Source organism: Onychostoma macrolepis, chromosome 04 (genome assembly GCF_012432095.1).
Source record: "Onychostoma macrolepis isolate SWU-2019 chromosome 04, ASM1243209v1, whole genome shotgun sequence".
Taxonomy (NCBI): Eukaryota; Metazoa; Chordata; class Actinopteri; order Cypriniformes; family Cyprinidae; genus Onychostoma; species Onychostoma macrolepis.
In genome coordinates this window covers 11,620,313-11,692,401 of record NC_081158.1, presented here as the reverse complement: position 1 = coordinate 11,692,401, position 72,089 = coordinate 11,620,313, and the positions used below count along the sequence as shown (strand labels likewise).

General features: G+C 36.8%; 4 protein-coding genes, 1 long non-coding RNA gene and 1 pseudogene across 8 annotated transcripts; 2 read left to right on the top strand and 4 right to left on the bottom strand.

The window, feature by feature from the left end:
• Positions 1 to 2,022: 2,022 nt before the first annotated feature.
• LOC131539412 (uridylate-specific endoribonuclease A-like) lies at positions 2,023 to 7,753 on the bottom strand. Of its 2 annotated transcripts, XM_058773996.1 has the most exons (7): positions 6,928 to 7,753; positions 3,970 to 4,120; positions 3,687 to 3,886; positions 2,911 to 3,027; positions 2,699 to 2,805; positions 2,429 to 2,571; positions 2,023 to 2,298 (listed from the first exon to the last, which is right to left on the bottom strand). In XM_058773996.1, exons 1-7 carry the CDS (start codon positions 6,977 to 6,979, stop codon positions 2,184 to 2,186), a joined length of 885 nt encoding a protein of 294 aa, XP_058629979.1. In that variant the 5' UTR covers positions 6,980 to 7,753; the 3' UTR covers positions 2,023 to 2,183. The 2 variants fall into 2 exon arrangements, with proteins under 2 accessions (XP_058629979.1, XP_058629978.1); XM_058773995.1 differs by lacking the exon at positions 6,928 to 7,753 and having other exon boundaries at positions 3,970 to 6,303.
• Positions 7,754 to 8,358: 605 nt separating this feature from the next.
• LOC131539447 (elongation factor Ts, mitochondrial-like) lies at positions 8,359 to 12,722 on the top strand (annotated as a pseudogene).
• An 828-nt stretch (positions 12,723 to 13,550) lies between these two features.
• LOC131539393 (gastrula zinc finger protein XlCGF26.1-like) lies at positions 13,551 to 17,368 on the top strand. Its single transcript, XM_058773965.1, has 3 exons — positions 13,551 to 13,635; positions 14,192 to 14,348; positions 16,014 to 17,368. Exons 2-3 carry the CDS (start codon positions 14,264 to 14,266, stop codon positions 17,150 to 17,152), a joined length of 1,224 nt encoding a protein of 407 aa, XP_058629948.1. The 5' UTR covers positions 13,551 to 13,635; positions 14,192 to 14,263; the 3' UTR covers positions 17,153 to 17,368.
• Positions 17,369 to 18,764: 1,396 nt separating this feature from the next.
• Positions 18,765 to 22,101, bottom strand: LOC131538490 (uncharacterized). Its single transcript, XM_058772363.1, has 4 exons — positions 21,202 to 22,101; positions 20,427 to 20,570; positions 20,062 to 20,305; positions 18,765 to 19,108 (listed from the first exon to the last, which is right to left on the bottom strand). The coding sequence occupies exons 1-4, from the start codon at positions 21,736 to 21,738 to the stop codon at positions 18,765 to 18,767; spliced, it is 1,269 nt and encodes a 422-aa protein (XP_058628346.1). The 5' UTR covers positions 21,739 to 22,101.
• A 7,032-nt stretch (positions 22,102 to 29,133) lies between these two features.
• Positions 29,134 to 48,981, bottom strand: LOC131539399 (gastrula zinc finger protein XlCGF8.2DB-like). 3 transcript variants are annotated; one of them, XM_058773975.1, is made up of 4 exons: positions 48,881 to 48,981; positions 40,053 to 40,144; positions 39,426 to 39,582; positions 29,134 to 33,408 (listed from the first exon to the last, which is right to left on the bottom strand). In XM_058773975.1, exons 3-4 carry the CDS (start codon positions 39,508 to 39,510, stop codon positions 32,336 to 32,338), a joined length of 1,158 nt encoding a protein of 385 aa, XP_058629958.1. In that variant the 5' UTR covers positions 39,511 to 39,582; positions 40,053 to 40,144; positions 48,881 to 48,981; the 3' UTR covers positions 29,134 to 32,335. The 3 variants fall into 3 exon arrangements, with proteins under 3 accessions (XP_058629958.1, XP_058629957.1, XP_058629959.1); XM_058773974.1 differs by lacking the exon at positions 48,881 to 48,981 and having other exon boundaries at positions 40,053 to 40,382; XM_058773976.1 differs by lacking the exon at positions 48,881 to 48,981 and having other exon boundaries at positions 39,426 to 39,560; positions 40,053 to 40,382.
• Positions 48,982 to 50,263: 1,282 nt separating this feature from the next.
• On the bottom strand, positions 50,264 to 69,594 carry LOC131539469 (uncharacterized). Its single transcript, XR_009270874.1, has 3 exons — positions 69,017 to 69,594; positions 68,852 to 68,925; positions 50,264 to 51,041 (listed from the first exon to the last, which is right to left on the bottom strand). It is a non-coding gene; the product is annotated as an uncharacterized LOC131539469 (long non-coding RNA).
• Between the last annotated feature and the right edge of the window lie 2,495 nt (positions 69,595 to 72,089).

The window sequence follows — 72,089 nt, the reverse complement described above, 5'->3', positions numbered from 1 at the left end:
TTTATACAGTCATCAGATTATATTGTGGGTACGCATATTGCAATATGGTCTCATGATCTTTTAAAATAGTTTATTTATTCTGTTATTGTCCTTAAATCCAATATCTTTTTCATACATCACCCATACAGAGAGAGAGCCTTGGAATGCAACCCGGACACGTGGTCCACAGATGGGCAAAACCCCCCGGATGATCATAAAATCTCCAAAAACATTACTTGACAGATCATTTTATCTCCTGTCACCGGATGGACTCGTACAAACACTTGTACAAACAACATATCTCATCCCCAGATGATTTCACGCATGCCTATTCCAACATCTGGATGTCATTAACAGGTCACGGAGTCAACACGACGTGGGTGGGCCGTGTGGAGGAGGGGGAAAGGTCAAAAGGTCAAAGCCATAAATATTTTTTTGTCATAAGCCACATCAGAATGACTACTCAGCATAATAGAATGATTTTTGAAGATCATGTGACACTGAAGACTGGAGTAATGGCTGCTGAAAATTCAGCTTTACCATCACAGGAAGAAATTGCATTTTAAAATCTATTAAAATAGAAAAAAGTTATTTGCTGTAATTTTGTCTTGCCAACCCCAAAGTTTTGAAAAGTAGTGTAAAGCTAGTTATATACATATTATATACGCCTAATACATACACCACATATATGCACCTAAGAGGAAAATACAACCTTCATCTGTAAGATTTTATACAACTTGTTTACATGCATGTTAACCAGTGTTGGGCACGTTACTTTAAAAAAGTAATTAGTTATAGTTACTAGTTACTTCTCACAAATAGTTACTGAGTTAGTAACTGAGTTACATCATTATAAAAGTAACTAATTACCAGGGAAAGCGTTACTTAAAAAAAAAAAATCAAATATGTCAAATAACTTGGATGCCCCCAATATTAAATGAATGAAATGGACACTAAATATAATAAATTATTATTATAAAACATTGTACACTAATCTATTTTAATATTTCTGTGGGACAATGTGAGAGACACCGATCAAATTCAATATATTATTGTAAATAGTATCAACCAATTATATATATAAAGCTTACGTTTAAATGGCACAGTTTTTTTTTTTTTTTTTTTTAAATATCTGACACTTTGCATCAGTCAGTCAAGCATTATAATCTGATATTATGATAATTTAGCATTATATGATGATATAACTTTAGTAATTATTTGTCATGTTGACTGAACTTAGGACTGGTGGTGGTGCTTAAGATATTGTTTGTCATTTAGTGTTTCGATAAAAAAAAAAACTAAAAATAATACTGATAAGATAACAAAACTACTACGAATTCTACTACTAATAACAATATAAAAAGCACTAAGGATTAATGGGCTGGTGGGTTCATGAATATTAATCATGTTGTCTGCGTTCGCTCGAATTAATTTGCTGAAATCAAAACAGGCACGATAATGGGTGAGCACCAGCCAATGAGATTGTCGCTTGCGCATTAGTTCCGCCCACTACCGGAGAAACCGGCAGTTCTTAATAGCTGAAGAATTCCAAAGGAACTCCGTTATTTTGACAGGAAAATACAACAAAGAACATGTAGCGTGTAGCGCGTCACTTCTGCATGTTATGAAAAACTATCTTGCTCTGTATTTTTCTTTGCGCGTGTGAGACAAAGCGACGGCGAGCCGTGCGCCTTCACACTAGAGTTTACGGTATGCAAATACAACACTGTGCATCCATTCAGATAAACTGAAAAATAAAATGATAATAATACTATAAATTATAGTAACGCCGCATTTTATTGTCAGTAACGGTAACGGTGTTGTAACAGGAGAAACAGTAATTCGTTTGATTACTTGTTACTGAAAAAATAACGCCGTTAGTAACGCTGTTTATTTATAACGCCGTTATTCCCATCACTGACGTTAACACATTTTTCTCTCTCTCTGTAGTCTTACTGCTACACATACAGGTGTGCAGACTAATAACAGACTAATAGATGTGTACACTTTTGACAGTTGTAGCTAATGAGAGTGTGAAAGAATATTATTATGTTTTAGTAAAAATACAGACAGGGAGAGTGTTTTTCTATTCTTGTGTTTTATTTGGTTCAACATCAACCTCGAACAACCAAGAAAAAATGAAGATTACATATGAGTTGTTTTGGTTGTGAGTCTGTTGATACTGATGTTCAGATGACAGGGAATCATGGTGAGGCAGGGTAAGCGGAGGCAATGTACTTCTTTCCATCCCCATAGCTGCTGTTTTCCCATGTATAGGTCTGAATGCCCAGAGTGTTTCCTCCCAGACTCACATAACACCTGAGAATACAGATAAACACATGAGTATATACATTTGATTTACTCATATAAACAAAATGAGATTCATTTGATGAATGGCCAGATGGAGGAATAAATATGCATAGGCAGACAACAAAAAACGACAACTTACTTCTTGCCAGGACGGGTGATGTAGCAGAGACTGTAGATAGCCAGATCAAATTCAGGACTAGAGCCAATGAAGGCAGAACCAACCTCTTTGAAATAGCCATCCCATTCAAACTGCATTCCCAATACATCAGGATATGTGGTCCACTGAGAGAGAGGAGAAACTTAGCTTTTACTATATCAACACGTGTAATACAAGTAGACATCCAGACTTTTAAAATGCATGTTGTACTAGCACTGGTTTGTTTTGATTCACATGCTCAGTAGTACTCACAGGGCCATTAAAACTATGGCTGTAGTAATTCAGGAGGCCCTCTTTCTCATTCAGATAAAACTGCAGCCAGTTGTGGAAACCAGACACCTTTCCTTTCTTAATTTCCCCTTTTGACACAATACATGTCAGCCAAAGGGAGATAATAAGCAGTTTGACAGCGAATCACACACACACACACACACACACACACACACACACACACACAGACTGACCTGCAAAGGTGTGCTCAAACCCGCTGGAGTCCAGTTTTTTGCCTTTAGATCGAGAGTAAAGACCAAACCACATCATCTTCAGATCCTGGATAAACTCGCTCTGTGATGAGTATATACCTGAAAACCAGTGGTTTAAATTCAAATATTTTGCATAATCTATTTAAATTGCATTTTAATAACTTTGTGGTGCAAATGATAGTACTCAGAAAACTCTTTTCTTCTAGTAAAGAATCTAGAATATTAGTAAAATATTAATACTGCATATACCATTCAGAAGTTTGGGATTGGTAAGATGTTTTAAAAGAAGATTGTCATGCTCACCATGGCTACATTTATTTGATCAAAAAACAGTAATATTGTGGAATATTATTACAATTCAAAAGCGCTTTCCTATTTTAATATATTTTAAAATATAATTTATTCCTGTGATGGCAAAGCTGATGTTTTAGCAGACATTACTCCAGTCTTCAATGTCACATGATCTTTCAGAAATCATTCTAATATGCTAATTAGCTCCTGTTGAAAAAAAAAACAAAAAATTGAAACAAATCTTTCAACATTATAAATGTCTTTACTGTCTCTTTTGAGCAAAGAATTGTATCCTTTCTAGATAAAACTTTTAATTTCTTTCAAAATTATACTGACCCCAAACCTTTGAATGGTAATTCTTTAAATATTATTTAATAAATACTAAAATATGTAAAATCACATTATTTTTTATTACATTGAGGTCACTAAAATTCAGAAAAAGGGTTTTGTGGTCACATATACTGTACCTTTAGAGTGGAGGAAATTGTAAAGCTCCCTGCCCACATCAGTGTTCATGGCCTCTTGGAGGAAAGTGTCCTGCTCCTGCTCTTCCTGTGAGGTCACATCCTCCGCTTCCCCTGACACCCTTCTATAGTTGTCTAATAGATTCAGCAGAGCTTGATACGTGGGCTTGGAGAGCAAAGTACTACTCACTTGCTTGAACAATCTAAGAGAGAAAGAGAGCACTGGAATTATAACATACATGTAAATACTGAATGTGGATATCTGTGTGTGCAGTCTGTGTCTTACGGGCGAGATGACTGGTCATCCTCGGAGCCGGTCTCAGATGAAGAGATCAGTGTCTGAGGATCAATGACCAGCTCTGAGGCTGTGGCTCTGTTATGGTCTAACTTGTACAGCGTCTCAGACAGAGACTTGATCTCAGCGTCAGAGACTCTGGCTGAAGGTTGGGATGGCAAAAGGATAAAGAAAGAGTTAGCGCCTGAAGTGGAAACAAAACCCTGACAAAGCCTGAGCAAATGAAAGAATAAAAGATGAGGAAAAACAGTAATTACTGCAATTATAGTTTCAAATTTCAACATTCAATTTCTAAAATTGGAAATCTGTTGTCTTAGTAGTCAAGAAAACAATGTTAATTATCAGTCAAAAGTCTTCACATGTTCAATGTTCATAACTGTAAATCTAACTAGATTAAAGTTTATTATTGTTTTGTTTTTATACGTTTGTGTGACACAATCCTGGGTGTAGTGCAGATTTGTGCTGTTGACAGCTACAACCGTAACAGCAATTACCTGAACCTGTAGTAGCATTTGTAGACTTAAAATAATGTAAAATAATAATAAAAAAGAATGTTTTAGGAAAATAAATAAATACATGACAGTTCCTTTTGTCTGAATAGTATTGTAAGTGTTTTTCATACAAATAACTAACATGAAACTGATTAATTACACAATAGGAAATGTGGTGTTTAGCATTTTGTAATGAAAGTGTGTGAAACTATAGAAGTAGGCACAGCTGAGTTTCATGCCACTTCTGGGATCCAAAATAAACAGGACTCAGGGTCAATGAGTAACTTTACACAGATAACCCCCTAATATTTAGAACTAAATCCTTCTCCTATTTTTATGCCTGTTATAAAACGCTGGTTTGCCCCACGCGACTTGACAGACCTTGAGCATTGTACTGTATTTAAGAGACAAATAAAACCTGTGTTTGTTTAGAATTACTTTGAATGATTCATTATTCGTCTGTGCCTTTAACACAAGTAGTTTAATACACAAGTATTAAACTATAATCTATATACACGAGTATTAAACTATATTCTATATACACGAGTATTAAACTATATTCTATATACACGAGTATTAAACTATATTCTATATACACAAGTATTAAACTATTCTATATACACGAGTATTAAACTATATTCTATATACACGAGTATTAAACTATATTCTATATACACGAGTATTAAACTATATTCTATATACACAAGTATTAAACTATATTCTATATACACAAGTATTAAACTATATTCTATATACACGAGTATTAAACTATATTCGTAAAACTACAAACTTCAGTCCAGCTTGACTTGACAGAACAGCAAAATTAGTTTTACAGCTTTAACGTGCAAGACCAGACCAGCTACTAAACTTTTTTTTTTTTTAAACCTATACGCTCTCAGAAAAGGTACAAAGATTTACCAGTTTGCCTTTATACTGGTACCACCCCAATGACAGCTTTGTACCTTTCTTATGAGAGTGATTTTGTTTTACAGAATCACGGATGTTGAAGCTCACCTCGACGACCACCAGGGATGTAACAATTCACTCAACTCACGATTCGATTCGAGTCAGAGTTTTTTTTTACAAAATGAGATTTAAGACAAATTATAAATTAAATGTGTCCTTTTATTATTGCTTGGACAAAATGCAGCACGTTTCTTTGTGAAATTGAAATATAACACTATAATAATATACTAACATAGCACTTGCATATTATTACTCTTTTGTTGTATGTAAATGTAAATAACAAAACTAAATTGAAATTTTAAAACAAGTTCCAAATCAAATAAATAACACAAATAAAAGAAATATCTTCATATAAACAAAATAAGGCTTTGTCTGTGCTCTTTCCATTTAAATCATTAAATGGATTTTAATCATTATCCAAACAAAGATGCTGCATACATGCAACATGAGCAGTTTTTAATCTAAATTAGATTTAGATTGTATAATTTCGAAATTTGAAGCAAAAACAGAATGGTCTGACTTCAGTTTTGTGAAACTACTGTATACATAAAAAATTTCTGCATGAAACAGAAACAGCAGACGAGCTGAATGAGACGCAGATTCAGTCTCTGCCAGCAGGTGGCGCTTTAAGCGTTTCCTTGGTTTCCGCTGTAAACAAAGCAGCGCTGCACTTTGAACTTTAATATAAAGAGGCAAGATGAAATGAAAAAATACCATCTACACTTTTCTAAAGACAGTAACTTCCCCTCAGACATACATTCATATAAACTCCTACCCCTAACTGAATCGCGATTTGTTTAGCATCTTAACCGATTTGAATCGTCACATATTTGAATCGATTTTCAACCGGCTCGCGGTTAATCGTTACATCCCTATAGAATCACGGATATAAAAGAATCACTATAAAAAGCAGTGTGGTCGTTATAAAATAATCACTATAAAAAGCAGTGTGGTCGTTAGGGATGTAACGATTAACCGGCTCGCGATTAAACGGCCACACTGCTTTTTATAGTCATCGCAGCAGTCCTCGTGCTGCTGGCATTGTGAATCGCAGTCGTTTGAAGCATCGTAGGGCTCTCCACATCTTCCTTTACAAGAAAGTGAGCTATATTTCACATGCTGACTGCTAAAGCGTCATTTTATGTGAAAGAAAAGATCTACCACCCAGAGGCATGTCAGTAACCTATTATTTGTACTAGTAGAGCGCAATAGTATGAACTCAGTAAAGAACAATTAGACGTAAGGCACCGGATTTGATTAAGGAGATTTGGGTATAAATCATTAGGAGAAAAAATGAATAAAATAGGAAAAAGTCAGGGTAAAATTCAGTATCACAATTTCACACTTACAGAAGTCCAGACAAGGAGAGAGAAGGAACACTATTTGCATTAGGATTCTAACTATGCTGTACAAGAACAAAAGGTAGCTTACATGAACATGTTCAGTTTAACTGAACGAACAGTCAGGATTGAAATTGAAGGTATTAACTTACCACTGTAGCCCTGAGAGATCAGGGTGATGGTGAGAAAGAGGATGATCTTCATTATGGACTTCAGACGATCTAGACACACACTACAGATTAAGACTCAGTTCGGTTTTTATACCATCTCAGTTCAATAAAGCTGAAGGAACTCCTCCCATGCATTCTGTTGTGATAATAACTACTAATATTTAATAACAGATCACAAGGTGACTCGGTTCAAATGTTTTGCCGTGTTGCTATGAGTAAAAAGGCAATTTTGGGAGTGGTGAAATTATTACAAAGAAGTTTGTAATCACAAAATAAAATAAATGAATGAATCTCTATTCCTCTTTTTCAGCCAGCTGGTCCAGAAATGGTAAACACCTGGTGAAAAAAAAAAAAAAATGTTGCTTTCTTTCCTTAACCTCTCCCTGTCTAGCTAGTATTTACTCTGAACAATGCCTGAAACTTTGTATTGCAAGCACTTCCTGTGTCTGTTTTGAATTGTAGAGTTGTTTTCCCCCATATTGTACAGCACTTTGAATCAATTCAAGTTGTTATTAAATGTGACCCTGGACCACAAAACCAGTCATAAGGGTCAAATTATTGACATTTATACATCATTTGAAAGCTACATACATAAGCTTTCCATTGATGTATTGATGGATAGGACAATATTTGGCCGAGATACAACTATTTGAAATCTGGAATCTGAGGGTGCAAAAAAGAAAAAGAAAAAAAGTAATCAAAATATTTAAAATCGCCTTTTAAAGTTGTCCACATGAAGATCTTAGCAATGCATATTACTAATCAGAAATGAAATTTTAATATATTTACGGTAGGAAATTTACAAAATATCTTCATGGAACATGATCTTTACTTTATATCCTAATGATTTTTGGTGTAACAGAAAAATCGATAATTTTGACCCATACAATGTATTGCTGGCTATTGCTACAAATATACCTGTGCTACTTAAGACTGGTTTTGTGCTCCACGGTCACAAATGTGGTTATAAATAAACATTGCTGTTGCTATTATTATGTATAGATTATCTCATTAGGACTGGGGCCTGTTTCATAAAACAAGTTTACCAAACAAGCCAAGCTTATTTCAGTTAGTCTGATTTATTTTGAACCAAATAAACTGACAATAAGTCAGACTAACTGAATAGAAATAAGCCTGGCTTATTTGGTAAACTTGTTTATGAAACAGGCCCCTGGTATACCCAAACAACAACAATAAAATACTATTATTATTATTATTATTTGAGCAGGTTTATGCATTTTTTATATACCATTAATACATTATTTGTATACCGTTAGCCACTGTTATTTTTATTTTCACAATGAATTAAACTGTTCCTTCTGTTCTTCAGTAAGCGGTAGTGTAAACGCCTGTGCAGTAGATGGCGCTATACGTGACTCCTGAATTCTCTTCTGTTTGACCTTTCTCTCTCTCTGTAGAAAGCGTGCTTCAATGACATTCCAGTGACTGATGTAAAGAAGCTAGTGTCAGTCCTGAGGAAGGTATAGAAATGGCTTTATATTCTTTATTTCGATCTGTCAGGACAGAAGTAGTCAAGGTGGGCTTTGTCTCATTTGTCATAATTCGCACTCTAATCTTTTAATGTTTTTGACTGGATGCTTTAGAAGTTATGATGCTCTTTGCGTGACAGTCTGCTTTGATATGAATTTTTTGGCTTGTTATTCAAATAAAGGCGTGTTTTAAATAACAGATGACAGTATTTGTTTTTCGGTTTCCATACGGCTGTGTAATGTACTGTAGCATCATTAAATCATGTGTCATATTTATATTGTGTTGTTCATAGGGATGTCTCACGCAGCACGTTCAGTCTCTTTACACCAGCTGCCCGAGTTTAGCAGCAGATAAAGCACTTCTCCTGAAATTACGTAAATCTACACCTTCATCAATTGCAATAAGGCACTGGAGAAATTCAACAATGACGTTACACAGGTGTGGGCCAGTATTTTTTGAAAGATTGCTGTAAAAAGAATGGAGGACCTTATGCAAAAGATCTTATATGGGTAGTTGACAAATAAAAATTGGACTGTGTCCTATGTATGGAATGCCAATCCTGCCATAATTTGAAATAAATATATAAATGTACAAAGAAATGTAAAAAAGCGAAAATAAATAAATATATAAATAAATGTACAAAGAAAAGTAAAAAAAAAAAAAGCAAAAATAAATAATTATTTATAATTTTATTTCATTATGTATTTTTAATTTTTTTCTACATTTATTTAATTTTTTTATTCATACATTTATTTATTTCCACATATATGTATTTATTTACGTATTTACTTCTTTATTTATTTATTTTCACATTTCTTTGTCTGTAGGGTAATGAGGAGGGCGGGTAAGTCGAGGGGTAAGCTTGAGGCCACAGTGACACCTTGTGGTGCCCAAACAAAGTACAAGAAGTGTAGCCTACATGACGCGCCTGTTGATAGTGTGGGATGAATGACTTGGATGGGCGATATGGCCAAAATCTTATATCACGGTTATTATTTCAGTTTCACGTGGGGGGTTGTTTTGGCTGGGAAGCGTGCAATCTGTGATTGCGTGCATTTGCTGAAACTCGCGAAAGCATGCCGTGCAATCACTCTCTTATGCGCGTTGTTTTTTTAGGTTTCACTCTCAACACATCCAACGCATGTTTCCAAGATTCGGAAGAGAAGAAGGTTACTGTAGAAGATTTGTTGCCTCGCGACACTTCCTGTGTGGACAGTCACCGCATCAACTGATTATAATGGGTTCTCTTGGTGTAGACACGGCTTTAGGTACTTCGTTTGGGCACCACAAGGTGTCACTGTGGCCTTAAGCTTACCCCTTGACTACTCTGGCTCGATTGCTTTTCCTGACGTAAAACATGCCCTCCTCATTACCCTACAGACAAAGAAATGTAGAAATAAAAAAATAAATACGTAAATAAATACATAAATGTGAAAATAAATAAAAGTGGAAGTAAATAAATGTATAAATAAAAAAATAAACAAATGTTGAAAAAAATGAAAAAAATACATAAATAAGGAGATAGAAGTATAATTATTTATTTTTGCTTTTTTTACTTTTCTTTTTATATTTATTTATATATTTGTTTATTTATTTTTGCTTTTTTACATTTCTTTGTACATTTCTTTCTTTCTTTATTTCTAATTATGGCAGGATTGGCGTTCCATACCTATGGTGTGACATAGCAAAAATGTAGAAAATAAAACAACGTACAAATAACATGAGAAAAATGTATCTTCATTCTTAGTTACAAATAGCATGAGAGAGGTTTATCTTCAATCTTAGAGTTTTTTTAATTTATTAATTTATTTTTTTAAACATTTTTCCATCACACCATAGGACACACTGATACGTCAACTACCCACTGCTATTTCACTACTTGAATTTTAAATCCACTGTATTTTTTTTTTTAAAAACTAAAAAGTTTCTAACAAGTTTCTATGTATTAATTACAAGTCATCTGATTAGTCAGGCACAAATAGTAAACTCACATCTTTGTCATAGTTGTTGTCGTCTTTTTTTATATATAATCATGCAATTTAGATGTGCATAAAGTAAGGGTGTGCATGTACAAACCTGTACATGGTAAGGATGAGCTAATTATGATTTGCAAAATTTGATGTTTGTAGGCAGAAATCTGGCTGCATGAACAAGCCAAAAAAGAGGGCTGATTGGTGTCCTTTTGGGTGACAATGCAGCTGTCATGGTTGAGGTATGTTGCTTTTCAGTCTTACCACACAATGTGTAATTTGGTCGCCAAAATGATGCAGTGTGATAAAATCTGTTTTTCTTTTCAGGTGAACTGTGATTTTGTGGCGAGGAATGAGAAATTTCAGCAGTTGGTGAAGGATGTTGCTTTGTATGTAATGGCTCATAACAGCAGCAAAAAACAGAATGGGTATATTAAAGGTGCATGCCCTTCACTGTCATTTTCAGAAATGTGCATTTCTTCCACCCCTTCTGTAACCTCTGACTGCTGATCTGTTCTCTGATACAGAGTGTGCTGTCTTCTGAGGACATTAGTAAGCTCCACGTTCCTGAGGGACCCTCGCTGGCAGATCAGATAGCCTTGACTATAGGTGAGATATAACATGACATATACCATGTGTGTGAGTTTGCCCTTTTACATTATATTTACTTTTGCATAACATTCTAAAACCAGGTTTTTATCTATGATTTCTTGCTACTTAAAGTGACCCAAAAAAGTATTTGGACAAATAAGCCACAATTAAAAATGCATAAATGCACACTAATGTTCAGAATTTATGGGTCAGTATTTTTTTTAAAGCAATTAATTTTCTCTTAAATGAAATTTTATTCTGTAAGGATGCACTAAATTAATCAAAAGTTACAAAAAGTTACAATTAAGGTATTTACAATATTACACACAAAATCAGTTTCAAATAAATGCTGTTTTTTTTTCTTCTGTTCATCAGATAATCCTGAAACATGTTTGAAAATATTAGGCAGCACAACTGTTTTCACCATTAATAGTGATAAGAAATGTTTCTTGAGCAGCAATTCAACATACAGTGCCCTCCAAAAGTATTGGAACAGTGAAGCAAAATTGCTCTGTTGGCTGTAGAACAAGACATTTACAAATATGATTAAAAGATGAATATGAGACAAAACTACAAAATGTCACATTTTATTATTAGCCGTTTCAACACATACATGTATTTTTCAGCACTTTTAGAGTTTCATCCCTCTGTCTGATGTGAGCATGAGTATTGGAACAGTTGCCTCACAGGTCTTTCTAAGTGATCAGCTGTGTCCTGTTGCATTAATTCTTCAGATATTAAAAGCAGGGAATGTGTCGTATCAGTTATATCCATTACTTCTGCATTCTGAATCTTGCATTCGATGATGACACACACAAACCAGGATGAAGACGAGGGAGCTGACTTTGAGAGAAAAGCAAGCAATCTGGATGCTAAAAGAAAAGAGGAAGTCAGAGCTCTAGCAAAAACAAAGGGCATGGAGAAACCAAGAGTTTGGAAACCACCAGCGACACCAGCAACCAACAACTACCTGATCAGCTGAGAAAACAACAGTAGCTGATGACAGACAAATCATAAAAGAAGAGTTTTGGAACTGTGTTTATGGACCGATGAGACAAAGATGAACCTTTATCTAAGTGATGGGAAAGCAAAAATGTGGAGGAAAAAAGGAACTGCAATGATCCCAAGCATACAGCCTCATCTGTAAAGTATGGTGGAGGTGGTGTCATGGCATGGGCATGCAAGGCTGCATCTGGAACAGGCCTCTCAACTTTACTGATGACTTAATGTATGAAGACAGTAGCAGAATGAATTTGGAAGAGTACAAAACCATCTTGCCTGCCAATATTCAAGAAAATGCCACCAGATTCATTGGGAAGTGCTTCATATTGCATCAGTACAATGAAACACCCTGCCAGTTCAGTCAAGGAGTTTATCAGGGCAAAGAAATGGAAAGTCTTAGATTGCCCAAGTCAATCTCCAGATTTAAATCCGATTGAACATGAATGTCACCAGCTGGAGAGGAGAGTAAAGGCAAAAACTCCCCAAAACAAGTAACAATTGGAATTGGCTGCATTAAAGTCTGGGAAAAGTATCTGAAAGCATGAGAGCAAGAGTCTGGTGATGTCTATGGGTCACAGACTCACTGCTGTGATTGTGCACAAGGGATCTGCAACTAAATAATAGCTTTTAATCTTTTATATCTGCCTTATGTTCAACTGTCCCAATACTTATGCTCACATCAATGAGTGGGATGAACTCTAAAAGTGCTGTTCTTTTTATTTGGTAAAACATGTATGTGTTGAAACAGCTAATAATAAAATGTGACATTCTGTAGTTTTGTCTCATATTCATCTTTTCATCATATTTGCAAATGTCTCGACTCCACAGCCAACAGAACAATTTTGTCTTCACTGTTCCAATACATTTGGAGGGCACTGTATTAGAATGATTTCTGAAGGATCATGTGACACTAAACTAGACTTGAGCAATAGCTGCTGAACATTTTGCATTGCCATCACAGAATAAATTGCATATTAAAATAAATTAAAATAGAAAACTGTAATTTTTATTTGTAATAATATTTCACAATAATACTATTTTTACTGCATTTTAAATAAATGCAGCCTAAGTGAGCGTAAGACAGTTCTTTTAAAAACATCACAACATCTTACTGATCCCAAACGTTTAAAGTCTTTATTGTAATATATACAATTACGTGATGTGATTAAATCTTCACAACATGAGTAACACAACATTGGTAAGCAATTATAACACACCCTGTCTATTGTCTATCTCCTATTAATTAAATGTAATAATAAAAATAATTGTTCTCATTAGATCTCCAGGGGCGTAGCCATCATTTCAAGTGAGGGGACAGAAATGTTTATATATATATATATATATATATATATATATATATATATATATGTATATATATAACATTTCTGTCATATATATGTAATAAGATATATTAGATATAAAATTAGATATAATTAGTATCAATAGCTTTGGACTTTTTTTTTTTTTTTTTTAGCTCTGTAGTTCAACCCTTCAATTCATCCTAGGTACTAGGAATTATATTTGTTTTCTAATGTAAAATTATATTGATTTTAGCGACAAGACTTTTATTTTGGTCTGGCGATGTGACGTCATAAGGCTGCGCGCGCTCCCGCGTCTGTGATTCAACTGAAGAAAGGTGTGTGCTTTTAATCATTTAAAGTGTTTAAATCAATAGAACTCGTTTAGAGAATCGTATATAAAACGGTTAAATTAATTTGTTAGCCAATGTAACACTTTAATGCTTTATCTAGTGACATTGCAGTCCCTATATAGTGAATCATTTTATCTTAAGCGAGTTCGGTCGCTGTCTAGTAACGTTAGTGATGAGAAACGGATCTTTTCGAAGCTCCGAATCAACTGAATCAAATGCTTCACAAAGTGAATCACCTGCTGCTCAAAACCGTGAAAATGCAACGAGAACAACAAACACTAACATGTAACTTTTACAAAACAACTGCAAATGTTTTCATGAAAGTGGAATCTATTGAATATAATCTACAAATCAGCAAATACTCAATACAAATATGAACCTTGTGTATAATTTGTGTCCTTTTATAAAGTCCATTAACTCTCACTCTGACTGACTCCCTCACCAGTGCACTGACTACTGAACTAGGGAGCTGATTGAGACACACACAGAGATTTAGTTCACGCTTATTTTTCCTTCTCTTAATTATTCTCATCTTAAACAGGAGAAAGTGTCCAAACACACAGAAAAACTCCTGCTGAAGCGACTGAGATCCACGTGACACACCGTTATAAAGATGGTGTTTATTAAAGATGAGAGTGAAGACATGAAGATTGAAGAAACATTCAGAGTCAAACATGAAGATACTGAGGAACAAACAGGTTGGTTTTCATTCTCAAAGCTGAACTCATTCATGTGATCCTTATTATAATGGCCTACAGAATTACAGATATGAAAATATTACAGAAGTAGCCAAAACAATTATTTTGTGTAACATTAAACATATCTACTTCCGAGTAGAAAAAAATGAAAACAGTATTTAAGAATAACTTGAGTTTTTATCTTAACATTTGTTGCCTGTAAATTATTTTTATTTTTTCAACTCATCCCCAAAACTGCCGTACTAACATATACATACCTGAATGTAAATAGCACTAAATGTTCATTACAGCAAGCAATAAAATCATATGTCAGAAATACCAGCCTACTTATAAAATCATTTCTCCACCTGACACAGCTCGGTCGAGTCACTGCAGGCTGTTTATCTTTGTTCTTCATTTAAAAATATTTGGTAAGTGAATACAGTCAGTGGCCAGCCGTGTTGAGGGTAATGCATTACAAGTAACATGAGTTACGTAATCTGATTACTTTTTCAAGTAAACTAGTAAAGTAACTAGTAAATTAACACATTACTTTTTAATTTACATGAAAATATCTGAGTTACTTTTTCAAATAAGTAAGGTCAGTTACTTTGTTTTCCATTTATTGACTGACAGCTCTCTTGTCCCCATGTTGAGAGAAATCAGGAGTAAGTACAGAGCACTCATTGTGTGCCCCGTGTATAGTTAGTTCTTGGCTAAATATGAACATGCATTTACTGATCTCACTTTCACAAAAACAGATTCAGTTTTCCTCCAAATAGGGCTGGGCGATATATCTATTATGAGTGCGATATTGCGTAGCTTGTAAGTGAACTATGGCTCTGTGTATTAAATGCCGCTCCATTTGAAAACAGGTGATGGAGATTTACCACTAATCAAGGAAGCGGCTTTACTGACGAGATGCGCATGCATATCGCATGAGATATATCGCCCAGCCCTACCTCCAAATGAATAAAGAACAGTGAAATGCAAAATCAGAATATGATGCAAATCTGCAATAATTAAGTGGTAAATAACTCAAATATATTTTATGTATTTAATCCCATTTTATTAACCAATGTCTTTGCTTCTGAGCTTCTATTATCAAATTCAATCATACTAATAAGCAAAAATTCCTTTAGATAAACTAACATTTGTGCTTCTTTTTTATTGCTGTGTTGAGTGTTGAACGTTCTTCTCCTGAATTCTGCTGCACAGACGTGAATTTACTTTTCCTTCAGCCTGAGGCTTATTCATTTCACTTTTTAGAGCGAAAGGGCTTTTTCATTTGCCAAAAATAAACTTTTTATATTAAAAACAAACAAGCAAGCCCAGCCCAGATTTGAAAAATAATGTAAAAGTAATATAATGCATTACGTTCCATAAATTGTGGAAACCAATGTAATGGTACATCCCTCCATCAAGATCTAGATGAGCGGAGGTCCTAAAGAATGGGGCTGCATTAGGGATAAGAATTAGGGATGCCTAAAGAAAGCAAAGGATTAACAATATCAACAAGAGGTTTTGAAATTACAGGTTACACCTCTTTCAGTAGTTTAGTAGGTATAGGATCCAGGATGCGTGTTTGGATTTGATGCTTTTCATGTCTAAATGTCTATGTTTTGATGTTTGTTGCTTCATGCCATTAAACTGGTGTTAACTTGTATTTGTCTCTTTTCACCTCAGACCTGATGGCACTGAAAGAGGAGAGTCAAGAACTGAATGAAACGGAAGAGAAAGATCAGAATGAGGAACATCATGATTTCAAAACTGAAGAAAAATCAACAAGTTGCTCACTGACTGAAAAGACTTCCTCACCAAAAAAAGCTCAAAAAACACAAAACCTTAATTCCCAAATGAGAATTCATACTGGAGAGAGACCTTACACCTGCCAACAGTGCGGAGAAATGTTCAATCAAAAAGGATGCCTTAAAGTCCACATGAAAATTCACATTGAAAAGAACCCGTTAATATGCCCTCAGTGTGGAAAATGTTTTACACTGAAAAAAACCCTTAAGGCTCACATGAGAATTCACACTGGAGAGAGACCTTACACCTGCTCTCAGTGTGGAAAGAGTTTTACACGGAAAAGTCATCTTAAAGCCCACATGAGTATTCATTCTGGAGAGAAACCTTACACCTGCAAACTGTGTGAGAAGAGTTTCACACGAAATGGAAATCTTACGTCTCACATGATAATTCACATTGAAAAGAAGTCATTAATATGCTCTCAGTGTGGAAAGTGTTTTTTACAGAAAAAAACCCTTAATGCCCACATGAGAGTTCACACTGAAGAGAAGCCTTTCACCTGCCCTCAGTGTGGAAAGAGTTTCAGGCACAAAGGAACCCTGAAGACTCATATAAGAAGTCACACCGGAGAGAATCCATTCTCATGTGATCAGTGTGGAAAGAGTTACAGATATAAAGAAAACCTTAATAATCACATGAAGACTCACTCAAGAGTGAAGAGTTTTAAATGTCATCAGTGCAAAAGGAGTTTCACAGACAGGAAACATCTTAAGAATCATGTTAAAATTCACATCGGAGAAAAGCCTTTCATGTGCCATCACTGTGGGAAGAGTTGCTCAAAAGAAAGAAGCCTCCAGGTTCACTTGAGAATTCACACTGAAGAGAAACCTTTCACCTGCGAACAGTGTGAGAAGAGTTTCAGGACTAAAGGAAACCTTCAGATTCACACGGTAGTTCACACTGGAGAGAAGCCTTACAAGTGTCTTCAGTGTGAGAAGAGTTTCACAAGTCAAAGCAACATGACACGTCATTTGAAAACTCATTCTGGGAAGAAACAGCCATTTTCCTCAGAGTGACAAGGTTTAGATAAAGGAGTCATTTCTACAGAGCCCTGGCACTGTAGTCACACCAGCCCACCCACGGACACGCTTATTCATTTGTGTACAGATGGCGAAATAATATAAGCAGTACTGTATGTAACAGATATTTAAATATTCAATGTATGTGACTGGCAAACAATGCTTACTACTGTAAAGTTGATTACAAACCCAAAGTACATTTGTGTGTCACTGTTGTTTTTCCTACCTCTACCACACTCCTCCGTCTCTGCTAGGCCTACAGCGTCCTTCCTCATAGCACTGGTCTCGGAAGACCAGGGGTCTCTGGCTGTTCACTACAAATGTCTGCAGTACTATGGCTATAGCTATAGGTTTTTGACGTGTTGGGCTATATTGCAAGTAGCAGTATGTCTGTTTACCCTAAATCCCACCTTATCTGCTGATATTTCAGTCATGCGATTCAGTAACAGGCTAGCTAACACTTGTAACCAATTATCACAAAGCAATGACATTTTAAAATATATGTGGTTTGTACACTAAGCTTACAAATGCTTAATACAATGTAGGCTACTGTCAAAAAAAAAAACACTGGAGCTAATTGGCAGAAGTAGCTGAATAGCGTGAAATTAACTTGAGCTAGCAATATTTTCTGTTTTCTTCTTACCTGGCACTACTGTCCTCCGCTGCAGCAGCCGAATTTAAACCTTTTGAAAAGAGTTCAGTAAATTTTACGCATTTGGTACCTTTTTTTTCTTTTGTTTTTTTGCTTTCTCAAAGTTGTTCTCCATCGCCTTTTTTAAGGTCCATTATCTATTTTTTTTACTGACAATTAGCTTGTGTTGCTCTCTCTCTGATGATGTGCTTGAAAGTCTTGATCAGGTCAACCCATCTCAGGACCAGGCCGGCCATTGCTGACTGGGCGAAATGCTTAACATTTATTATAATTAATATTATTATTAGGGCTGTCAAAATGAATGTGTTAATAACACGTTAACAAATTCATTTTAACGGCACTAATTTTATTAACGCAGCGTGCATTGGATGGATGGTGCATTACGGAAATGGATGGAGATGCTGACAGTGTTGCCAACTTAAAGTGCACCGTGCACTTTAGACCGCGTGCGTGGATCGGTAAAATAGGGCACCTAGTCTTCATGCTCTGTTAACTATGCTTTTCGGTAATAATAAACATACAGTATATTGCATAAAGCATCCATATTTGTCCATGCCCATGTTGATTAGAGTATTAAAAACCTGAAAAGTATCAATTTAAGGTACATTTAGAACAGATACAAATGTGCAATTTAAGTTGCGATTAATCATCAGGGTTTCTGCAGGGTTTAGTCAGTCAAATCAGCAGCTTTTTAAGACCTTTTTATGACCATTATGATTGAAATTTATGACCTACACGAATTACGAAAAATAACTTTTTTTTATTGACTTTAATTGAAGGTAACAAGTTTTATTATTTAAAGGTTCCATTTTCTTAAGGGTAACAAACTGAAGGCTCCCTTTTCTTAAGTGTCAAGAACACAGGAACAACACTTGACAATTGTAAATTGTAACATTGTAAAGTAATAATTATTTTATGGCATTACTTTCCAAAGTCAGTCAGTCAGTCAGTGTCTGTCTACATTTTTCTCAGTTCGTCCCCTTTAACGGTGATCTCCTCCTCAACCTTTTTCAGCTCAGCCAATTTTTCCTTGCTTGCCCGCCTGAGGGCGTTTGACTTTGAAAGGAGCTGGGCCATCTTTGACACCGATTTGCCCTCCGCTTCCTTTGCCAGCATGTCGGCCTCTCTGGCGAGACAGGTGGAAACCTCTTGAACAGTGGTTTTCTTTCTCTTAAGGTCGGTCAAATACTCCTCTGCCAGCTTTCTTTTCTGTGTCCGTGCTTCACTCTCCTTCCTTGCACGCTGCTGATCAAGGAAAATGCGGTACCTCGACCTGCCTGCACCCGCCGATACCAGCAGTTCTTTTGTGAGGGGGAACTTTGGTCACCCCACCGTGCAAATGTACATAATCACACACAAGTCTATGTGCAACCATTGTCTCTTCCTGCATATTGTCAGTCTCAACCTCCTTGTTCACAGAGAACCCCCTTTCAACTGAAGCTTGCCCATGAGAAAGGAGGAGCAGCTTCTGGCAAAATGCCCAAGCCACTGGATAGGCACGGCTTAACCAGCCGCACAAGAAGGTGTCCAGCTGTTTTACCATTGGCTGGAAGGAGAGAAACTCTTCATTCCTACACTCAAGAGTCAGGAGAGCCTCAAACTGTTGTAGAATGACATCCCCTAAAAAAACTAAACATGTTACAAAGGGTATATTGATCCACTTTAACCTCTATAAAGACTACAATAACATTTGGTTATGATGGTTTAAATTCAGGGTTTTCCCTAAGATTTCGGAGGGCATAGAAGCTCCACTAAACTCAGATAAATACAATTTTAAACTCATGACCAGAAAATGAGTTAATCTGCAACACCTGCATGATCGCTCATCCAGTTGTTTTGTTGATTACTGTTGTCAGGATACCTTTCCATTTGAGACTAAGCTACCATCTGATTTTTACATTTATTTTCTCAAATGTGTTACACTTATTAGGTTTATGTGCTTCCTAAAAACACTTAGGTGATGCACCTAAACTTTATATTGTAAGCACGGAAAACCCTATGTAAAATAATCCTAAATCATGAGCCACTGCACACAGAACAGGTGCAGGACCATTACAAGAGGAAATGACAAAAGCTAGAGATCCACGCTAAAAAATGCCCTGATGGGAAAAAAAGAGAAAAGGTATATAAATGGAGCAAATGTCTGCAAGATGGCAGTTATGTATAATGCTGTAAACACAGTCTAATAAACACTTAGAGTGTAATTCAGCGTGGTACTCTAACTTGCGTGGTCAAAGCCCCTTCCAGAACTTACTCCTACCAGCAGATACACCTCCTGCCAGCTGCTTGGCCTGTAGATAGGTCTGCACCAGACATTTAATTTGTTCCTTGCACCTGTCTGGATCTCTGAACATGTTAGAGCAGTCCAGACAGGCCATCTGCCTAACAGTGGCGTATTTAAGTGGGCTCTTCTCCTGCACTTTTCTGACTATATTAGTCAGCCCCTGCATGCAGTCCCTTCTAAACTCAAGGACCTTGAGATCTGATATTTTAGTGTCCTGAAGAGGGATGTACAATAAAAACACAAGTAAGTAGAATGTACAACACAATGATTTCATGCTTCTTGTATCCTGACCACAATTTCTAAAATTACTTCAACAACAAAATTGACCACAATACTTTCAGGGCTTTCTCTGCACCAAGGCCGATGTCAATTTTCTGTGGGAGGAGCAAGTTCTTCTTCTCACACAAGTCCAGCTTGGTGAGCTGTAGTTTTGTAATGTCCTGCAGGACTTCTCGCTTCACAAACCGCCTCAGTACACTCTGTCAGGAGAAAATTCCAGATGAAAAATGTAAGTGCCCTACATCCATATTTTTCATGCAGTAATGTCACAGTTTTAACAAGTGTAGGAGCCTATTTTTGTTCAAATAATCAATGTTATCTTATGCGGTGCATTTCAGTTTTAAATATTTTGGTTTGGATTGTTTGCATTTGTGAATTTACTTTATTCATATATGCCATTTTGATAAATATTCTGTATTTTACATTGAAAATATGTAAATTGTGAAAAATATGTATATGTCAAAATTGTGTACTGGCTTTTTAAGAATAGCGTCAGTTAAGTCTGGCAGCAGCAGAGTCACACAGTTTTTTTACCGCATCCGTGATATTTTGAGATTTAGGATTATATTTGTTTATTTTATTTTATTTGTTTGTTTAATCTCTGAGCCAGGATTAAAGCAATATATTGAATCAGAGAACGGATTACGTGGATTGCTTTATTGGTCACGGAGCGAGTAAAACAGAAACTGAAACTAAGATGCGCACTCACAACAAGGTTGAAGAATTTCATCCATTAAACACAGTGTACATAATACATCATACTCATACACATATCTAATACATCATAGTAGCTGAGGAGCCAGACAAGCACACAAGTTAATTTTAAATTACCTTCATCAACTCAGCCAAGTCTTTGGCAAGGAATGGCATCACTGGCTCATCCATCTGGTACCTCTTCAGGAAGGGCTCAAAGGTACGGGCGATGGTCAAGAAAAAATGCAACTTTGCCAAGATCAGGGGATCCTTTTGAGCGGCCTCTATTGTATCATACAAGCCTGTACCAGGGTTTGGCAGCTCCTTTCTTTTCACCGCATCCACATACAGCTGAAGTGAAGGCCAGACCTCCAGAGCTCTCTCTACCACAGGCAGGTTCTCCAACCATCGATGGCCACAGAATGATAGCGGGAACACTGATGACTTTGTGACTGTCACATAGTCTTCCCTCCTCGCTGGAACGTTGTTGAAGAGTGTGTGCATTGATCTTAACAGCTTTTCCACCTGCCACATGGAGAAACCTGCCTTGAACGCGTTGTGCAGAGTATGAAGCCCACAGCTCCCCACGGACACCAGCTGAGCACCCCCATACATTTCATTTAAGTCGGATTGGAGAAGCTCAAAGAACTTAAAATTTACATTGGGCCCATCCATTGATACGGAGACCAGCCTGCTGAGATTCAGCTGCTCCACACACTCCTTGAGGGAAAACAATAAAAAGATGAGGATAAATAAATATACCACTTAATTGATAACATACACACATGCACATACACACACACTTTTGCACTTTTCTACTTCAAGTTTAAGTAAGTATCACCATGTTTGACTAGGCCTGCATGTCTGTTTCTATCAAGTATATCCATGTAGGCTGTTTCTGAAAATACACCCATGCAGGTGATAAAACAAATTAAACGATTTAGATTACATTGGGATAGTTCTTTTTCTATTTTCTCAAAACAGTATGGCTAGAGTGGGGCAGAGTAGAGACCATTACATGATATCGCTGTTTCCCTACTCTCCAAATTGGTTTGAATGAATGGATCAAACACATGTTTTAGGCTATTCATAGTCGTAGGTTTGCAGATGAAATTATTTCAAATATTACATACAGCATTAGAAATCATATTTGTTTAAAGATTAAACTTGAATTACTTACTTTAAAGTGCTTTAGCAAATCCTGGGCTGTGGAATGGCCAATGAAGTGTGATCCCAGGTACCGGGAATGCACCTTGTCGTCATCCCAGAACCGAACGTGTATGTCCAGCTGTTTCTTCTTGCTTGTGTGATTTAAGCTTTCATCAAACATGAGAACGTAAGGCCCCGAGACCTTGGAGACGAGGTCTTTTTTAATATATTCTGCCAAGCCAAACCGGGTGATGTATGAGGTCTTATCTTTCCCGCACGTAAAGGTCTTGGCTATGTCAGAGTCTGGGAACATTGCTTGGAAAAGTTCGGCAATATCTTCGTTCCCCTTGTACGACTGATGTTTGTTCACGGTATTCAACACCCACAGGACCTCCGCTTTCAGTGTGGAGGTTGATCCGAAACCACTGTGTGTGGCATTGGATGCGAGACAAACGGAATCCCGCGCTGTACTTGGTAACGTTAGTGACGGAGCCGAACAAAACTGACTGATCGTCTGCACCTGCTGCAGACCTTTTACAGCAACTTTATGCTTTTCTGACTTTGCATGCGACTGTAAGGATTTTATGCCTAAACTAGACAGCTCCAACGCCTTCTTACACAGTGTGCAATAGGCTTGATGCCGATTGTTTGCGACGGGCTTGAGCCAACTACTAAATGCACCGTCTTCGAGCCATAGCCCGTTAAATGTACACTTTCCCATTGTAATAGACCGGGAGATTTCAGTTAAACTAAGCAGTGACTCAACGAAATACAGTAATAAGCTGAGAGATGAGCTGAGGAGACAGTACCTCTTGCGAACATAGACTGTAGGCCTAGGCTACATTAGAACATTGGCAGTGAAGCTTTGGAGTTGGGAGTTCGCGCGGGTTTCTGTGAAAGTCCTTCCGACAAGTCTGTTTGCTGCACTGCCACATGGGCCTTGTAGTTCTGGAACGCTGTGATACCCTATGTGTGATACCACCCAGATTCCTCAGACAGAACCACAACAGGTGAAACGAATGAATGCCGCCACCAGCGCATTTTCAGGGGGGAAAAAAGCAATGGTAGAACCAATGAATGAACAAGCATATCAATTTAAGACGTGGCTAAATGTAATTTATGACCTTGTATGGAAAATCCGGACGTTTTTATGACTTTTTAATGGCCTAAAATTCTTATTATTAAATTTAAGACGTTTTATGACTTTTTATGACTCCGCGGAAACCCTGAATCATGGTTAAATATTTATTTGATTGACAGCCCTAATTATTATTAATTTTATTATTATTATTATTATAACCATAGTCAAATCGTGCAAGTCATAAAAACCTGTCGTATGCACTGTTGGCCGGTAATAACAATTTATATATATACAGTGAGGAAAATAAGTATTTGAACACCCTGCTATTTTGCAAGTTCTCCCACTTAGAAATCATGGAGGGGTCTGAAATTGTCATCGTAGGTGCATGTCCACTGTGAGAGACATAATCTAAAAAAAAAAATCCAGAAATCACAATGTATGATTTTTTAACTATTTATTTGTATGATACAGCTGCAAATAAGTATTTGAACACCTGTCTATCAGCTAGAATTCTGACCCTCAAAGACCTGTTAGTCTGCCTTTAAAATGTCCACCTCCACTCCATTTATTATCCTAAATTAGATGCACCTGTTTGAGGTCGTTAGCTGCATAAAGACACCTGTCCACCCCATACAATCAGTAAGAATCCAACTACTAACATGGCCAAGACCAAAGAGCTGTCCAAAGACACTAGAGACAAAATTGTACACCTCCACAAGGCTGGAAAGGGCTACGGGGAAATTGCCAAGCAGCTTGGTGAAAAAGGTCCACTGTTGGAGCAATCATTAGAAAATGGAAGAAGCTAAACATGACTGTCAATCTCCCTCGGACTGGGGCTCCATGCAAGATCTCACCTCGTGGGGTCTCAATGATCCTAAGAAAGGTGAGAAATCAGCCCAGAACTACACGGGAGGAGCTGGTCAATGACCTGAAAAGAGCTGGGACCACCGTTTCCAAGGTTACTGTTGGTAATACACTAAGACGTCATGGTTTGAAATCATGCATGGCACGGAAGGTTCCCCTGCTTAAACCAGCACATGTCCAGGCCCGACTTCAGTTTGCCAATGACCATTTGGATGATCCAGAGGAGTCATGGGAGAAAATCATGTGGTCAGATGAGACCAAAATAGAACTTTTTGGTCATAATTCCACTAAACGTGTTTGGAGGAAGAAGAATGATGAGTACCATCCCAAGAACACCATCCCTACTGTGAAGCATGGGGTGGTAGCATCATGCTTTGGGGTGTTTTTCTGCACATGGGACAGGGCGACTGCACTGTATTAAGGAGAGGATGACCGGGGCCATGTATTGTGAGATTTTGGGAACAACCTCCTTCCCTCAGTTAGAGCATTGAAGATGGGTCGAGGCTGGGTCTTCCAACATGACAATGACCAAGCACACAGCCAGGATAACCAAGGAGTGGCTCTGTAAGAAGCATATCAAGGTTCTGGCGTGGCCTAGCCAGTCTCCAGACCTAAACCCAATAGAGAATCTTTGGAGGAGCTCAAACTCCGTGTTTCTCAGCGACAGGCCAGAAACCTGACTGATCTAGAGAAGATCTGTGTGGAGGTGGGCCAAAATCCCTCCTGCAGTGTGTGCAAACCTGGTGAAAAACTACAGGAAACGTTTGACCTCTGTAATTGCAAACAAAGGCTACTGTACCAAATATTAACATTGATTTTCTCAGGTGTTCAAATACTTATTTGCAGCTGTATCATACAAATAAATAGTTAAAAATCATACATTGTGATTTCTGGATTTTTTTTTTAGATTATGTCTCTCACAGTGGACATGCACCTACGATGACAATTTCAGACCCTCCATGATTTCTAAGAGGAGAACTTGCAAAATAGCAGGGTGTTCAAATACTTATTTTCCTCACTGTATATATATATATATATATATGTGTGTGTGTGTATATATATATGTATAAATATAAACTGCTCATGCATGCTCATTCACAATTAGCATAATCCCCGCCTATGACTACAGCTACAAAAATTTCATGTCCAGAAACGCAGTGGAATATTCTGGTCTTCTTTCTCAAGTTTGGCTCCAGTATATAGCATAAATGCAAAAAAAGACTAATAGGCCATATGGCTAACAATAAATATTCAATAACGTGTGTCCACCAAAGCATTTTTAGCCATCTGAAAAATGACAGGTGCTCTTCTGAAAATGGCCAGCTAGTGGCGCTTGAAAATGCTTTTGGTGGCACAGCGTTTTTCCCATAGATTGTAAAAAAAAAAGAAAAAAAGTTTTTTTCCAGCTGGCGATTTGGTTGCTATGATGTGGAATATCCACGGCAGTATTACTATTATCTCATTTTGAAGAATATTACTGAATATAAAAATGCAGTAACCAGTGATATTAACTTCTCTATTGTTGTTCAGTTGTTGTACAAGTAGGATGATTGGTTGGTGTAGTATTTGTCCCGCCCCTCCTCCATTGATTGGACGTCTGGGTAAAAAGTGACAGTGACAAGCGCTGCGTTCTGCCCACAGCTAAACTGGAGCTAAACAGTTCATCAACTCTCTCAGCTACAAAAAAAGAAAAAAAAACAGCAAATTAACTAAAATATTATAATGGCAGTGCATCAAAATTCAGTGTCATCAGTTTGCCAAAAAGAGCAGAATGTTTTATGCACCATTTACACCTGGTAGGGAGCAGGTGTAAATTTCTTTCGTACCAGCAAACATCTTGAAAATACGAATATTTTCATGAATCTGAAAATTTATGTCAGAACCGCTTTACGAACGATTTACACAAAAATTTGTTCTGCTTGTGTTTCATGAATGAGGCCCATTGTCTCTCAAAAGAAAGAGTCGACTCTGAATCATTGAAACAAGTCATTTTTAAAATGAATCCCAAGCCGTTTCATGTTGACGTCAAAATGAAACATTAACATATTGCCCGCCCACGTGTTGCACACGCAGACCTGGGAAAACTTGGATTTTCACGTTGTCTGAATGAAAATGCAAATTAGTTCTTTGCCACTAGGTGCCGCTTTTGGAGTGTTAAAAAGCTCACAAACACTGCTTTAAGTGAAATTGACCAATTACCGCAGATTAGTGTCACACAAAGGAGGGGTTTGGAAAAATGGACGTCCTTGTGAATTGCATGGAATCGTACGATGATTGGAACTTTTGCGGAGGGTTTATAACTGCATTGAGTGACTTGTGCTACACAGCCGTTTCCATCTAGCTTCGCATTAGCAAGTGGTGGATGACACCCCATGCCTGCGCCTTCTCTGTGAGTTGTGAGATTTGCAGTGCTTTATATTCACGTGTGATTACCTGTGTGGGTTGAAGTGAAACACGAGTGTGGGATCGAATTGCGGTAGGCATTGGTGGTTCTAGCGAACGCACTCGTCTCTCTTTGTTTACAATCCAGTTACAGAAGACGCTAAAAGCTGTGAAGTGCACATACCCTTCTCTCCGTCTGAGTCTAGTGAAGAGCCTGCTAATGCTGTGAGAGTTCAGCGAAGAGCCAGCTAAAGCTGTGAGGTATATGTACCCTTTTCTCCATCTGAGTCTAGTGAAGAGCCAGCTAAAGCTGTGAGTGGAGAGCCTGCAAAAAGGGTGAGAGTTCAGTGAAGAGCCTGCTAATGCTGTGAGAGTCCAGTGAAGAGCCTGCTAAAGCTGTGAGAGTCCAGTGAAGAGCCTGCTAAAGCTGTGAGAGTCCAGTGAAGAGCCTGCTAAAGCTGTGAGTGGAGAGCCTGCTAAAGCTGTGAGAGTCCAGTGAAGAGCCTGCTAAAGCTGTGAGTGCAGAGCCTGCTAAAGCTGTGAGTGGAGAGCCTGCTAAAGCTGTGAGTGGAGAGCCTGCTAAAGCTGTGAGTGCAGAGCCTGCTAAAGCTGTGAGAGTCCAGTGAAGAGCCTGCTAAAGCTGTGAGTGGAGAGCCTGCAAAAAGGGTGAGAGTTCAGTGAAGAGCCTGTTAAAGCTGTGAGCGTTTGGTGAAGAAGCCTGTGAAGAAGTCTGTCAAAGCTGCAATGCATATGTGCTTCTCTCTCCCTCTGGATTCCATTGAAGAGGACGTTGAAGCTACTATAGTAGTCGTTTTTAAAGAGCTGTTTTAAAGTGAATAAAGACTTTTATAATTGCCTTTGTTGTCCTGTCTGTTGTGTCCTGTGGTGCGGCTCCTCACGGTGGTGTGCAAGTCAGGGGTGACGGCCGGTCACTTAGGTGCCCACCCCGACCTGTGACATTTTTACTACGTACCCTTAATTAAGAGTCTTGAACAGTTGTTGTCCAATTCCATAATTTTGGATATGATCAGCACTACGCCACAGAGCTCGTACAAAGATGATTTTTGTATGACATTGCTGATGGGAGTCTTTTCAAATCCCACCCATTGTTTTCAGTAAAACCCTCTGCTTTGCAGTTGACGTTGTACACTGAAGAAATAGAGATATGCAATCCCCTGGGGTCACACGCTTCTGTAAATAAACTACTGATGGTTTATTATACTTGAGGAAATACAGACCCCAAGTTCAGGTCAAAGTTAGCTGCAATCAGACTCCTTGCTATAGCAAAAGCTAATGATATTGGTGTGTTACAAAGAATTAATGAAGACGTGCAGCTGCTATATAATGGTCCTATCCTGGTCCTTCAACCTATTTAGGATTACAGTTGACAGATTTTTGCCAGTTGTCTCTTACACAACCAAGAATCCCAGAAAATATTCTTTTATTTCTGGCTCTGGCTGAAGTTCCACAATGCGTATAATGATAGACATCTGTTCCTGGTGGCTAATGTCTGGTGTACAGTCAAGGATGATTGAAAAGTACTTTGCAGTGTTGATTTTTGCAACTATTTCTTTGGTCAGTTGACTACTCATGAGATTTAGTAGCTCATTTTGTATGTCTTTACCCAAGTAGTGTGTTTATGTACTTACATTTTTGATTTTAGCCAAGTGCTCCTGCATGACTGGATCAAACTTTGCCAGAAGCTCCACCTCCTCGAAAATGACCATTATCAGAAACATAAGAGTTTGTCTATGGATCCTCTAAATTCAAGATTCCTCCCAGCAAGAGACTGTATAATTGCTAACAGCCTTGTGAGAACATTTCGCCACCTTGGTCTTTCTTCCTCCAAAAGGGTCATCTGCCGCTGATCTATGATTTGACCAGTTTAATCCGCAACTCTTAATTCCCTCCACTTCTGCATGGTACTTATATGCTCAGAACTGTTCTTGTGTCTGCGCAGGATGGTGTGGATGTTCTTCCAGTCTTTTAATCCTCCTTTATTGAGCTTAATTACTTGGTTAGAGAAAAGTTTGCAGCTGTAGCAAAAGACTGCATCATTCACCTCTGAATATGACAACCAAGATCTTTTGACTCTTTCACCATTAGACATTTTGATAACACTTTATTTTAGGGTCTCTTAACTAGTTGCTTATTAGCATGCATATTACTAAAATATTAGCCATTTATTAGTAGTAATTAAGCACATATTAATGCCTTATTCTACATGACCTTATTCTACATCCCTAATCCTACCCAATACCTAAACTTAACATCTACCTTACTAACTATTAATAAGCAGCAAATTAGGAATTTATTGAGGGAAAAGACGTAGCTAATAGTGAATAAGTGTTCCCTATTCTAAAGTGTTACCGAGATTTTTCTATAAAACAAACTGTGTGAAAAGACTCGTCCATATGTGTTTTTTGGAAAAACATAACTTTCTCTGACCTTAAATGGTCCTCTTCACACTGCCTCTGTTCTGAAACTTTGTGAAACTGTATCAGGCCATAAGGCTGGATCAATAGGCTGAGCTTCAGGTGCTGTGTTTCCTATGTCATTTTTTGTTGATGTCCCAGGTGTGGCAGTATCTAGTCCAGACTCAGTGACTTCTAGTCTCTCACTACTGTTGCCTTCAACCTCATGGCTACTCTCCGGCCCTTCACTCTCTTTGCCGAATTCCTCACAAACACTCTCTGGCTCTTTGCCCTGTAGTTGGTCTTCCTCATAATCACTCCCTGGATCTTCACTTTCTTTGCCCTGTTGATTCTCTACCTCAATGTTACTCTCTTGCTTTTCTCTCTCTCTGCCCTGTTGTTCTTCTGAATCGCCACTTGTTTTTAAATATCTCATCAGTGATCCTACAGCAAGTAGTGTTTAAAACAAGTAATGTCATTAGCTAGGTGACACTAAAATAATACAATTGTGTAGCAAATTAGCTCAAAAGGGAATTGTATACAAATAATTACAGTTAATTATGATTAATTACAATTATTTATATCGGCTGACAGTAATAACTGTAGCAGAATTAAATTGCCATCAACTGATCTGGTCATCCAGCGACCATTCAGTGTAAGTTCATATCGACTCTAAGAAAGGATATTTTCGTGGCCACAGAAAATACTTTCCTAAGTATTAATGCATTAGAGCATGTAGTAAGGATCAAAAATCATAAACGGACATTAATTTGCAAGGCAGAACCAGAAACTCATGTAATTTGTGCACACAACTTTTATTAACTAAACGCTAACACGCATAACTAATCTAAACAAACAAACAAACAAACAAACATACATACACTCACGTGTATACACAAAAGGGGAGCTAAAGTGGATGAATGAAGCCATTAGAGAAAGCAAAATGCAGTTATGGAAAGAGTCAGTTAACCACCTGAGTAAAACCATCAGCGCCGTTTATAACGGGGTCTATAACTTATACTAAATCTCTGTTTAGTTTAGTTAGATGTACCATACTTGCACTTCCACGGCTGTTGGCGTGTGTCTGGAATGCAGTCTCGGATGAAAAGTCTTTATGTTTTCAAGGTTTTGGACTCGCGATCACGTTCTTCCGGGTTGAAGAGTGATGAATTCCAAAGAGGTTATTCCGGTTCTGAGGTCCGAGGAGCTTTGGTTGAATGGAAAGTCAAGGCTGCAAGGCCTGGCGCACGATTTAAGGGTCCAGAAGAGTTCTAGCTCACATCCTTCTAGGATCTAACAGAACCGCAGACTGAGATATGTTGGAGCATACCGGTATGACCCTTTGTCTGAGAGCATGGTAATTTGCAAAAGGGGTTGGATTAGAAGTTGATATACAAACTATTAAAGATTCTTAGGACATTAATATGTTGCATAGGTATCAACATGTAATATTCACTCTCAATTAGATCATCCGAAGACGAATTGATAGAGACCAGACATATTACAGTAAGAGTGATATTAACTAGTGATCTATCATAAGCATGCATAAGACAGCATATAATACACAAAAACATATACAAGAATAGTAATAATATACACAGTGACCTGAATGATATGCGTGTTCGTTCAAAGAAAGGTTTTTCTTTGAATTAATTGGAGAAGAGTCCATTTTTATGGCATAATGTCTTTCCTATAGGCAAGAGGTAGTGAGTTGCTCTGCATTTGCATTCCTTTGAGCAATAAAACTAGTGTTATCTGATGGGTTGCCATGGAACCAGGGGCCTGAAGTCCTCGACAGTCCTACTGGCACCGAGTATGTGTATTGGGTGAGGGGTCTGTGAGCATAATTTATTTGAAAACTAAAAAAAAACTATGAAAATGTAAATATGAAGTAGGCTATTAAGATAACGTAAACATCACCGAAATTTATACAGATAGTTGAGGTACTTTTTTGAAATAATAAACAATGCTCCAGCCTAGCTGCAATTATTTTTTATGAATGAACTTTTACTTTTTCTTTAGTATGTTAAAAGTCAGATCCTGCAGTATCAATGTACAGTCGATCAGCTCAGATTCAAAACGTTATACATATGCAAATTTAAAGTCTAAACGCATCATGGCGCTCGCGCTGTTTTGAACTCCGGCAGCAAATAATGATTCATCTTCAAAAGGTGCTGACGCGAATCGGTAGAATGAGGCTCCGTTAATTTTAATTATATACATTACAATCAAAATACATGACAATAGCTTACATACCTGCATCGCGAGCTGCGCTTTCTTTGCGTGCCTATTTAGCTTTTCGCTTAGAAGCCCCCGAGGGATGCACTGGTTTCAGCGCCATCAAGCAATATGCAGGAAAATTGGATTTCATTCATCACTGTACACAGTCTCTTCATGCATTCAGTGGGTGGAGACCCACATTTAAATAGCGATATTAACTGGTTCCTTTTCAGGTGAGTGACAGTTATTTTATATCCAATGGACAAAGAGCCTAGTCTTAACCTGCCTGTCTTGACTGGCGAATTAGTGAATTAGGTTACGGTTATGGAGGCCCCGCCTCCAAGCCCGAGGCCCTTGGCAAACGCCTGCTCTGCCTATAGCTAGCGCTGGCCCTGATGTCCTTCATACTTTTCTGGGCCTTCACAGTGTTAATTGTTTGGCAGTCAATGGGACAGTCACACGCCTCCCGGTCTTCATCCAAAATATCTTAAATTGTGTTCTGAAGACGAACAAAGCTTTTACGGGTTTAGAACAACATTTTTTTGGGTGGAGTAACCCTTTAAGTAATAAAGGCATTCATTTATGTTCATTTTGTGAGTCTGATAAAACTTCCCTTTGTTGGTGAAATGCGAGTTGTGTGACGTTGTTCCAGAGAGGCAAGTAAAGGGCTTGTTTTAGTTAAGTGCTATGGAGCTTCTGGTGGAAACACAGTGTGATTTTATGCTCGGTGCTATAGATTCGAGGCTATTAGCCCTGCCCGGGATGTTGAAAGCCCTGGCTTGCACTGGCCTGACCGTAGAAAAGCAGCTATTGCCAGATCTCCAGGTCTCTGTAGCTTTTGAATCATAAGCCTGTTTCTGTTATTGTTTGTTTATTATTTTGCATGTCTACACAGTTTTATGTATTTATTTGATACAGATTTCTACTTCAGTTGACATGTAAATTTGAACTAATTCATTCTTCATTTGACTAATCAATACACAGGATCTAATTTATAACTCTTACTTCTTTATTCCTCTCATAGTCACTGGACATTAATATTGAATTTAGCACTCTAAGGTGATTTAGTACCATATCAATAATCAGCGCATTATACAGTCTCTCAAACATGAAGTCTCCGGTCTGTGAAATTATTTCCACACAACATGCAAAAACAGTTCTCTCATACATGAAAACTCATGTGGTACTTAAGGGCTGTTTTAGAACTGTAACTTTTTCCACAGTGACCACATGTGAAGGGCTTCTCTCCAGTGTGAACTCTCATGTGCCTGTTAAGGCTATCTTTTCGGGTGAAACTTTTTCCACATTGTTGGCATGTGAAAGGCTTCTCTCCAGTGTGAATTCTTATGTGGTCTTTAAAGTGTTGTTTTTGACTGAAGCTCTTTCCACACTGAGGGCATGTATAGGACTTCTCTTCAAAGTGAAGTCTCATGTGGGATTTGAAGTTTTCATGTTGATCAAAACTCTTTCCACACTGCTGGCAGGTAAAATGCTTCTCTATAGTGTGAATTTTGTGTCTGTTAAAGCTTCCTTTTTGAGTGAAACTTATTCCACACTGTTGGTAGAAAATGTTCTCTCCAGTGTGAACTCTCATGTGTCTCTTAAGGCTTTCTTTTTGAGTGAAACTCTTCTCACACTGAGGACATGTGTAAGGTCTCTCTCCAGTGTGAACTCTCATGTGCTTTTTAAGGCTTTCTTTCTGAGTGAAACTCTTCTCACACTGAGGACATGTGTAAGGCCTCTCTCCAGTGTGAATTTTCATGTGGTTTTTAAGGCTTCCCTTAAGAGTGAATCTGTTTCCACACTGTTGGCAGATGAAAGGGTACTCTCCAGTGTGAACTTTCATGTGGACTTTAAGGTTTCCTTTCAAACTGAAACTCCTTCCACACTGCGGGCACAGGTAAGGCTTTTCTCCAGTGTGAACTCTCATGTGTCTTTTAAGGCTTACTTTTTTAGATAAACGCTTTCCACAATGTTGGCAGGTACGAGGCTTCTCTCCAGAGTGAACTCTCATGTGGACTTTAAGCTTTTCATGTTGGTTGAAACACATTTTACACTGTTGGCAGGTGACATTACTTGTAGTTCCTGTCTTTTTAGCCCTTTTTTGTGAGGAAGTCTTTTCAGCCTGGGAGCAACTAAATTTTTTTTCTCCTGTGATGAAATCATGATTCTTATATTGATCTTTTTCTTCCATTTCAGTCAGCACTTCACTCTCCTTTTTCAGCACCATCAGGTCTAAGGCAAAAAGAGACAAATGCAAATTAACACCAGTTTAATGGCACAAAGAAACAGACAACAAAACATTTAGACATGTGAGGCATCTAGATCCTATACCCAGGGGCATCGCACTGGAGGGAAAAAGGAGATAACGCCACACCTTGTATTTCTCACGCTGAGAAGAGACAACTTGTCCCGCTACAATTAATATACCATTAATAGATGATGGAATACTGAGGTAAGTTTTCTGCAGAGTTCATAGCTCTCTCGACTCTATAGTTATAGAGTTAAATGCCACCTACCAGCCAATCAGAAATTAGGATGTTGTTGTTTCCGTTTAAATTACGCGATTCTGCCGCAAGCGGGTTCGTTACTAAGCAACATGGATGCGCGCGCACATGGAAATTGGAAGAGAAAGATCTGATGAATGCTGTAGGTAACCCCTTCATTTATTTTTTCGATTTTAAGATTCCTGGACGAAATCATTTGCCTGTGAAAAGATAGTGAGAGCTGATGGGGAATATAGCCAAATTCACGCTAAAGTATTATTGATGCAGTCAAAAACAAACAAAAAAACTCTCCAACTGCTTTGCAACCAGAAGCTTTAACTTAGCTTTGGCTTCCTGAAAGGAAAGTACTAGAGATGTTATAACAGTTGGTGAATATGATAAAAGACAGACAAATTCATCCAAATAAAATAAATTGTTTTACATATTTAAAAAAGGATAAAAAATACAAAGAAATTTGGCCCCAAACATGCCAACTGAACAGCAGTGCTCAGTGTACATAGCCTACTGTACACACACAGTAGCATTACAGAACTTGTCCTGAACATGTATTGTCAAGCTCTGTGTGTGTGTGTGTGTGTGTGCGCGAGAAAGAGAGAGAGAACACATTTCAGCTTATGATTTTATTTGTTTCTGTTGTGTTTGTTGCACATCTTGATGACAGGGGTAGGGGGCTCCCATATAAAGCACTGAGGCTTCCCCAAATTCAAATTCAGATGCAGTGTGTTTTCCACGGTGGGTTTGAACAAAACCAAAACTAGAAACAGTTTGGCTCTGGAAGGAACACTATTATCATGACAGTGCTTTATGTGGGAGTCCTCTACCCCTGTCATCAGGCATCAAAATGTGCAATAAACATTTACAACAGAAAAAAAGAAACATAAGCTGAAATGTGTTCTCTCTCTCTCTCTCTCACACACACACACACACACACACACACACACACTAGCAAAAACTTGGGTGCTGCAAATATTTGAGTTGCTCCTCCCCTTTGACTTGCCCCTCCCCTTTGAGTGACTCCTCCCCTTTATGTGGCCCCTCCCCTAATCTCACTCCAAACTTTCGCTATAACTTGAGAGCCCTGTAAGAGTGCATAAGGCCTAGATGTTTATGGAGGACATCGATGTCCTGTCTATAACAAAGTCCTTCGAAATACATGCAGAGCCCCTTCTTTTTACCCCTGAGCGAAGATTGAAAAAGAACTTCACTCCGATTGGACTACATCAGACTTTGATGGCTGCAGCACCAATCAGCATCTTCTCAATAAATAATCCTGCTGAAGATACACCAGTCTGAAGATACACTCAGTCAGAGTATGTGTGATCGCAAATCTTGAAAGTGAAAGTAAAAAGCGAACATGCATTCAAAAGCAGTTTCAATGGCACTCAATTTATAATATAGTGTAATTACCCAATGATGTAATTCGAGAGAAAGTCTTGAAATATTTTTTTCTCCCATCTCCTATTTATTCCCTTTAGAGTTTCCATTTCCGTTCTGGTAAAGTATACAAATTCAAGGCACATCCCTAATATGTACCATATTTAATTTTTTTTCCATTGCATTGTATTGTATTGAATCACATCGTGTTGAATCAAACTGAAATTGTATCGTACTGCATCATAATAGGGGTGAATCGTATCGCATCGGTAGCTGCTTCACATGTATCCTGAATGTATTGTATTGTTGGCTCTGCCTCTGCGTATCGCATCAGCCACAGTTATGGAGATGCACATCCCTATTAGGGCTACAGGTGGAAAGACATATCTAATTATAATGTGATGAAAAGCATCTTCAGGTTCTTATCAAAGAAGGATTTGGTGCACTGGTACACTGTTCCTATCAAATAAACTACAAATAATATGTAAATATATTAGGGATGTGCATCTGCATAACTGTAAGATTCCTGAGTCAGAGCCAGAGTCCTTCACGTGGGCTGGTACCCGCCGGGTGAACCGGTAAAACTGACATAATATTTGTGTGTCGGGTCCAGTGCAGTGCGGGTCGGATGGGTGACAGGCACGGGTATTTGCTCGGGTATGCTGATAGGCAGCTGCTCTCAGACGGTCCTGTGCTTGTGTTCACACTCTGTCCGAAGACCATTTAAAGGCCATTTTCACGTGGGACGCAGCAAGCGGTGGAATCGCTGCACGGCTGCCGCTTTCTCTCGTAGTGGAAGCGTTTTGTGCAGTAGAGGCAGTGTTTGCGGCGCGGTCTCGGAGCGAACGTAGTTGTAAACAACATCACATTTGATTTTACTAAAAGCTAAATACAACATAACGGAAATAGTATATGTGTTATTTACTATTTATCATTTAATGGGAGAATGACTAGCATAGTTTTCATGTCAGACACAGTTAACTATGACATTTTGCACGTAATTGTATTTCGTACACACATGCTCTGTTTTTTTTTTTTTTCTTCTTCTTTATTTTTATCTCTGTAAAAGATTTTTGATGGATCATGCAACTCTGGGAATTCCATATTTGAAATCTTCATCATGTTTTCAACACTCTGACATGAGCTCAGTGAAATGTTCTTTTGGTTGTTAATAATCTGCCCGGTAACTGGTTAAAGCAGACTTGGCTGCTGCTTACAAAAAGATAAAATATTTTTTTTTATCTTTGGTGGCCGTGAAGAGCCATACAAGTTTTAATAAACGAGTGTCTACCTCGTGTAGGAGATTTAACGTGGGTGCGGTTCGGATTGCGGTTTTTATTTGAAACAGGTCGGATTGGGTATGGAATTAAATTAGTGCTGCTGTCGGCTTAATGAGTCGCGTGTTCTGTCAATTACTGCGGGTGCTGGTTTATCAAACAGGACCCGTGCAGTACTCATACTCAGGATCTGAAAATCATTTGCCATCATCCTATCAGTCATCTCTCTTTACTCTGTTTATGTGGCTAGTAAAATTGTATGTACTGTAATGTAACAGGTTACCGCTAGCAAGTAGCTAATCATGTCCCTTTAGTGGCTCCGTAGAACATGTTGTTCGTTTTCCGTGCCTCTCTGAATATGGATTCACTATTTGGGCACATCCCTAGTACAGATAGTTCACTTCTTATTTCTTTGGTTCGTTGTAATTACTTGGTGGAAGAAGCTCTACCTCTTCCATGTTAATCTACATTCTCGGTCTCCGTGTTGTGATACGTCATATTCACGTAGCAGTGGTGATGAGAGAATGCGTTTGAGAGGAGAAATCTACATATAAAATATTGGTCACTTTCTAAATAATGAAAGTATAACGCATCTACTAATAATTATATATAAATAAATCATTTTTTACCGATGCAAATATGTTAGAAACGATGCATCACAATACAAATGCCAACTTGTATCCAATGCACATTTTTTAAATTGATGCATTGCATCATTAAATTTATGCCGATGCACCGATGCAAATCATCAACCCTAATATATATGATAAATTAATTAAGAAAATTAATTAAGTTGTGTAATATCACATTAAAATACCCGTTTATACTTCAGATATTTAACTTAACTTCAGTGCCTTATGGTAGGGTAAGTTAAAATGCTGGCTCAGTTTAACTTTTACTTTGACAAGCCAAAAACAGTTCCACTCCTCCCTTGTGCTTCTACTTTTTACAGTCTGGCAGAAATTATGGGTGGTTCCAAAATATATGGTCACATGACAGTAAAAGTGTACAGTTTCCAAGATAGAGGGGGTGGGTCAACTTCAGGTGTGTTTGTTAAAAAAACAATGCACAACACAACAATGCTGGTTGCCTCAACAAAATCTTTGATCAAAAAACTTTGATACGTTTTTTTCTATCAAGATAATTTTCACAGATAAACACAACTTTTATGAATTTTGAAGCCTAAATGCAGTCACCAGAAGCAAAATGCTAACGGTAAGCTATAAACAAACTAAGCTTCCGAAGTTTATTCTTTATTGTTCTTTTTTTTTTTTTTTTTTTATCTTAAAATCAATTTCAGCTGTTGTGATTCATGACACCAAGATGCGGCAGACGGAGACATTGAAGAGGGACTTCAGGAGCCTGATCGAAACGGTACGCAGCACATCGCCCGCAGCGACTATCATCATGTCAGGACCACTTCCCACGTATCGACGAGGACACGAAAGCTTTAAATGAATGGTTATTGTCATGGTGTAAAGAACAGAAACTGCTTTGTTAATAATTGGAATCTTTTCTGGGAGCGTTCTAGGCTTTTCCGTGCTGATGGTCTGCACCCCAGCAGAGTCGGAGCCGAACTCCTGTCAGACAACATCTCCAGGACGCTACGCTCCATATGACTAGTAAGCCAATGACTTTTGTTCTACCCAGTTAAATAACAGAAGTACTTGCGTTGTCCAATCTATAAAGACTGTCTGTTCCCTGAATAGTGAGGACAAAATATAAATTGAATGCAAATCTGATCGTGATTAAACCAGAAGAATGCAACATGAACAAAAACTAATTTTAAAGCTTGGGCTCCTAAACATTAGGTCACTTGCACCCAAAGCAGTTATTGTAAATGAAATGATTCTAGATAATATTTTTGATGTATTCTGCTTGACTGAAACCTGGCTCAAACCAAATCATTATATTGGTCTAAATGAGTCTACTCCACCAAGCTACTGTTATAAACATGAGCCCCGTCAGACTGGTCGTGGCGGCGGTGTTGAAACAATATACCTATAGTAATATTCTCAATGTTACTCAGAAAACAGGATACAGGTTTAACTCATTCAAAATACTTCTGCTTAATGTTATACTGTCAAGATAGGGCTGCACGATATATCGCATGCGATTATTTAATTTAATATTCAATATTTAATTTCCATCACATGCGTGATTTCACAAAGAGCAGCATTTACTACAGAGCCGCTGTTGCTGACAAGCCGCGCAACCACATTGATAATGAACGAGATTTGCGCAGCTTGTCAGCGAACAGCGGCTCTGTGTAGTAAATGCTGCTCTATGTGAAATCACGCACGTGATGGAAATTACCGCTGATTACAGAACCGGCTTTACTGACGAGATGCGCATTAAATAATCGCATGCGATACATCGTGCAGCCCTACTGTCAGATACGCAAAAGAAATCTCTCCTATCTCTTGCTCTAGCTACTGTGTATAGACCGCCAGGGCCGTATACTGATTTCTTAAAACAATTAGCAGATTTCCTCTCAGACCTATTGGTTAATGTTGATAAAGCGCTAATTGTCCCAAAACCATTCAAGCTGGCAGTTATTAAACCTCTTATTAAGAAACCACAATTGTCTCTTTTTTTTTTTCCTTTTTAAAGTTATACTACTTTAATTTGTAATGATCACACTGAAGTGATTTTTACATTTGATTATTTGTTTTTCTAACTTGAATGCTTTTGTATTGATGTAAAATGAAAAAAGTGTGCACTAATGGTTTCTTTCTTGTGTTTGTTCTACTGTTGTTATTTTCTTGCATCTTAATGTTTAATAAAGATAAAATAAAAAATGGTTATTGTGATTATTAATATAGTAATTAATATTAAGGAAGTGGAGGAAACAATGCAGCATTGCTCTGCGAATTTACTTTGCAACCTTCAGAAAACTTTAACTTCATTTTTCTCAGAACTGACTTTGCTGACTTCGTTAACATTCAAACATAAGAGCACTTGGGAAAAAAGTATTGCTTCATTTAATTTTAAGCTGGAATACTTTGAAAAAAGAAAGGAGCGAAAGCTGCAGGAGGACAGATAGTGTACAAAAACAGAACAAAATAGTTCAGCTTTGAGAATGAAAACCAACCTGTTTGTTCCTCAGTATCTTCATGTTTGACTCTGAATGTTTCTTCAATCTTCATGTCTTCACTCTCCTCTTTAATAAACACCATCTTTATAATCCTGTGTCACGTGGATCTCAGTCACTTCAGCAGGAGTTTTTCTGTTTGAACACTTTATAATAACTGAACAAACAATAAAAGTAAAGTATTTACAGACAATTACCAATTAGTTTTAAAGTTAGGTATTTAATGATTAATATATTGATTTTAATAGATTACACTTAGAAACAAAAAATGTATATTGTTAATAAAAGTTTGTGTTTGTTGTTCTTGTTTTGAGCAGAAGGTGATTCAAACGATTCAAAACAGTGAATCATTTGTGAAGCAATTGATTCAATTGACTTTAGTTTTGAAAAGATCCGCTTCTCCATCACTGATTGAATCCGTGTTTATGATAATGTGATTTATTAAATATGGAGCGCATCTCTCGTGTGGATGCGCTTTATTCACAAACAACCTTCATTATTGTCAGATAAACTATTACAATGTTACATTCAACAACAATCAATTAACTTTACAAAGCCTGTAAAACTATAAAGTAGACTGACCGCGTCGCATCGATTTAAACACTTTAAATGTTTAAAACCACAAACCTTTCTTCGGCCGAAACACAGACGCAGGGACGCGGCTCTATGACGTCATGTAACCAAATCAAAATAAAAGTCCTCTTCACGCGCTGCTGTGTCTACAATCCCAGAAAGTGCATATTTACAGAAAAGAAAACACATACGAATAACAGAACACATCAGAGAATTTTATTTGTAGCGAAATACATTACATAGTGTTTAATTGTGTGCTGAAAATCACCTCCAACAAAAGTAAGCTATGTGTATTCACACACACACACACAGTGGAGATTTAAATTAGAGAACAAAACCAGATACAAACTTGATAAAAATGTTACAAATAGAAATTTTACGTTGGCTTGAAAAAGCCTAGCCAGAAAGTTTGAAGTAGTTTTAAAAGCTTTAAGTTTAAAGGCTTTCAATTTGAAATAGTTAAGTTTTATTTTTATTTTCTTAAAGTGCATATTGCAGATTAAACATTTTTCAAATGAATATAACCTTGTATGAAAACATCATATGAACCGTTATTGCAGGGTTTGAAGATGTTTCACAAGGCGTGAGGGCACAAATTTAGAAGAAAAAGTGACGCATTCTTTGACAGTATTCTCAAAAAGCGTTTTTTTTCAACATCGCGTCATATTACGTCACGAGAGGGAGTCGTGTGCGCGCGCTGCTGGTGTTCAGTGGAGCGCGCGCGAGTCAGGGTGTTTTAGGAGTTATTTTTTTCGGTTTATCATCGTCATGGTAAATTATCGTGTTTGTGGAGGTTGCACAAACCCCAGCCTGTCAGGACCTCGAGTCCACAAGGTTTCCTGACAAGAAATAGGGCGGTATCTTCAGAGCCTCTGTGTGTTTGTGCAGCTGAAGAGACTTAATGCATCTGCTTCAAACAACGCGGTGGTGTGTAATTTAGCGATCACTATATACCGGAAGATCATCATCCCGGCGATATGATGCAGTTCAGCATGGGATATCGAAGCAAGAAGCGAGTGAGACTCCGAGCTGGTGCGGTTTCTTCGGTGCACACAGCAGCTTCATCGAGTCCCAGTATAGAGAATGAGGATTACGTCACAGTCTTTTCACTCCGCGTTGCATTTCGGGAAGGCGCCGCCATATTAGCAGGATACGCTGTCCGTTCCCATGGTTACTTCTCATTCTCTATAGGGATAACTGCTTATCTTTTGTTTTGTTTTTGCTTTTAAGTTAAACAATAATTAATTCTTCATTGTATCATTTGCAGGGAAGCGAAGCTAATTTGTCGCATTGCATGATAATTAGATTTTTTTTTTCTCTTAGGTTTTGTAGAATTTCATTTACAATGTTGATCTGATTACCGTGAAAACAGTGTCACCCGCTGGACGCTCGCTGCTGCTTCAGCCGTCATATTAAATTATCCAAATAAAGTGTTTGTTCAACAAGCTGACAGAAGTCGATCCATTTCTTTGTTGGAAACTTTTTTTAAAAATGATAAAGTATAATTGTTGTCATTATAAATATTCATTTTTCCACGCCACGGAGGAGAATCAGAGATTGTGGGTCACATTCAGCGAACAGTCACAAACTCACTGTACTTTTTATATTTATTTCAGCAAATGACGAGCAAAATCAAATTCCTAGAAGCTTGTGAACAGTTTTGTAGCATTTTTAAATGCTGGTTTAATGTACTAAGACAGTGATGCTAAAATACAAGCAGGTCGAGCCAGAATATTAATAGGGGCCATAATGCTCAATTAAGCTGTAGCCCCTAAGGACGCGTATTGCAGTCACGAATCCTCAATAATGGAAGGCCAGTATCATAAATAAACATTATAATGTCCGTCCGTGTCATTCAGATCGGTATTTGCCCCATTTGTAAACTATGTATTGTTACCTGAAGCAGTAGGCTTCACGTTTTTGCGAACGAAGTCCAGCGCGGCAGATGATTCTGTAAACTTGTGTGAGACTCCATCAGGCAGCGTGATCCTCAGCACCGCAGGAAAGAGCAAGCCAAACTTGACTCCAGGACATGAATGGAGAACACGTTTAACATCTCTGAATGAGGCCAGCTTCTTAGCCACAGCCGTAGTGTAGTCAGCGAAAATGGACAGCCTCTTTCCGTTGTAAGTAAGAGGGGAGAGTTCCGCAGCCTTTTGAAGAATCTCAGAACGAACATGAAAGTAATGCACTCTAATGACAAGAGGGCGAGGAGGTTCTCCTTTTTTCGTTTTTTCGCGAAGTGTACGATGTGCCCGATCCAACAAGGGTTTATCCTGAAGCCGCAAAATCTCCTGCAAAAGTTGGGCCACATATTCAGTAGGATGCGCACCCTCACTGCCCTCGGGAAGACCCACCAGACGAAGATTATTTCTCCTGGAACGCCCCTCCAAATCCTTGCACTTGGCATCCAGATGTGTTACTCGGTCACTGAGCGACGTTATCAAATTTTCAAGTTCCATTATACGGTCACTATGATCTGACGAAGCTTGCTCCAGTTCTTTTATGGTACCGGTGTTGACTTCGACCATCTGTTGCAAAGGTTCCAACCAACCTTTAACGTCTGTTCGCACTGTAGCGATCTCCGAGCGCAAGTCAGTAGATAATGAATCAATTTTCTGACAAATCTCATTCTTGACAGAGTCCAACAATGTCTGAAGACAAGTGACATTCCGGGGTGAATTATCGGCGGGGCACACACTCACCTGGGACTCGTTAGCATCACCCGAGGGGAGCGGGGCTTTACTGCAGCCTCCTTTACCGTCGGTTTTGGACCGAGACGACATCATGTTTACAGCTTACGATAAATGCAAGAGTAGTCCCCGTATTTAGGAGGCTAGTTTTAAGTCATGGAACAACAAAAAAAAAGTGCTTGTGATGTTCAATATATGAGTAAATCTGCTACCTTCTCCGAGAGCAATCGAAAGCACGTCTTACATTCTCAACGCGCAACAGTGCCCCCCCCCCCAATTTTAATATGAATTTGTGTACACAACATTCTTAATGTTTGAACAATTACAGTAGATATTATGATTTTTTGTATTTTAAAATTGGCCCGTCAAAAATCCTTATACGTCAATGACCCATATACAGTATATATATATATATATATATATATATATATATATATATATTAATTAACAGTTGCAATGTTGTGTTTTGAGTTAGGTATTAATTATAAAATCATATTTGTTATGATTTAGTGCTGTATAAATAAAACTGAATTGAATTAACCATAAATGCAGATCTGCTTGATATATATCTAATGTAAACTTCTTAAACAAGTTTTTATACAATAAGACAATTTGTGATTGTGATTATTTTCTTATTGATTGTCACCACAATAGGGTCATTCAAAACCTTTATAAAGTCCTCCTTCCTCTGTAAACTGTCTTCTAATGTCTGACTCAACACATGCAGGTAAGGGCTGCTCAGAGCACCACAGGCCCAGCGGACAACTTGTCTGTATGCTGTCGATATTGACTGTCTTATACCAATGGCATCAAAAAGTGTTACTTACAGGTAGTTGTGACCTACTTAAATATAGTCCTGTATATTTCACACTAAATTGTGATGCAGCCTGAATCATAATCACACCATGTTCATTTGTTGGCCAGAGGAGAACCGATCCCTACACTATACTTTCTCCCAAGGTTTTTTTTTTTTTTCCTCCATGTCACCTGATGGAGTTTGGGTTCCTTGCCACTGTCGACTTTTGGTGTGCTTATTTGGGGACACATAATATTCAGCAGTATTGTTGATCTGACTCCACTGACACTATTGGATAAGGACTGATGACACCACTGTTTTCTGCACAACTGTAGATGCATTGGAATTATTTTATATTTGATTATTTTTAACACTGATCAGTCAACACTGATTTCAACTGAACAATGATACTTTTTACTGTTTAGAGCTGCTTCACAGCAGAAGTGTATTCTGTTTGCATCATTATTTCTCTTTTTATCACTGTAAAGTAATTAAAAATATATCTGACAATATTTAGTACTGGATATACACAAAAAATAGAATTAATCAGTATTTATTTTTTTCACAGCACTGTACACCAGCATTTATGTTTAGTGTGACATTAATGTGAGGAAATGGAAATTTTTTTAGTGTGTGAATGCTATTTTCAGGAAAATGCACTGGTAACAACAACAAAAAGACGACCAAAAATATAATTCAACAGAAGATGATGGCTGTGGTGAAACAAGCACTCAAATAATGGTGAGCAGTAATCTACTTTATTTATTTTATCTTTTATTAACTATTATCTTTATAGTTTATAATACATAACTGCTATTGTATTTCAGGAACTAAGACCTGTGGGAGTGCTGGAGAAATCAAGTGTATAAGTCCTCTGTCGTCTCAGCCATGGAAGAGATCGAGGAGTTAAATGAAGTCAAAGAGCTAAAAGAAGATCTACAATTCAGCATGAAAACAGAGAGAGATCTGAGGCAGTGGAAAGGTAATCTAGTTATATCAGCAATTATTCTCAATGCTAAACATCAGCTCTGAACAGTTTGCTTGAGGACTCTTTGATTCTCTCTGATTGACTGGAAGGTGTGCATTAAAACAAAGAATACATTAGATAATTATAATCAGTTCAATCACTATTCTAAAATAATGTGACTTTTACTGTAGCACACACATACAGTCAGAAAGCTAGATTTAAAGACCTGTAATCAAACAAACTAATGAAAATTAACTTGGTTTTACCCTTCCAGTCACATTGTACTCCCAAATAGTTCACCCAAAACTGACAATTCTGTCATTAATTATTCACCCTCATGTCGTTCCAAACCCCTAATACCTTTGTTCATCTTTAAAACACAAATTAAGATATTTTTGATGAAATCTGACAACTTTCTGACCAGGGACGATTCTAGGATTTTCATTTTAGGGGGGCTCAGCCCCCAATGAGGGTATAATAATAAAAAAATATTTACAAAATCATTGATTGAAAATTTGTACAAAAAAATTGTAGAACCGTTCTACATAAATTCAATTCAAACAATAAATTTTTTTTTTTTTAATTAATACAAAACACACACACACACACACACACACACAATGTTTCAATCTGTCAATCACTCTGATATGCAATTAAAATGAGTGCACTGACTGAGTGCTGTCGGTCACTGTCTTTAATCATTTCTATGCATAACTGTATGGTAGTTAATGCCACATGCACTGTAATATTATGTTCTATATTGAAAGTTAAATTTTCAAATGCAGCAAATGCTTGCCTAAAATAAAATCTATAGATATACTAAAACAGTTCAAGCATATAACAATGTGTAAAGGTTAAACCTAGATAAATGTGCGCTGCATCCAGTAGTTTGTGCGGAGAGTGGAAGCTAAAGCGCAGGACATGGAGGCACCAGCGCAATCAATTGCATTTTTTTTTTTTTTTTCAATGGAAACAGCTTAAAATAGGACGTAATTTTTGCTCATAAAGGTAAGAGTAATACATCATTCGGAACTGTGTGCACTCACAATATCAACAAAACGTCGTGCTTTTAAGAAAACGATATGCATGCTTTCTGCCGTCTCGTCTTGAACAGGAGCGCTTCATAAAAATGAACCGAAAGTCAGCGAATACATGCCTCACAGACATGATAAATATATCTATAGAAAGCTTTAAATTACTACTTAACGAAATAAATCAAATCGAAAACAAAAACTCATTCATTATAATCATAATCCGTGAAGATGCACTTCTCTCTAAAGGCACGTCTAATGAGGAGATGAATCCACACTGATGCAACACTGACACAGAAAACACTAGTTTATTAGTAAGTAATTCAAATATCTCCTTACTATTCCCCTCGGACACATTCATGGTAATTACTTTTGCTGGGGCTTTATGGCAAGCTTTATTGCGTGTATTTGAACGCAGAACAGCTGCGCTGACGGCGCGATCACTGCTGCGGGACACTAAACACCAACACGTTCTTCACAGTCGCGGCACGGTCTCGTGTTGTTTCCACCAGCGCGGCAATTTTTTTTCATCACTAATTGATAATAATAATAATTCCTTACATTTATATAGCGCTTTTCTAAGCACTTGGCTTAGACATTGATGGATGTCTAAAATATAAAAATAAGGAGAAAACTAAAACAGGCCCGAGGCCCGGCCCTCGTCTGAACTATGACGTGAAAATTGGCCCGAAGCCCGGCCCTAGGGACGTAAAAAATTCGGGGCCCATCGGGCCCGGGCTGAAATGCAGGGCTCTAATGTGTAAGCTGCGTTGCTGTCTATGTAGGGTCAGAAAGCTGTCTGTTTCTTTAAAAATATCTTTGTTTGTGTTCCAAAGAAGTGACACAAGGGTGACTAATTAATGACAGAATTTTCATTTTTGGGTTAGCTATCTCTTTAAAGGCAGCTTTAACTTAACTTTTTAAACTAGCTGTAACAGGTGTGTATTACACAATTTTAATCGACTTCAATGGAGGCAACCTGTTTCATGTCGGGTGGTTCTTTGCCTCCACCTCATGCATTAAAATCATGTAATGCACACCTAGCCATGGATTAGCCCTTATGTGTGAAGAGGGTTATAGGCTACACAAAGTATTTGTCACGAATCCGGTTTATGAACTTCTGTTCACTTACCACCAGAGGTCACCCGCTCACCACATGGACTCTTGCACTACACTAACTGTTGCACTGCACCTCGGACTACAGTTCCCATCATCCATTGCACTGATGACACACACACAGCTGATTGCACTAATCACACAGCTGATTGCCATCACACACCTTACTTAAGCCATGGACTTCCTCAGTCAGATTGCTGAGTATTGTAAGCACATGTTGGTACCCTAGCTGATAGCTACTTACTTTTGTCGTTGTCGTGCCTGTGTACCTTGGATTAACCTCTTGCTGTTTCGGACTGTGTTTGCTTCTCGTCTGGACTTTTGCTCGTGTTTAGGATTAGCTCTTTTGTCTAGCTCTCTGGATATTGTTAGCCGTCGATCGACCACGCCGTTTTTGGATTTTTCTCTTGCCTAGCCCTCATTATACCTGTTTGCCATTGTCAGTACCTCGCCTGTATTACGACCATGTCTCTGAATAAAGCTCTGCAGATGGATTTGCACGCTACCGTAACAGTATTAAATGAAGGGAGCACAATAACTGTGGAACACATACATTCTATATACTGTATTCTAATAGTATATTTGTAAATTATGTATTTTTTCAGTTGTTATTATAATTTTTTTTAATTTAAGGTTAGAATTTTGAATGAAAAACCAAAATGATAAGGAGGGCAAATAATTGTGGAGGACTCTGTACAGTATTTAAACATGATTGTGTCTATGCTTTTTTCCAAAATGCATGTTATTGTGCAAGGGGTAGTTGCATGGACTATCAGTGAAGGAACAGAAAGCTCTGAGATTTCATTATAAAGATCTTCATTTGCGTTCTGAAGATGAACAAAAGACTTGAGGGTGAGTTATTGATGACAGAATTTTCATTTTTGGGTGAACCAACCTTTTAACTTCTGTTACCTGGAGTGTTCAAAGACATTCAGTACATTTACATGGACATCAATACTCCGATTTTAATACGATTAAGACAATACTCTGATTAAGAGTCTACCATGTAAACAGAGATTTTTGATGACCTTAATCCGGCTAAAGTCATAATCGAAGTAAACACAAATCGAATTAAGACGTGTGGAGTATTCCTATTTTAGTCTCATTATTGAAGGCAGACATGTACACACCTTAATCTAACTATTACCGTCGTGTAGGACTTTTCGCCACATTTTGCGACAGGATACACACACGGCAGTGCTCAACCGTTTGACGGCAAACGAATGAGCATGCTTCAAGCAAGAAAGCACATTTTTGGTCCGAGTGGGAAACGATGACTATGCTAAGAATTCTGGAAGAAATGGATATTATGAAGTGCCTTGATGGCCGTAAGAACAGGAATGGCGAAATCTTTAAAAGAGTCGCAGAACGAATGGGGGAGGAAGGTTACAAATGTTCAGGGGTGGGACGGTTACTTTTAAAATGTATTTCGTTACAGATTACAAAATACATGCTTTAAAAAGTATTTTGTAACGTATTTCGTTAGATTACTTTGGAATACTTAAGTTAAATGACATATTAACTTTGATGAAAATGTTTTTAAATATGACACTAAAACGGCCAGTAGGTGGTGGCAAATCACTGCCTTAATGAAAGAGTCATGGAATCATTTAATTCGTTCAAAAGGCCCGATTCATTCAGGAATCAAGCAAGTGATTTTATGAATGTAATTGAATCATTCTTAGCCGATTCGTTCAAAACGCGGCTTCATTCAGGAACCAAATGTTGCTCACAGACACGCAACTATTCTGATGTGGATTTATTTTGAAGGCAGTGGTTATTTGCATTAAGTGCAAATAGCCATAAATTCTATTTACACCATGTTGGAAAAAAGTAGCATTTTCTTTGCAACAAGTGATAGTAGATGCTATTAATAATTATTGCAAACAGTGGCAGACATATGATGGGAAAAGGGAGAAGAACGGGAGTTGAATGAGTTCAAACGGATTCAAACTCAAATCTCATCACCACGTGTCTCAAATAGGCATCTTTTCTAATGATGTCAATCCCAAACAGATTTGCGCTTAGTGTAAATAGACCAGCGGTTGTATGGAACCATTTTTGTTTGCGCTATAGAGCAAATCAGACAACACTGTTCTTTTAATAAGTCACTAAATATGAACTTTTTGTTATGAATTGCATAAAATCAGCATCACATTTGCAATCACGCTAATATTCGGCTAAACGGCACTCTACTTCCTCGATTGATATTGCTTAACTATACATAAATATAGAAAAACAAGAACTCGTACAAACCTGAGACTGTGAGAACAACTTACTTTAAGATGCTTTTTCAAGGTTAGATGTTCCTTTGAAGCCGAGAGACGTTTTGTTGCAGGTAATCAAAAATTACATAGCTTACTGTGATGTTCTGTCCTTTTTCACATTTATAAGTAAAATTGTCTTTGTATTTCCATGACAATTACGCGCTAGGCTTTCTGATTTTCTCTTGCATTTTAGTGAGTCATCACTATAGTCTGCACTCTGCAGGCAGGCTGCTGTATGGACAGGCTGCACGCGAGTCTGAGTATCACCAGTTGCCTCATGGTTAAAATCATTTTACATTAATACTAAAATAAATAAATGACATTAAACATCAAAGTAAATCACTTTGGTAATCTAAAATACTTTTCGGATGCAACTGTAATCTGATTTACCACCCATTTAAAGTGTAACTATAACAAAATACAGTTACTCATATTTTGTATTTTAAATACGTAACGTTACATATATTTCATTACTCCCCAGCCCTGTGCACATACACACACTGTGCATGTAAAATTTCCTTCCTCACTAATGACACCTCACTGCTTGTGAAAGCTGAGAAAGCAATTCTTCTCAACAGAAAAATCATAATAATCTGCAGATATAGTATCTGAATTACAAAATTTTACAAAAATGCAAATACATTATTCACATTATAGATAATTGTAACTCTTTTCCTTACAAATATCATATACTTGTATTATAGCCTAGTATGCCTGCATGGCCTCATGTGATTCCATTACGGTACAATGTTGCCTTGAGGCAACATGAAGTTTTTTGTAATTTCCTAAAATGCATTTGATGATATATAATGTAAAGTTTTTGAAAATACTTCTTTACTTACTAACGAAGATGACTCAGATTTTTTGTAGGCAATTATATGGATGAAAATTGATGATAAATGCACTTTTCATTGGAGAAAACAGGGAGTCATGTGACGTGCACATGTCCTGAAATTGGAAGCAAAATGGAGCCCTGTGGGTCATGTGACAACTTGAAGCAGCAAGGGGTCGTAACAGACACCCATTTAATTGATAAATGCTATCTCAGGGTAGTGGAACTCAAACACTAATCAATAGGCGCATTCGACTTGAAGCAGTGCTGCACAGAATGATCACCGTATGACATTAAAGTACCGCAAGAGCGATAAGAAAGCAGTCGAATCGCTCTTGCGGTACTTTAATGTCATACGGTGATCATTCTGTGCAGCACTGCTTCAAGTCGAATGCGCCTATTGATTAGTGTTTGAGTTCCACTACCCTGAGATAGCATTTATCAATTAAATGGGTGTCTGTTACGACCCCTAAAGATGGTCTAGGAGGTAAAAGGAGTAACATTGAGATTGTGGAAAGTTTGTACAATGATGGATGCGGCAAGAGAAAGCAAGGACATAAACTGCCAACGAAAGTGATTTATTATACAAAAGTGAAAAGAATCCATAACTACAAAGTATATTTACAAAAGTATAAGTCATTTAAAGAGAGAACCAATATGTACAAAGTTACAATTCAGGAAAAAGAAAATGAACAACAACAAAAAAACTACACAAATCAACCCAAGAGAAAGGGGACGCTAGTGACGCCAAAAGAAACAAACAAACAAAACCAATTCTACCTTATTTAAACCTCTATCCTAACTAAAGGAATAAAAAGAAAAGAAATCTTCAGCGCCAAGCGCCATATACTTCCCTACTCTCAACTGACAAACAAAACATATAGGGGATGGCGTTCACCTCTTACCTAGGGTTTCTATACATCGAGTTACCTGAATGTTGCACAATGGAAGTCGTACGACATCTTCCCTATCCACCTTCCTCTTGAGTAAAGAGTAAACGTCACGGAGTATCAGCCCATCAAAGCTCATAGAGCAATGCCATCCGAGTTACAAAGTAACAATCAAACAAAAATGGCAAATCAAAAAGATGGTAGGGTTTAACTACTGTCAAATAAAAACAAAGGATCTTGGCATAAATCAATAATAAACAAAGCAAAATCAAAACAAGTACAATGACAGCAAAAAGTGAGCAAAAGAAATCTCCATTCACTTCTTTCAGCATCCTTATATCTGCCAGCAGGAAGTTTTCTGGCAGCTGATAGGTCGGCGTCATGTTGCTTAATGATGACTGACAGCTTCATGAGCCAATCAGTAGTCAAGGAAGGCAGCCTAAAAGATCAACTGGAGAGAGAGAGAGAGAGAACCACAGGCACTCCCACAAGGACATTTATGGACGTAACAGTGTCTCATTTTATTAAAAAACCCTAAAATGCCTGGAGGCAACACGGTACCATAGAGTTAGGTCTTAAAAAAAATGTGAACTTAAACTAACAATACCACTGCACAAATTCATTTGTTAGGTAGTCTGAGGCATAAATTCTTGTATTTATTAAATTGAGGGCTGAATATGATAATTCCTTTACTGGGGATAAAAACTCTGCCAGTCCACAACAGTAAGACAAGAAGTAGACAAGGCTACTTAATAATTCGTCTTTCACTTGTATTTTTATTTATTTATTTTTATTGTAGTGCTGTCATGCTAGATATGTCCACAAATATTTTAGGCAAACTTGATGATCCATATGATTTCTGGAGTATTTTGTATGCATGTCCTGCTGTGTCATATTTTCTAACCTTAACATTGCAACCCTGTCTTAATAATTTCCCTTTTCTTTTAGGACAGTTCTGGAGAAAATGGGGCTGCTGGGAAACTTAAAAATGTTGTTCTGTACATTACTTTTGTAATTTAAGTTATTTGTAAAAGTAATATATGTGCATTGTTTAATTTTTTGGATTATAAATTGAAACGTGTAAATAAAAGATGAAGTAGTCCTGGAAATTGTTTATTTTTGCAAAGCAAGTTATAATTTGTAAATGAAAATAAATTGTTCTGTATTAAAAGTACTTCTAAGAACTAATTACAAAAAAACCAATTGGAAAAAAAAAACAAAAAAATATTTGTACAAAAAATTTGGCCTATGTACTCTTTCATTCAGCTGAGCAGAGAGACCCTGGTGGTGCTGCTTGATCTGGATGGGCTGCCACAATAGTGTGGCCTCTGCTAAGTGGGACATCATCTGGGATTGTCTCCAGAGTGTTTGAGTGCATATTTCCACTGTCCAGCAGTGGGACGTTCAGGTTTATCCTGCAGTACAGGGGTCTGGTCTGATTTAATTAAAGGAGGAAAGGACAAATTGTGTAGAGCTCTGACAAAGTAATTGGTGGAAAATATATTGAGTTACTGTAGTAAAGTACTTTCAGTAACTACGAATAGTACATTGAGGAAAATCTGCATGCATCTAAAACCTTAATTAAAAGTATTATCTTTAACGTACTTACGGTATGAAGAGTATAAGTAAAGGTATTTATTCTGCAGAATTATTTTTTTTTTTTAAATATGGTCTTGCATTAATATTACTGCTGCACTACTGTGTACTGTATGTTGCATTTTACTTTTGAATATGTTCAAGGTTGTTACATTTAAAATACTTTATGCAGGATACTGTTGTACAGTTAATTGTACAACAGTGCATAATATTGTAAAAGACCATGTTTTTTGTAGTGTTGCGGTCTTCTGAGGAAAAAAAAAAAACTCAGTAGGTATGTGAATACAAGGAATGCATTTCGTTACACTCCACCACTTTGTTATTTTGCAAATGAAACGAATAAAGTTTATTGCTAGAATATTAACAAATAGTTGCAAAACTACAGCTGCGTCCGAAGGACTCGGACCGGTTTAGCCTATGGAAGACTGTTCTTGTTGCCTAGCAACTATGACAGCTGCAGCTGACAAGCGGCAGTAAAGTTTGTAAGTGGACTTTTTAACTGCATAAAACTAAACAGGGTTAAAAACCTGTTTAAATAGGTTCATCATGGTCCATTTATGTACATAATAATGAATAATAGAATAAACTGCATAAAATCTAATTATAAGATATAAGTCAACATTTAACAGCTTTATATTTTGTATTTTTTCATGTCATTACAATATTCAAGTAAGTCGAAACCCAATACTTACATTTAAAGTGTAATTCGGTCATTAAAAGTCAAAAACTAACAATTCAGGCTCCAGTTATTTTCATTTGCATTAACAAATAACATCTATGGCAGCTCATTTCTCGCACCGTTGCTACGCGACAGGAGCGGCGATCTGGAACACCTGGTGGCGCAATCAGGAAATCCTGCGAAGGCTAGACTCGGAGCGTCCTTCAAAGCCTGCGTCGGCCACGTCCTTCGAAGGATCCGTCCTCCGAAGGATGCAGTCTTTGAATTTGATTAGCTAAACGAGCTCCGCCTGTGCCGAAATAGTTGATTATCTGATCGTGCTCCTCCTGAACTTTGTTAATAAAACATCATTTGTCATTAATGCTCTGCAAAGTATTTACACACAGCAGCTTCTGTCCAACTTCAAATTCAATTTGGAAAAAAAAAAAAACAAAAAAAACAGCAATAACTCAAACATCAGAGAACAGCACCCCACATTTTGGCAAAACCTGTCTTTCAGTCATAAGAATTATTTTGTTCATTTACTGTTGTCCTGTGAAAAATCATAAATACTGAAAAATCAATAATGATTGATATCAATGTTCTCGGCATGATCCAAGGAATCTATCAAGACCAGTCATGTGACAATGGGCAAAACTAAGGCCTGGGACACACTAGACAATTTTCAAATCGTATCTAATTTTAATACCATGAGATACCACAGACATGAAGACAGTTTCAACCGATTTTTAGCCTTATGATCCTCTGAATGTGCACACTAGACGAATCGACCAGACTGCAAGACCACACACTTGTTCTAAAAATTTTTTTTAATTCTCAGCACATAATATCAATATTTATTAACATTTAATTTCTGCTTTAATCACTGTACATTTCAATACACAAGAAAAATTGTGTATTGTTCAATTTGGTATGAAGAAGACTAATGATTACAATAGGTGCCTACACAGTCTCAAAACAAAGTTTGCATGACATGTGAGCTCTGAGACTTAGACGACTTCAAATTGAATGTACTTCTGTAGCAGGTACTAACTATCCGGGAAGGTTTCACTCAGTGGCGCCTCCAGGATTTTTTTTATAGGGTGGCCGAAAGGGGCCAGTATAAAATGTTAGGGTGGCACAATACAAAAAAGTGTTGCATGCCTAAATCTAATGGCAGACAATAATTTTTGGTGTTACCATTCATTCTGGGAGCATATAAAGTTCAGTAGGCTATTACTATACAGAGCAAAATATAAAAATTCTGTATAGAGCAAAATAGAAAAAAAAAGTCACTCTGCAATTCAACTGCAAGTACCCTCATATTTATTTGGAAGGCAAATTCATTTCAAATGAGAGTAAAAGTAAACAAGAAGCATAGATGTTTAACCCATCACTTCATCAAAACAATTGGTACACTGACTGTTGCAGTAAATGAAGCCCTAAATGTTCTCAGAATTTACAGACCTTTTGCTGAAGAAGGTGGATGTTGACTGCTTTCCTCTTCATTTCGATTATTTATCATAAACTCTACATTTGTGTGGAAATATGCTGTCAGTGCTTAATTTAAATATTTTCTGTTTCTGTTGTCAGACATAAATTAATAAAATACTACTCGTCTGTCTGGGTAACAAAAACTGTTCAACATATGTGACTTTAAGAGCCAAAGATTAAATGTTGCCCAAATCTGCAATAATTTACAGATCAACTGATGGAGTAACAGGACTCCACGCTTACTTTTCTTTTTAGGAGCACGGTCAAAAATTTAGGAGCACCTTCTAATCAATAATTTTAAATTCTGATAAAAAAATTAACCTTCCCATTACGAGGTGATATTTGACTCCTTAAAGTGATTTACAGGGAATTTAGTTTGTCATCTTTTATTTATCAATTCAAAAATGTATAAGCTTTTTAACATTTCTAATTAAAACAACAGAATAAAAAGTGGAATAAGAATTAGTTATCGATCAAATGAAATTAGTATTTAAGGAATAAATTTGTAATAATAATAATAATAATAAGTTTTATTTATATAGCGCCTTTCCAGAGCTCAAGGATACTTTACAATAAACATCAGAAATGGGAGGAAAACATCAAACAGTAAACAGAAAGAAAAGAACATCAGAAATGCAAAGAGTAATATACAACCTAAGACAGAATAAACAGAAGTTAACTAAGAAAGATAACATTCTGAAAACAAGTGAGTTTTGAGCAGTGATTTGAATTTAGACAGGCTGTTGGTAAGACAGAGTGATCTGGGTAGAGAGTTCCACAATTTAGGGGCAACAACACTGAACGATCTGCCCCCCATGGAAGAGAGGCGATATCGAGGGATGGTGAGAAGGCGAGAATCAGAGGACCGCTATGAATGTGGTGGAGAATAGGGGAGGAGCAGATTGCAAAGATAGTATGGAGCCAGAGCATTCAAAGCTTTAAAAGTAAGCAGGATAATTTTAAACTTGACACGATAGGCCACTGGTAGCCAATGCAGATCAGCTAGAATAGGGGTGATGTGGGCTGAACGCTCAGTGCGAGTGAGAATACGAGCAGCTGAGTTTTGAATATACTGTAATCTAGCAATAGAGGTAGCTGGCAAGCCAACGAAAAGGGCATTACAGTAATCGAAACGAGATGAGACAAAAGTGTGAATGAGAGTTTCTGCATCATTGGTACTAATGAAAGGACGGAGCTGGACAATTCGTCGTAAGTGAAAAAATGCTAATTTAGAGAGAGAGAGTTAAAATGAGACTGAAATGAAAGAGATGGGTCAAACATAACACCGAGATTTCTAACAATACTAGATGGAGTAATTAAAGTGCCAGTAATATCGCAAGTAAAGTCAGCAGGAACTTTGGTGGTAAGTGATGGAGTACCAATAATGATGATCTCAGTTTTATCCATATTTAGTTTCAGAAGAGTAGAGTTAAGCCAAGTTTTAATATCTTACACGCAAACAGAAATTTTGTCGATTTGTGTGAATAGGGAAGGCCTGCATGACGTGTAGATTTGAATGTCATCAGCATAAAAATGATAGCTAAAGCCATGACGCTGTAGTATCTGACCCAGTGGTAAAATATAAATAATAAACAACAAAGGCCCAAGAACGGAACCCTGGGGGACGCCTTGTTTCAGGGGGGCAGTAGGGGATCTGAAATCCCGAGCAGAAATGTAAAACTGTCTGTCATATAGATATGAAGAGAACCAGGAAAGAGCAGTGCCTGATATACCCACAGCCGAAAGTCGAGAGATGAGTAAATCATGAGAGATAGTGTCAAAGGCAGAACTACAGAGGTGGCACAGAAGAACACACAAGTGGCTTGTAGGTGTATTTTCAAATGTTTAATAAGGCTGAGAGTGCAATTAAATTCATAAATTCATGTTGAGGTTAATGTTTTAAATATAATTTTTTGAATATAGAAGTATTAAATGATTTAAATAAGAGGAAATACACTTTAAAAATTAAACTAAAACTGCCAGCAGGTGGCGGCATGTCACTGATTTTATCACTGAATCATTCATTTATTTGATTCATTTGAACGGCTGATTCATTCAGGAAGGAAGTACATGACTGTCTTTATTGACACTAGATTCATTTAAAAACGCAGCTCATGCATAAACAAAACACTGCTGTGTTTGAATGGAGATGTGCAGCGGCTCAGCTGTTACTTTGTCGGAAACTATTTTCATTGACGAAATAGAGCAAAATAAGGCAATACTGTTGTAGTCAGAAAATATAAGTCACTTAAATTAATATTAACTTCTTGTTTATTGAACTGTTGTATTAAATCAATCACATTTGCAAACCCTTAATAATCATTAAAAGCTGTCACTCATCTTAGTTTGCGATCTCACAAAACTACGTCTGTAAGTGATAGGCTACATTACTCAACGCAGCCAAACATGTTGTGAGGAAGTTAGAAACCTTTGAAGCTCCTTCAGCGCAAACTCAAATATGCTGACTGGGTCAGTCGCACGTTTCTCCTAAATATTTTTTTCATAGTCGCACGCAGTAGCCTAGTTTTCAGTCTCAAATGCAACTGAAATGGTCGCACTGTAGAGCCCTGAGTAATATTAATCTAATAAAAACTTTCACATGTGAGCAACAGCAATAGATCAGTTCCTAATTAATGCTTTAGTGACGCCTAATCTATAGCCAAACAGTATTATATTATGTGAGTTTGACAGAATAAACTAAGTTTTATATAACATACGAAAACTAAGTTTTACTTGTAAGTTTCCTCTCGCGTTGATTGCTTCTCTCGAACTTGAACAGACCATGTGCTGCAGTATGCTTCGATAGTGCGGCTGTGTGAGTCTTGTGAAGTCTCTCGCCATAACGCAGGTAAAGAGGGGAGGGGTTGAGAGCGAATTCTCGGTACACATAATACACGTTTATTATATTTATTTTTAATGTAGTGTTTCGTCAATGTCCGTGTTAATTTATATAAAAAATATTATTATAAAAACTCCACTCTTTCTGTTTGGGGGCCAATGGGGCTCCACTGGCTTCACTTTAAGTTTTCTTTTCCAGTAAATACAAGGCTTTATAAGAACTGTTTAACTGTCGACAGGCTTTTCGCTTTCACTTTCCTATTCTGGTAAATGGGAGACTTCATGTGAAATGGTTTGCTGCCAACACACTGTTAAATCAATGTTTCCTGACCCTGCCACTGGAATTCCTCCAACAGCACACGTTTTTGATGTCTCCTCTACAACAATGGTTTTCAGTCCTGCTCCGCTCTACTCATTGTGTATGTCTCCTTATTTTACACAACTGATTCAGATCACCAGCTTATTAGGAGAGAGATCTATGAACTTAGGCGAAAGGCTTAATTTCAACAAGTACTTACTTGTTGAGTGCTAAAAGAGCACATACTCTACAGCCTGATTGCGTTAAGTATGAATGTGATCTGGACATTATTCGCCATGTTTACGTTATCATGTGACCTGCAACGCAAAACAAGTGCAACAACTTAAAAGATATGAGCGACAGGTTTAATTAATCTATCTGTAAATATTTTGAAGTTGATGAAATTTGCTCATTTTGTGGTCTTGTTGAAGAAACAGCTGCCCTTTTATTGTGATTGTAGTATAACCAATACATTTTGGGTTGATTTAAATTATTATATTATTAACCTTACTAATGTGACCCACAGTTTAATCCTTAAGGATATAATTTTTTATTACGAAAATCCCAGATCATTATCTCTTGAACATGTTGTTAATTTCAAAATGTTTCATCCACAAGCAAAACTGGCTGAAATATCCTTTGTTTTCCTCTTTTTCTTGTTGAATTTAACTGTTATTTCATCCTTCAGGCTTATAAATAACAAAAACAAATTTTTTTTTTAATGCATTATGATTATATGAATATTATGATTATTCAAAGATATTTAATAATATAATTAAACATTTAGATATCTAATTGTCATTGTGCCTTTTTTCTGCGTATATAATCTTATACTATGATGTACGCAAACCCATTATATTTGATTAGTTTTTTGTCATTTTGATTGTTCATTGTTAAAGATATAACCATCTTTCCCTGAGCTTGCATGTAATTATAAGTTCTGCAGTAATAATAAAGAAGACAAGAGTGACAGGTGCACAAACACCTCATAGCATCAGTAACTTGACAACCCTACTTAGTACGGTTTCCTCCATGTCTGCAGAGGAGACGTCGGGCAGTATATATGTATATATATATATATATATGTATATGTGTGTGTGTGTGTGTGTGTGTGTGTGTATATATGTATATATATATTTATGTGTGTGTGTGTGTGTGTGTGTGTGTGTATATATATATATATATATATATATATATATATATATATATATATAATTACACACACACAATTATTTAAAACAAGCAAAACAAAAGTAAAACAAGGAAAATATAAATTGTTTTGTTATTTGCTATAGCTTTGATTGACTACACACTAGACAAATGCAGTCAAGGTGAATACTTCTCAATTTTCCGTTGAGTAATGAATTAATGCATAAGTTAAAGAAACATTTATGTTTTATTTACTGACAACAACAGGACACATGAATAAATTAATAAAAGAATAAATAAAAGTAACCATCACAATAAATAAATACAAATCAACAACACATGAAACAAAGTTTTATTTAAACTAATCATTCTAACAATCATGTTTTTACAGGCAGTGAACCCACATCTACTGTCATCTCAACACAGCCGTGTCAGTTCTGCAGCTTTATTCTGATGAAGCAGCTGACCACCGCGTCCACCTTCACCTGTCTCTGCCGTCCATCACGACCCTCACTGCTGCAGTCAGACTGAATCTGATCATCGATGAGAAAGGATGAGGAAGACCATGATGACACCACCCTGAACCACACAACCTTGAATCAATACTGTATTTACAGACGGTGAATTCACATCCTACTGCCATCTCAACACAGCTGTGCCAGTTCTGCAGCTTTATTCTGATGAAGCAGGAGAACATGCGCAGGATAATCTGGCTGAGTAAAAGGTTTTACAATTCATGTTGTCAGCATTAGATTTCTTGCCAGATTTCATTTTATTTCATATGTTTACAATTACATGCCAATTTTTGTTACACACTAAACAAAATTATAAGCATAACACTTTTGTTTTGCCCCATTTTTCATGAGCTGAACTCAAAGATCTAAGACTTTTGTATGTACACAAAAGGCCTATTTCTCTCAAATATTGTTCACAAATCTGTCTAAATCTGTGTTAGTGAGCACTTCTCCTTTGTCGAGATACTCCATCCACCTCACAGGTGTGGCATAATTATTATTATTATTATTTTTTTTTTAAATTTCACGATTTTATCACAATTCTTTGTCATGTTGGTTTTTCTATTTTGCAAGTTGTTTGAGCATTACAGCCAAACTAATTTCCCTATTATAAAGACAAGGCCTTTCAAGGTAACAAAAATATAAAAAAGTATGGCGGATATTTAGGCCAAAGTGGGTGAAGATAAAAATCGTTGTCATTATTTTATCTTTGTTATTAAAAAATGAGAGCAAAGATACACATTACTAATTGTAATTAATTAATATATTAACACATAATATACAAATAAAATAAACCATGTTTTATTTTCAGGTAGGCTTTAGGTGTATTTAGCAGGAGCATTCAATAAATTGAATGAACAAATATAAAAATAAAACATAATATAGATTGATTCCTATTAAAGCAACTGTATGAAAGTTTTTCAGTCAAGAGTAGTGAGTGATTTTTCTCTTTGTGTTTGGTGTTTTATTAACATTAAAGGAATAATTCACCCCAAAATTAAAATAGGCTAGTGTTTTATTTTTATACCTTCATTTACTCACTCAAAAGTTGTTTTAAACCTGAATAAGTTTCCTTCTTCTGCTGAACATAAATGCTATTTTGAAGAATGTGGAAAACCAAACAGTTGCTGGTCTACAGTGACTTCCATAGTTTTTTTTTTCCTACTGTTAAAGTCAATGTGAACCAGCAACTGTTTGGTTACCCACATTCTTCAAAATATCTTCTTTTGTGTTCAGCACAAGAAAGAAATTAATACAGGTTTGGGACAACATGTGAGTGAATAAATAATGACAGAAATTAAATTTTAGGGTGAACTATCCCTTTAATTACAGTCGGCAGCATGTTTAGTACTGTCCCTTTAAGACCTGCACGCATCTAATATACAGGCACTGGTGCGTTTCTCTCAGCTGTTTACTTTCATTTTAGACATAACCAACTGAGTCTATACATAAACCTTGTGTGCTTTGACAGTATTAGCACAAAACATAACTTAGTTCAGTAATCAGGCGCTGTTTGACGGGTTTTTTAGAGCACGCGCTTTGGGTGTATGTGCTCAGAAAAGGCGCTCATCAGAACAGCACACGAGTGAAACGTTTAACCAGTAAGTCTTTGAAGCAGATGCAGATAATGTACTTTTGGTGACTGCGAATAAGTGCAGTGTCCCGTGAGAGTAACTCTACTGCTGAGTTAACACTGAATGTATGTGGCATTATACAGTATATAGAGACGGCGGCGCCAGAACTGCAGCTGATAGAATGTGCGCTGTAGCACGATATTATGATATTTCTTCAAAAAAGCAGATCGTGGAGACATTTTTATAGTCCACGATCAAAAATCGTCATATCGAACACCCCTACCCTCGGCAGAAATCGCAGACCGGGGACACCGGACCGCAAGGGCACTTTACCGTCGGACCTCAAAGGGGCAGGGGCTCCAGCCTCCAGCCGCCCCCCCTTGTGCACGCCACTGAGTGTGAGTGTATGTTTATTCGTTTGTTTGTTTAGTTAATACAAGTTGCGTGCACAAATTACATGAGTTTCTGGTTCTGCCTTGCAAATTAATGTCTCTTTATGATTTTGACCCTCACTACATGCTCTAATGCATTAATAGGAAAGTATTTTCTGTGGCCACGGAAATATCCTTTCTTAGAGTTGATATGAACTTACACTGAATGGTAATTCTGCTACAGTTATTACTGTCAGCCAACATAAATAATTGTAATTAATCATAATTAATTGTAATTATTTATATACATTTCCCTTTTGAGCAAATATGCTACACACTTATACCATTTATTTATTAATTATTAAAGGGTAACTAAACCCCTGGTCTGAGCCTAACTCCACCCACTGGCAATATTTGAAAAATGCAGGAAAAGTGGAGACAGAGGGGACGAACTGACTCCTGACTCGCTACAGTGGTTTTGACGGCCAAGGGGCGTGGTGAGCTCGTGCAGGGGCGTGGTTAGTAAGTGCCATCATATGTCACAGGGGTATGCAACGTCCAATAGGAAAATTCAACTGTAGTAGCCACCGTTCAACCTAAAGAGGGCAGCACTCAGACGTTTTTACACCATATATTGTAGAATTAAAATACTTTATAACCAAATGTCAAAACATTTACTCAAACCAATGCACAGCACTAATAAAAGTCTTACAGATCATTAACTCAAAAAAGTTGTTTTAGAGTTTAGTTACCCTTTAATGCACACACAGAAGAAAGTATTTTTGTGGTGAAATGTAGGCTATTTGATTATTGACGCACTATATTAGTTAACACTAAACCCCCCCCCCCCAAATACAGCTTGATAAATTAATCTTGATAAATCACATGAGACAGACTCTGTATTGGCCTATATTAACTCAACAATCCCTTACTTCATCACTGTACTATGTCATGCAGGTCACTGTTTGTTCATCATATTGAAAGCTTGGCAGCAACTTAAAAATCAATAACATCAGCAGTGTATTTAAGGTCTCGAGAAAGTCATCCAGGAGACAGAACCAAGCTACAGCTCGGACGTTCTTCAGGGCTTCAGAATAAAAGCGGGTAAGCAAGAACAATCCCTGAATTTATTATTTAATTTCAGCTTACTTGAAATCAAGTATGTTTATCTTTAAAGCTGGGAAAAGTGGTCTGCAGAACAGACAAATGGGAACAAACGCTTCGCTCGAACAGATTTCTGAATTCACAGCAATCACTGTAATGGATCTGGAAGGTCTTATTGTAGGATTGGAGATACATGATATGATGGTTCTCAAAGATTGTGTTGATGTTTAGTACTACATTTGTACAGTACAAATACAGTCCGGCAATGCTCAGTATGTGCTAGGGTTGCTAACTTAAGAAAAGGAAAATAAGGGACACAATAAGGGACGCTCAAAATATTTGTACTGTACCATATAGTTCCATGTCTGCAGTTAAATATACATATAAAAGGTTCTCAGAAATAATCACATTTGTTTTACTTAACCCATTTATGTAGAATTATTTAAAAAAAAATTGTAATGTCATACAAAAATGTCACGTTATACACAAAACATTGGCCAGAGTAAACTGTTCCACTATTGTGAAAGATGTCTTTCCTCAGCTAGATTGCATGTTTTCTTGCCTTGCTGGATGTTGGGCTCACGATCAATAATCAAAAAGTGGACGGTAAAATCAGTGGGTGGCAGTTAGCTGTGAAGCGGGGGCGACCAGGACGCAGAGGATTCTGCAAAGTCTTAATGCCTTGCTCGAATGGCTACGTTCGCAAATAAAACAATGATTCGTCCGAAAAGAATGATTCCGTATTCCATATACAGAACAGCTGGCAACCCTAGTATGTGCCCATCTAACAAAAAACAAACAAAAACAAAACAAACAACAACAAAAAAAAAAACACCAGAACGTCTTCTGACTGTGACCGATCCCTGGACGTCTTCATGTTGGCTTTCTCTGTGTGTGTGTGTGTTTAAACCTTGGTTTTATCTTCATTACTGCTCTTTTTTTCATCACTGCTATTTTTTATAAGTTAAATATTTTTAAAACATAAGGATCCTCCCAGCAAACACAATGTCTGTGCAACGTTCCATTTTTACAAAGGCGACGTCGCCGTCTTCGCGCTCGCAACACGAAAAGGCTGCAGCAGCGTTGTTGCGCGACATTCAGCACCCGTGAGACGACGTTTTTACTACAATTTTTTATTTGATTTTTTTATGCCAGATTATAAATATTGCCTTTTCTGCGTGTTATATCAGATATGGGATAAGTATGTAATGCTTTTAAATATTGTTTAATATTAAATATTATTCATTAATATTGTTCTTTTTAAAGTAACATCTGCGTGTGTAAACTTTGAATGGTAAAAAAATGCCACACAAATTCATATAATCAAACTTTATTTCATACTAAAGCATTTCATAAACACAATGGATTTCTAAGAACGTACCTAAAGGAATACATTTTGGGGGGGGGGGGGATGCAATATAGAGTATATTAAGTACGTAAATATATTAAGTCATTTAGTTTAAGTATATTACATTACAAAAACAAAGGCAGTGGAGAACGTTTATAAAACAAAATAAAAGAAACTGAAACAGCGAGAAAATAATCTCACAAAGTAACAAAGGAGACTAAATAACAACAGACAAATGCACATCAAACAGCAGCAATCAGCTGAGAGCAGCCAATAGAAACAAAAGCAAAAATTAGAGGAGAGACAAAGATCAAACCTGGTTCCTGACAGACCAGACAGCCACATTAGTGTATATTCCTAGTGTAATTATGTTCTTCAATTTGCAATTGCAGTTTATGCTAAAGCTTGATCATTTTAAAGTTATATAATAAAGTGTTAATCATCTAAACTCTCAAGTGAATAATTATGTAGACTACTCTTTATTTTATTTTAACGCTTTAATAATAGAATAGCATATACCGAGATTAAATAAAACGATAGGGATAAAAGTGGAGGGAAGCCAGGTTTGAGCTAGAGTTGAATGTACAGAAGTCAGTCAGTCTCTGAATACTTACTTAAAATTATTATGAGAAGAGATCCAATGAACCATCCTGTAAATGTGGGGTAACTGGTCGCTGTAAAATGAAATGTTAAACTTTGTGTCCTATCAACACCAGCTGTACAGAACATTAAAGCAATATTAAAAATCTCAGACTCAGTTTGGATTGATTTAGTGTATATTGCACTTAATTATAACATTGAGACTACATAACATACGTATTACATACATATTATGTTTCCTATGAAGCGTCTGACATCCCTAGAAATTACTAAGAGCACAGATGTATTGAAAAAGTAATGTATTGCAAGTAACATTGCCTAAATGCTTATGTTAGCCTTTCTCCTGACCAGACCTGGTGCATGTTTAAGGGTCTCTGTAATCTGGCTTTCAGCATCCATGCTGGTAGTCCCAGGTTGTGATTTACAATTATTTACAAGTAACTTTTTAGAGATGAACAAGTACTGTATTTGAACAAACAAAGCCTTCATCCAATTTGTATTACCAATCATGTAGAAATCTTACTATAATGATGCCTGGCTTTAAATATAAGATAACTGCAGTTACAATAGAATATAGGCATATATTGTTGTTTTTACTCAGTAGAACACGATGAACAGATAGTTCTTTAAGTCTCCTCTTCCCCTTCCTTCCCTTGAGACTGAATTGTGACCACACTTCTGAGGAAGCAATTTTTAATCTCCCCATTGTTTGGTCCTCCAAGTGTAGAAAGGTATCTAACCTGAATTTAATTTACACAGTATTGTCAAATGCATGTACACAGTATAGTTCAGCTGTATTTTGTCAAATAAAAATGTCAGATTCTTATCCGTTTTTCTTTGGAGCTCCTCATTCACTCACAGCTTATCCTCAAAAGTAAGTCAGATAACTGACCGATAGCTGGTGGGGTTCTCTGTCTCTCCATTGTCCTCTCTTGTCTGTAGTAGCCAGAGAAACAGGAGAGAATGCTCTTCCTGCTTTGCAATTATTTTATCCAGCTTCATGAGGACATTTAACTGGAAATTTGTTATATAATTTCAGTTAGTAAGAAATTCTGTTGATTTGATATTTTATAAGAACCTAAATATAAATATTTTGTATAAACATTTATAAAAATGTATTATTTATATTAAGTTATTAATATGACTTACTGTTATTTGAAGTACAATTTTGCCCTTTTGCACTGAAGTCATCTGAAAGGAAAGCAATTTTTAAAAAGAAATAAAAAGCACACAAAGAATATTTACTTAATATATACCAACCAACAACACAACTGCAGTTGGGTTGTTTTGATTAAATAATAATAACTAAAAAATACAGCTAACACAATAAAATTATGATAACAAAAAAAACATGATTTATGAAAATTAATTAAATAAAAAGAAGAAGAGTTATCTGTTTTTGCAAATAAACTCTTCAAATATTAAAGAAAATGTTAAAATAATGAGAGGTCTTCTCAATTTGTGGACAAAATCTTTTTTTTAAATCATTTTCATAGGTTTAAAGTTATATTATCGGCTAAACAAATACGTTAATTTGACTAGAAACACCAGAGACTGGAAATGTAAAACATTTGAGACATTTTTGGGTGGAGTATCTCTTTAAACATTACTTACAGTTTTGTCTTCCAGCGTCTGCATGGCTTCCATTGCCATTGACTGTCCATGCTGATTCTAGGCAAAAATAAATAAAAAAATTAAAAATAGAAAACATCGAACATATATGTTCAAAATAATTAGGCCTCACAATAGCACTCCACAATAACATTTGAGGTCTTTAAAAACAGATGTGAAACCACTACTGCTCTATCATGATCAAAATTGAAACGTTGCATGGCTTTGGATTTTAAAAAGATAAAATATAACAATACTATGTTGGTGTTGATCAGTATTTGAATTAAGTTCTTGAATAAACTCTAGTGATATTGGTGCTACAAAAGTACAAAAAAATACATTATTGTTATGATTCTGTCTTATAAACATTCAAGTTATATTTGCATATTTAAATACATTTAAATGTGATAAAAATAATTGTGGTTTTCACACATTAAACCCAGTAATTCATATAAAACTGCCAGATTGCCAGTATTTGTACCACATCTGTTATTCACACAAGCAATTATTTCTTTAATTTTTTTTAACCATTTTACCATTTTCAATAAAATAGAATAAAATAATTAAAAAAAACATAGGAAAACATTACCAAACTGTTGTGACATCATTGAATGGGTGCTATCTGTTTGTATAGCTGCTCTGTAACTCCCTGGCATCCATGATATATTGCGGTCTTTGACACGCATCGCCGCGGACGAGTAGCTGAGTATCTCTTCAGCAAGCAGACGCGCAAACTGCAGCGAATGAAACTGAAAACACAATCATCTTCATTAAAAGTAGTAATACACACTTCTTTCCAGCGCTTTCATATTGCGGTCTTTGCTTTTGAAATGAGCTGATAATTAATAAAATGCAGCGCTTATTTTTTTATTTTGTTGACGTGAACTTTGTTAAATTTAAATATAGCGTGGGAATCGAAGATCGGATTTATATCTGTTTTGTGACTATGTGGCCAAGTGTAAATGGAAACGTTTTAACAAATCAGACTGATATTCGATTGATATCTGATCAGTGAAAAAGCACGAAAATGTGTAAACCCATTCATAATCTATAACAAAATACTATTATAAACCAGGTTAGTGTATAATTTAGCACCAAAAGTTATTCTAGAAAAATCATGAAAATGCAAATGCAAATTTTTTATAAAATCTAAACATTTAGTGAAATAATATTATTTAGTGGGGGAATAAAAGTGAATATGTGAAGGACTAAAATGTTACACATTGCTATTTGTATTGTTGTAAAATACATTAATGAAAACAAGTAAATGTATTCATTCATAAATATAAACTACAAAATTAAAAGACATTTCTTTTAAATGTATAGCAATGAAGGCAACATATGATAGAGGAGTCCTGTCTATCATATGTTGCTGCCTCCTCCATTACTGTGCTATACATTAGATTATTGATAGCCTTGATAGGACAGAACAAGAAATGCTATAAATAATCTTTCATTGTGCAAAAGCATTATAATTGTCACAGTCACTGTGTTGTGCACACACAATAGCCACATGAAGACGAAGGTTTGAAGGGAATAAGGTATTTAATATAATTCAAGATGAGGAAGTTCAGCACACACAGGGTAACACATAAGGACAGGAACTCATATAGGGAAGATAACGAGGGACAAACAGGTGGACACAATGAAGATGATTAACTAATAATTAGACAATGAACTAATGAGAACAGGAACAGAACCAAATATGGGCAAACAGGAAGGGAACAAGGGACAAAACTTGAGTCCAGTGGGTTGTGACAATAATACAAAAAGCTCCACTAGAGAGCGGCACAAAGCGCCTATGCGCTTCCCGTGCGCAGAATGATGAGCTTGAAGCAGCACGGAGTCACAGCGCGCAGCTCTGGATAAAGAAGTTCAAAGCACAAATGAAAGAGATATTGATGCGTAGCTTATTAAATCCGTGCGATAGTTTATTGAGCCTTTTCTTTTAACAGTTTTAAATTTGAGTTTTTGTGCGCTCTTAAAGAGAGTTTAGTCGTCTTGACTGTAGTAACCGAATGTGACACGCAGTTTGACGCTGAACGGAGGATGACAGACGCAGCAGAGAGAAGAGTTTATTTGAACTTGAGTTTAACGACTTAAATATTCATCTGTACCTCACATTAAACTATGGAACGGCTTTAGAACACTTGGACTTTGACTTTATGGTGCTTTATAATGTTTTTGTGCTTTCGTGGGGCTTAACAATAACACCGAATAGTATTACGCACAATATCAGATTTGGATCGGTCTTTTCTGACCGATACCTGAACCGCAGAAAATGCCAGTATCGGAGCCGATACCGATACTGGATATCGGATCGATGCATCCCTAGAAAGGACCTTTTTTTTTCACTAGCATTTGGACATTGCTGGGTGGCCAGTAACAATAGATGTCCTGGGGGAATATAATTTTAAATATTTCTTCAAGAAAACAATCTGTTACATGCAATGTACCTTATATTTACACACCGGTGCAAACATAACATTAGATTCTTCACCAAAAAAATTAATGATTTGTATCTTTATTTTTATCTTTTGTTTTAGTGTGCAAGTTGGAAATATTAGAACACAGTAATTTTGCCATTAACTTGGTGATGCAGCTTTTTTTTTATTATTTGCTTTGGTACTATTTTCACCAGTGTCCGATGTAAATTTTAAAAACTCTTAGTAAAAACCCACTTACTTGTAACACTACTAGTCATTCCTTTCCTAGTCATACTTTGATTCCATTGTACATATTTCTATACACATAATCATGTGCACAAGATCATTTTTATGTGCAATAATGAGACCATTTGGCCACCAAAACGCAACAGTATGATTTTCTTTTAATTTAGTACTTTTAGCATTCAGTTCATTCAGCAGCAGACAATGCAAGATACATGTTTAAATCACCCTTGTTGCTGAAAAAAAAAGATTACAGTTACAGTAATACAGGCTATAGCTGCCATATTAGAAAATACACTTACATTACCCAACTTGGATAATCAACATTCTTTTAATAACACTTAAAAGTGTTAAAGCAAATAAAAAGTAAACAGTGATATTTTTGTATCTAACATACTTTCAGACAGTACTGTATTTGTAGGTTTATACTCCTTACCTGGTTTAATTCTTTGTGCATCAGGAATTACCGCAACACTGTGATCTGAGGTGAATTCCACAACTGAAAACATTCTGAAAGACAAGGTACATGTGTACTTTGAAAACAAAAGTCAGTCACATGACTGTTTACAAGAAATGACTTAAAATAATGTTGCATGCTTACCTTAATGTGAAAATAGCTTGTTGAATAAAGAAAAAGAAAAACAATATTAGAATAATTGCTTTATTATGTATTTGATTATAAAGTACTGGACTGTTTTAGTGCCTAAAACACAACTGAATACAATTAATTTGTACTTAATTGTAACTGAGATAGTTGTGAATTACATTAATTAATACTGAGTGAATGACAATTTTTGTATTATTTTTGTATTACCTAGGTATTTTAATAAAAGGGCTCATTATAGCTTTATTGCTCAGTAAGCTTGGTTCTGGGTCTTAACACCCCCATTATCTTGTTCTCCATCATTGCATAGACCCATGCTGAAAAAGTTATCAGTCATTATATTCTAACATTCTATTAGTTAAAATTAATTTCAATTCAATTCAATTCAAGTTTATTTGTATAGCGCTTTTTACGATACAATCGTTGCAAAGCAGCTTTACAGGAAATTAAGTTTCTACTATACACATACACATATACATACATGCATACACATATGCACCCATGCACACATACATATGTGAGGAAGAAACCCAATATATTTAAGTTATGACAGACTTAACTTGGTAATTCTGTATGTTGTCTGAGGGTTGGCATCCTCCGTGGTCCTCTGAGGGGTTGCCATCATCTCTTCTCAGGTGTTTGGTCATCCCGGATCTTTTTAAGGGTTGGATCCAGACTGACGCTTCAGTAATTCCTAGTTACCATGGGATGTTAATCCCGTGGCAGAATCAGAGAAACAGATAGAGACGTAATTAGCGTAGCTGCTGTTCTATTCAAGCAAAAATGATTTGTTCAACCCAATCTAAAGAATTATAATGTACATTTGATTAGATATAAATGCAGTACAAGACTATTATGTGAATGCTTGGCTAAAGAGATGTGTCTTTAATCTAGATTTAAACAGAGAGAGTGTGTCTGAACCCCAAACGTTATCAGGAAGGCTATTCCAGAGTTTGGGAGCCAAATGTGAAAAAGCTCTGCCTCCTTTAGTGGACTTTGCTATCCTAGGTACTACCAAAAGTCCAGAATTTTGCGACCTTAGGGAGCGGGTTGGATTGTAGCGTGGTAGAAGACTAGTTAGGTACGCAGGAGATAAACCATTTAGTGCCTTATAGGCAAGTAATAGTATTTTGTATTTGATCCGGAACTTAATAGGTAGCCAGTGCAGAGACTGTAAAATTGGGGTAATATGATCATATTTTCTTGACCTGGTAAGGACTCTAGCCACTGCATTTTGGACTATCTGTAGCTTGTTTATTGAAGATGCCGGACAACCACCTAACAGTGCATTACAATAGTCCAGTCTAGAGGTCATGAATGCATGAACTAGCTTTTCAGCATCTGAAACAGGTAGCATGTTTCGAAGCTTGGCAATGTTTCTAAGATGGAAGAATGCTGTTTTTGTAACATGGGAAATATGATTTTCAAAGGACAAGTTGCTGTCTAATATAACACCCAGATTTTTGACTGTAGAGGAAGTAACAGTACATCCGTCTAGTTGCAAATTGTAATCAAAAAGATTCTGAGTACTGTTTTTTGGTCCAATAAGTAATATCTCGGTCTTATCCGAATTTAATAGGAGGAAATTATTGGTCATCCAATCTTTTACATTTTTAACACAATCTATTAGTTTAGATAGTTCAGAAGTTTCATCTGGTCTTGTTGAGATATATAGTTGAGTATCATCAGCATAACAATGAAAACTAATCCCGTATTTTCTAATAATATCACCAAGGGGCAACATGTATATTGAAAATAGCAGAGGACCTAGGACAGATCCTTGTGGTACTCCATACTTTACTGGTGATAGTTGAGACGGCTCCCCGTTTAAAAAAACAAAGTGGTAGCGATCGGATAGGTAGGATCTAAACCATCTTAAAGCCTGCCCTTGAATACCCGTATAGTTTTGTAATCGATCTATGAGTATGTCATGATCTATAGTGTCGAAAGCAGCACTAAGATCAAGTAAAACTAGCAATGAGGTGCAGCCTTGGTCTGACACAAGAAGCAAGTCATTTGTAATTTTAACAAGTGCAGTTTCTGTGCTATGGTGAGGCCTGAAACCTGACTGAAATTCTTCATAGAGATCATTTTTTTGCAAGAAGCAGCACAATTGAGCAGACACAACTTTTTCTAAAATTTTAGACATAAACGGCAGATTTGAAATGGGTCTGTAATTTGCCAGTTCACTAGAATCTAGTTGTGGTTTCTTAATAAGAGGCTTAATAACCGCCAGCTTGAATGGTTTTGGGACGTGACCTAAAGATAATGATGAGTTAATAATATTGAGAAGCGGTTCTTCTGCTACGGGTAACAACTCTTTCAGTAGTTTAGTGGGTACAGGATCTAATAAACATGTTGTTGGTTTAGATGCAGTGATAAGTTTATTTAGTTCTTCCTGTCCTATAGTTGTAAAGCACTGAAGTTTTTCTTTGGGAGCTGTGAATGAAACTGAAGTACTAGACGGTACAGAACCTACATTTGTTATTGTATTTCTAATGTTATCTATTTTATCAGTGAAGAAATTCATAAAGTCATTACTATTAAACTGTGAGGGAATATTTAGATCGGGTGGCGTCTGTTTATTTGTTAATCTAGCCACTGTGCTAAATAAAAACTAATAAAAACTGACCTGTTTTTTGATGTAATACATAGGTAAGATGCTCCAGGGGAATCAGCTCAAAAATGATCTTATGCCAACCTTTAAGTGATGGAGATTTATCACTAATCTAATTAAGTAAAATATTTTTTCTGGCAGCAAAGGAGAAAATATTATACAATTTCTTGTTAGCAGATGAAACAATGCATTTATTAGGTATTCCCAGTACCAATGAGACTGGATCAAAATCCAATTGCATATTAAAGATTTTCCATTTCCCCCAGCACCAAAAACCAATACCTTTGTAGTCTGTTACGTGACCACAGACAATGTGTTAAAGTACCTACTTCAGTTTTACATTTTAAACACATGGGCGATATAGAGGGGTTAAAGAAATGCCTGCGGTTAGGAGAAATATGGAGTCTATGTATGATTTTAAACTGTATTTCTCTTGTAAGTGTACAAACTATT

Excerpts from the sequence above, each read along its gene's own strand:
- LOC131539393 (XM_058773965.1), top strand. The coding sequence starts at position 14,264 with ATGGTGTTTATTAAAGATGAGAGTGAAGACATGAAGATTGAAGAAACA. Across the intron at positions 14,349-16,013 it reads AGATACTGAGGAACAAACAG|ACCTGATGGCACTGAAAGAG; the intron begins GTTGGTTTTCAT and ends TTTTCACCTCAG.
- LOC131539412 (XM_058773995.1), bottom strand. The coding sequence starts at position 4,262 with ATGTTGAAATTTGAAACTATAATTGCAGTAATTACTGTTTTTCCTCAT. Across the intron at positions 3,028-3,686 it reads CAATTTCCTCCACTCTAAAG|GTATATACTCATCACAGAGC; the intron begins GTACAGTATATG and ends ACTGGTTTTCAG. Across the intron at positions 2,572-2,698 it reads GCCATAGTTTTAATGGCCCT|TGGACCACATATCCTGATGT; the intron begins GTGAGTACTACT and ends CCTCTCTCTCAG.
- LOC131539399 (XM_058773975.1), bottom strand. The coding sequence starts at position 39,510 with ATGGTGTTTATTAAAGAGGAGAGTGAAGACATGAAGATTGAAGAAACA. Across the intron at positions 33,409-39,425 it reads AGATACTGAGGAACAAACAG|ACCTGATGGTGCTGAAAAAG; the intron begins GTTGGTTTTCAT and ends TTTTTGCCTTAG.
- LOC131538490 (XM_058772363.1), bottom strand. The coding sequence starts at position 21,738 with ATGGATGGGCCCAATGTAAATTTTAAGTTCTTTGAGCTTCTCCAATCC. Across the intron at positions 20,571-21,201 it reads ACTTGGCTGAGTTGATGAAG|AGTGTACTGAGGCGGTTTGT; the intron begins GTAATTTAAAAT and ends TTCTCCTGACAG. Across the intron at positions 19,109-20,061 it reads AGGTGTATCTGCTGGTAGGA|AACTGCTGGTATCGGCGGGT; the intron begins GTAAGTTCTGGA and ends CCCTCACAAAAG.